The sequence below is a fragment of the Apium graveolens genome, chromosome 5, assembly GCF_009905375.1.
Source record: "Apium graveolens cultivar Ventura chromosome 5, ASM990537v1, whole genome shotgun sequence".
In the NCBI taxonomy this organism is placed as follows: Eukaryota; Viridiplantae; Streptophyta; class Magnoliopsida; order Apiales; family Apiaceae; genus Apium; species Apium graveolens.
This window is the reverse complement of record NC_133651.1, coordinates 211,984,331-212,056,419: the sequence shown is the minus strand read 5'-3', so window position 1 is coordinate 212,056,419 and position 72,089 is coordinate 211,984,331. Positions and strand designations below refer to the sequence as shown.

At 34.8% G+C, this 72,089-nt stretch overlaps 3 protein-coding genes across 6 annotated transcripts; 1 reads left to right on the top strand and 2 right to left on the bottom strand.

The window, feature by feature from the left end:
• The first annotated feature begins 14,782 nt into the window (after positions 1-14,782).
• On the top strand, positions 14,783-24,823 carry LOC141724779 (ENHANCER OF AG-4 protein 2-like). The gene is made up of 12 exons (XM_074527044.1): positions 14,783-15,103; positions 16,138-16,214; positions 17,641-19,572; positions 19,658-20,129; positions 20,309-20,417; positions 21,060-21,172; positions 21,250-21,437; positions 22,081-22,678; positions 22,828-23,239; positions 24,046-24,138; positions 24,245-24,345; positions 24,522-24,823. Exons 1-11 carry the CDS (start codon positions 14,993-14,995, stop codon positions 24,313-24,315), a joined length of 4,176 nt encoding a protein of 1,391 aa, XP_074383145.1. The 5' UTR covers positions 14,783-14,992; the 3' UTR covers positions 24,316-24,345; positions 24,522-24,823.
• A 1,126-nt stretch (positions 24,824-25,949) lies between these two features.
• Positions 25,950-32,441, bottom strand: LOC141724780 (uncharacterized). The gene is made up of 4 exons (XM_074527045.1): positions 32,112-32,441; positions 31,039-31,287; positions 30,671-30,798; positions 25,950-27,040 (listed from the first exon to the last, which is right to left on the bottom strand). The coding sequence occupies exons 2-4, from the start codon at positions 31,264-31,266 to the stop codon at positions 26,275-26,277; spliced, it is 1,122 nt and encodes a 373-aa protein (XP_074383146.1). The 5' UTR covers positions 31,267-31,287; positions 32,112-32,441; the 3' UTR covers positions 25,950-26,274.
• Positions 32,442-34,785: 2,344 nt separating this feature from the next.
• On the bottom strand, positions 34,786-43,405 carry LOC141724778 (uncharacterized). Of its 4 annotated transcripts, none has more exons than XM_074527040.1 (29): positions 43,228-43,405; positions 42,814-42,865; positions 42,538-42,707; positions 42,285-42,425; positions 41,965-42,105; positions 41,650-41,790; positions 41,357-41,476; positions 41,065-41,202; positions 40,753-40,899; positions 40,439-40,579; positions 40,145-40,285; positions 39,835-39,975; positions 39,520-39,660; positions 39,229-39,369; positions 38,970-39,056; positions 38,781-38,891; positions 38,535-38,636; positions 38,106-38,240; positions 37,694-37,753; positions 37,456-37,533; positions 37,246-37,371; positions 37,059-37,115; positions 36,881-36,972; positions 36,695-36,812; positions 36,076-36,164; positions 35,896-35,980; positions 35,721-35,812; positions 35,199-35,497; positions 34,786-35,110 (listed from the first exon to the last, which is right to left on the bottom strand). In XM_074527040.1, the coding sequence occupies exons 1-29, from the start codon at positions 43,258-43,260 to the stop codon at positions 35,085-35,087; spliced, it is 3,345 nt and encodes a 1,114-aa protein (XP_074383141.1). In that variant the 5' UTR covers positions 43,261-43,405; the 3' UTR covers positions 34,786-35,084. The 4 variants fall into 4 exon arrangements, with proteins under 4 accessions (XP_074383141.1, XP_074383142.1, XP_074383143.1 ...); XM_074527041.1 differs by having other exon boundaries at positions 37,246-37,344; XM_074527042.1 differs by having other exon boundaries at positions 38,106-38,210.
• Between the last annotated feature and the right edge of the window lie 28,684 nt (positions 43,406-72,089).

Sequence of the window (72,089 nt, the reverse complement as noted above, 5' to 3'; positions counted from 1 at the left end):
TTAATATTGTTTATCTGTTTTTATTTTCATGTTGAGTTATAATTCCTCGATTATATGTTATATTACATTATGCTTTACAAAACCTTTTATAAAGAATAACAGTGCAAGGAAACAGTCGGAAGGATTCCATAAATCGATAAATTATAATTGAAGAAGAAAGAATGAATGATGATTTAGATATGAATGAGACAACCATATTTGTACTCAAGATGGCCAGTCTTTCATACTATATGGCATACAAAACATGATTAGGTGGCGTCCCACCAAACTCTTCATTATTTCGATAAAACGTCACACCATAATACTGCTTGGCTCAATCAGAAATCAATATTTTGAAGGAGGAATGATTTGAAAGGGATTCAATAATTTTCTTTTCCTTATCACGTCATAGAACTTATAATGAAAAAAGTTCATACTTTATTCAGGAATCAGAATATTATACACTATTATATTGTAGAAAAGAATAATATCATTGGTTGTCATCCATATTTCACTTATGTACATCTTCAGCACTTGTTCGATTAATAGATCCCATTCCGAGTCACACATTAACTTCAGAAAGTTCTCTGAAATGCCTTCTTAAATCAATTATTAGAATAAATTCTTATTTATTAGGTCTTGTATCTTTAGCGTCGTGCTTCCATGTTCAATATTTTTATAATTCGACCTTGTTTGCACTCTTACGAGATTTACAATCATCATTTCAAATTTCGATTATGCTACTGATCATCCAATATATCGATTCTTTTGCTAATGATATTCTTCCTTTAGAAAAGTCTGGAAATTTTATCAATCTTCTTTGATCATACTCAGGCTTCTTTTCAATCAATGAACTCTTTAAACTTTAATCGTCTCAAGAATTAAATAGTGTCTCTGCACGCTGAGTATGTTATTAACATTATCAAACAAAATTTGGATTCCTCTATTTAGAACAATCGAAACTTCTTTGTAATAGCGGGTCTACTTGACCCTCTGAATTAAAAATACTAATTCCAGAACAAGTATTCTTCTGGTAATCTGAATCTTATAACAAATAAGAAACTCAAGTAGTATTTTGACAACCAAGTTTTAAAACTTGTTTTGTTCAAAAGGATCTTAGAAAAATCTTGTTAAGAAAATCTCTTTTGAAAACTATTTAGAATTTTGAAAATCACATACCTGGTCGTCATTACTATATGAGTTGGTTGTTGTCCTTCTCAACCACTACAAGGTATCAAATTAAGGAAACAATCAGATAAGAGCCCATTCATTTCCACATATCCTCTACCCCTTATTGAGTCTATTTTTCCTTCATTAGTTGATGAAAACTTCAGTTACCGTTGCATATTATCTCATTCATAACTTCACTTCAAGGCTTCCATTCTGGTAATACTTTCATCATCATTTTTTCCATTGCTAAGTATAACATGTCTATCCAGTAATCATCAAATCTATTTTATAAAACAAGATCGACTAATATCACATCATATTACTACTATACGTATCACGTTTGGTCATAACACCATCATCTAATTCCAAGAAAACTCTCAATTTCCAATATTCTGTAACTCCTTTAAAATCCATCTACCTCACTCCACAAGATAATTATGGGTGGCATACTTACTAGTAGCTCCATATAACCTGGTAGCGGCTATCTTCCGGAACACACGTATCCTCACTTTAGGTTCCTTCTCACATTTCTTAATATCTCGTGTACCCATCATATACTGTAACTCTTGTATCTATCCCCGTAGGTGTTGTTGCTCCATAAGACGGGTCTTAAATTGATGGTATAGAATAATGTGTAAGGTAAACTGAAAAGATGCACTCACAGCTGAATGTCCGGTAGAACCAGGATCAACATGCGGGGATCCTCGAATAGGTAATCTCACATCAGGGGATGGAATAATAGATTGAAGAAGTGCAACCGTCACAACAGAAGGTAATATGGCTAATACTGATGGAAGAGCAGGGTCTGGATCAGATGATGGTCCTTCGACTGAAGGCTCCGAATAATCAGACAATACCTGGTTAGAAGAATCTTCCATCGCTGTTATCAGAAAATCGCGTCGCTAGATAAGAATCTCGAATCTCATCATGAATCATACCAAAACCTATTATACAATCGCACTCAACCTCTCGACGTCTGATCTTTCTATTTCTTAATCGTAATCATAACCCTCTATCCATTCCCGACAATCTAGGCTTGTTTTAGTGACTTATAACCTGTAGCTCTGATACCAAACCTGTGACGCCATCCAAACCCGGGTCAGAAGTTTGGGGTTCACAACACACACACCCCCAATATATAAACCTGTTTATGAAAGTAATATATTTAAAGACCCTACTTACCATAACCATGGATCGTAACAGGTTAAAGTATGAAAACAAGCCACCGCCTTAACTTTTATTACATCGTACCAAATCCCAACTAGTTCAACTTACAACTGAAAGTGAAACATTCTTACAAGCTTACATAACCCAAAACTAAACATAAAGCTCCTGCTATCTCGATTCAACTTAACCTGGAATCCTAGCTCGCACACTGGATTGGGAATCCTCGTTACCAACCATTTCCTTTTTAACTTTAGAATAACATAAACAGATTTGCAAGAGTGAGCTAATTAGCTCAGCAAGTCATAATAGCAATAACTGAGGTTAAACAATGATCAATTGAAATGATTCAGAAAAATCAAGTTTCTTTATAAGTAGTGATTAGAATTGGATATTTACTTTTCATTTTAAAAACCATAGTTAGGCTGCTGATCAGTCACGCACTAACCCCGAGCAAGACTCACAACTCTACTCTTTATATAGGATCCAAGGCACGTATTGGCCTAATATGACCACGAATCTGGTCAAAAGTTATAATACCATCCACTTCTAAATGATTCAATATGATAACCATTGTAATTCAATAAAACAGAATCATAATTAACATTGATAAAGCATTTATCTTTGATCATAGGACATTTCATAAGTATCACCGGGGTATATCAAGGTATATATATAAAGAACGGCTTTAATCCAGTTGAGAATCAGGTGTCTGATGAATAATGGTTCAATATTAAAATAGGGTATAGATCTTTGATGTTATAGGGTATTATAGGGTATATCAGTTTCTGTATGCTCAAGTAATTCTGTTTCAGTATTTAGTTTATGATGTGTATGTATTTGTGGAGTAGTATTGTAATTGTATGGTTTAATATCTGAGAAATCAACCGTCAGTGGTTTACAAGAAATAAAGCTTACAACTCAAGTTCAATGATATAATCAGGGGTTAAGGTTGAATAGTTTAAAGCACTTGTAATACAAAACATGACTTATTTTGAATACTAGCAACATGTTATGAGAAAGTTCAGAAATATTTGCAATATATCTCGAAGAAAGGTTCAGAAGTACTTGCCTTATCACAGATGATTTCCAACTTTACTTGTACTCATCTAACAGTTTTTTTCATCAATCACTTTCCTTTTTTTTATGCCTTGCTTCTATTCATCAATCACTTGCCCTCTCTTTCTACGTTTCAGTTCTATTTACTGATCACTGGCTTTCTTTTTCTATGCCTCGCTTAGTCTGCTAGGCATCACAAGTATCTTTCAATATTCAATCTCATATTATTCTAATCGTCACATATACGTCATAAGCTTCTATCTACCCTTCGTTTTACCCAAATCCGATTTACGGATTGAAAGTTATGACCAAAATAGTTAAACAATAACCATATAGGCATATAACACATCAATCAGATAGCACGCAATATATTCAAACAAAATAATTTTTCAAAGAAGATTTGGGGTCAAAATGATTTTCCAGATATTTAATACGAATTTTTGAACATTTTTCAGAATTAAAATGGGTCTCTGAATCATTTTATAATTAAATAATAGGGTTTGAACACCCGAATCTGACTTTAAAATCATTTAATAATAATTATCGAGTCTTAAAAATAATTTAAAATAATATTTCAAACTCGAAACTATTTTTCAGAATTTTTAAATCAAAAAATAATTAAATTTAATTAAATAATCAATTAAAATTAATTAATAATTAATTAAATCAATTAATCAATTAATATTTAAATTAATTGACTAATTAATCAATTAATTATCAACTAAAATTAATTAATTAAATAATTAAGATTTATTTTTACATTAAAAATAATTTTCAGAATAATAAATAATAAAATTTTGGAATTCAAAATAATTTCTAAAAATAATTATTAAAGAAAATACCGTTTTTGAAAATAATTAGAACAGAAATCCTGTTTTTATAAAAATGTGAAACATAGATCCTATTTTCGTAAAATTTTAAAACATGAGTATTTATTTTATAAAAGAGGAGAGACTTCGGGGGTTAAATGGCAATTTAGGCATCCCCGTCGTCTTCTCCAGTGACTACACCGGCGGCGACTTCGCCGACCGCCGTGTCCTCGCCCAGAATTTCGCACCAAGTTGCAGAATTGTAGTACTCGTTACCAGGAACTTCCCTATGGCCTTAAATCTGGAAAACAATTCGCCAATCGGCCGGAAAATCGGCGTAAAACTTAACGTTTCCGATGAGCTCACTCCAGGAACCCTCCGTACATCACACATACATCATTCGATTCATTTTTAAACGATCTACACACTGGTACAATCAATTTCATCTAATAACCCCTAACAAATAAACGCCTAATTTTCAATTAAGAACATTCGAACACATAAACCCTAATTTCATTAATTCGAGAATCAAACTCAATTTTCTATATGTTATTGAACTCCAAATTTAACATATAATATACCAAAATGATCAGGATAAAATTATCTACAAGATATAATCATCAAATCATACAAACAACATCAACATCGAAAATTCCTCTTCTAATCATTAATTAATTCGAATTAAAATAAATAAATAAGATCAAAACCTTGAAATTTGCACTGAAATTGATGGTTGATTTTGAAAGAGCTTTTCGAGAAATTCTATTCGGTATATGGCACGCTCGATTCTGAGTTCGGTAATCCCTTCATTTTTTGTTTTGATTCTTAAGAACGCGACGATTAACTAGGGTTCTCTTTGTATTTTCTATGTTTTTACTCATCGATTATAATTATATGAATAAAATGAAATAAGAAATAGGCTATTTACATTTATGGAATATTAATACGCGCTGGATCACATTGGATCAAAAAATAAGTTACTTAGCCACTAAGTAACTGCAAAAACGATCCGTTTTGGATAATTATCAACTTGTTTTTGATAATTATCAACACCGGGCTTTTTATAAAACAGTTTATACAAAATTAATGTAATATTATCCCGTCTTTCACGAATACGGGTTTTGTTGGTCTATAAAAAATGATTATCTTATCGAAAATTTTATGTCGGGACGTGTACGGGTCAAACCGTACTCTAGATTGAAAAAGTCAAAACACGGAAAATATCCAGAATAATCAGATTTGGTTAGGAAGGAGTTTTCCGAAGAGTTTCGGGTTGTAAAAATGCAAAAACGGTTGAAGTTGGACGATTCTGGGTTTTATAAAATAGTTTTGTAATTATACAGAAAATAATTAATAAATTCATAAATCATTATAAAATCATATAACAGTCCAAAAAATTACCAGAAAAATACCGTAATTATCTAGATTTTATTCTGGACATAATAAAATTAACATACCTATACTTTACCATATATAAACATCCACATATCAACACCGATCATCAGATAATTCACCAAAAATTCATTTAATAATTACATAATAATTAGGTATTGATAAAAATAATTACACGATATATCCCGGATATTACAGTCTTGGTTGACCATGAGCTTCTTTTTAGTTTTGGAAGTTGGAGTTGTTTCAGCATTTTTCTTCTCTTTATCTTCATCAGCAATTTCTTGCTTTATGATAAACTCTTCTTCACTGAAATCAACTTCACATGCTTTGAACATAGGTGAACCAACCTTTCTCAGCATAGTTGGGACATCTTCATTTTCTTTTGCTTTTCCTTTATCACCTACATCTTTCTTGTTGTTATTCAAAGCATCATAATCAAGACCAATAGCTATGTTAGCACATGGATTGTTCTTCTCATGGTACTGACCAACCAACTCAGATGCATTCCTGAATGATTTCAGTTTCACCTCATTTTTCTCAATCTTTTCTCTTAACACAGTTTCAATCTCATTGGCACACTTCAGCTTGTTTTTCAAATATTCATTTTCTTGCTTGACTGACTCAAGCTCCACAAGCAGTAGATCAATCTTTTGCTTCTCACTATCAAGCTTCTCATTAACTTTTGTTAGCCTATTGTCTTCCTCAGTAGCTGCCACTAAGCAAGTGTGTATATGAAACATCTCCACACTCATCTTTTCCACAGTCTCCTTATATTGACTAGCATTTAAATCAATAGTGGTTAGAGTTGGTACCTTTAATTTTGAAGTGGATGCTTCTTCATGTTCAAAAGCCATGAGTGCATAGTTTCCAACCTCTTCATCCTCATCATCAACATCAATATCATCCCAACTTTTTCCTTCTGCAATATAAGCTTTTCCAGACTGCTTTTTCAAGAGAGCTTCATACTTCGCTTCCAGTTCAAGATAAGCCTTGTCTTTCTTCACCTTTTTAGGCTTTTTGCATTCAGTAGCAAAGTGACCCAACTCATCACAGTTGAAGAACCTTATCTTTCATCTGTCCACAGATCCTGTTTTGTAGCCACCTTTGCTAGCTGAATTGTACTAAGCTTTTGGTTTCCAATTATTGTTGTTAGAGGATTGTCCCTTGCTTTTAAAAAATCTTAGCTTCTTGACTCTTATGTTGGAAAATTTTCTAGCCAAGTAAGCCATGGATTGATCCATTTCATCTAGCTCATCCAGGGTGTAGTATTCATATTCCTCCAGCTCCAATACAACTTGCTTCTGAGGTCCTTTGTTCTTTTGTTCCATAGCATGAACAACTGGAACTTGATCATCTTGCTCATCTTCACGTTCTTCTCTGTCATTCACAATCAAATCACTTGAACCATCAACAACATGACCATGGTGTGCTGATATTTTCTGTTCAAGATGGTCAGGAAGAGCTAGCAGGAACTTTAGGTTAGCCTCCTCAGCTTCATAATATTTATCTTGTAGCTGCAATTCATTTATTAATTTATTGAACCTTTCAAAAACTTCAGTGATTCATTCTTTTGGTTTAGCCATAAACCCCTCATACTGAGCAACAAGAATCCTCTTTTGGTTTGACCTAACCTCCTCTGTTCATTCACATAAGATCTCTATTTTCTCCCAGATCTGTTTAGTTGTGTCACAGTTGACAATGTTGTTGTACATTACATTGTCAAGTGACTCTATTAAGATTAACTGCAAGCCACTATCCAGAGAGACTTTTTCTTTTTCAGTTTCATTATATTCTGAAAGATCTTTAAGAGCATAATGTGCTAGAATGACCATGTCTCCATCTGTAGATTCCTCAACTCTTACCATGGGAATAAAGGGCCCATTCTTGAGGATCTAAATGTATAAAGGATTGACCATCCTGATGAACAACAATATTTTCTTTTTCCATAGTGTGTAGTTAGATCTGTCAAAGGTAGGAATTTTGATACTGCTAAGCTTTTGTATTCATTCTTCCAAGATCTTTAATCTGTTTACTTTCAGATTTTGCTCTGATACCACTTGTTGGGTAATGAATACAACACAGAGGGGGGGGGGGTGAATGTGTCTTGGACAATTTTAATGGCTTTTTGAACTGTTTTAAATGGTGAACAAAATAATCTGTCTTGTAGAGATAATATGCTTTAACAATAATAATAAAGCATGCACATGAAGACACTATCTTTCAAAACTCACTTAATTTTATATAAAAATCAAGCTAGTGTTTTGCTATAAATTTTTGGGTTCTTGGTATGTTAAGAACTCAGCTTCTCTCTTAAGAGTTACAAGGCTTTTTAGATCTATTTTGTTTTTTTAAACAAAGCATCCAGTGTCTACTTTATAGAACAGTAAACACTGGTTTTACACAGCATGCAATAGCATGTACTAAACTCTACTTAAAGTTAACTAAAACTTTCTATGCTTAGTGTATCTTTGCAAATCGTGCATGTCTGTGGCTACCTTTGTCAGTTAATCTTGACCTTTGATCTTGTACTCTTCAAGTTGCTTTTTGTAGACTTTTCAAATCAGTGATTGATTTATTTGTTGATTGATAATCTTGGATATTTAATTGATCTGCATTATGTATTTGAGTTTTACATCGAGATCTCCAGTTTGGTATATAGAGAACTCGACATCTTGATAAGTATAGTGGCTTATCGAGAACTCTTATTACTCTAGTTGTTTTAACTTATCGAAGTCTCTGAGTTCTTGAATGTGGCATTGTTTTGTCGAGATCTCTAAGTTCTCGAGTATGGACTTGACTTATCGAGATCTCTGAGTTCTCGAATGAGCTTGACTTATCGAGGTCTCCATTTCTTTGCATGTAGAATTAACTTATCGATATCTATGAGTTCTCTGGTGACATTTTGACTTGTTGATATTTCAGAGCTCTCTAGTAAAGAAATGACTTGTCGATATCTCCAATCTTCATGTCTTCAATTTGGCTTGTCGATATCTCTGAGACTTCTCTATAAGCTTTTCTTTACTTCTCGATAAGTCATTCTGAATTTCTCGAATGATTTCTCTATAAGACTTAATCTGTGACTTATAGATTTCTTGACTTAGAATATTTTTCCCAAAACATATTTATTCAACTCCAAGCTTCTTCACATTTTCTCTGAGGCATGATCTTCATAATCTTCTTCCAGAGCTTATTCTTAGACTTGAGACTGTTTATAGAAAAATACTCCAGTCTAATCTATTTACACTTTTACAGACTTAAGTGATACAACTAGAAGGAGGAGTTACAGGCATGTCTTACACAACAGTTAATATCAGCTTGTAGTTGCAAAAGGAAATGATGCAGTTACAGAAGGAGGAGTTACAACTCCGTTTAGCAAAAGAGGATCTGAAAAAATAAAAGGAGGAGCGGGAGAGGCAGATTTACCGAGCGTCTATTATGGCAATTGGTACCAGTAAAATGCTACCTGATCAAGAAAAATATTATGTTGTCCTCAAAGCTAGGATCATGGGATATACTGCATAATTTTTGTTGTTGTTTACTTTGAATTTAATTCCTGGCAAATTATGTACCTGACTTTGATTTGCTTAGCAGTGAGAGATCTTACTGTCTTACTGGTTTTGAACGTCTTTTTTTGATCTTCGGGTTTTTATGTCATTGTTAATAAATTCGAGCTAAAAATAATCCGATAAGATGACAATCATGATTGGTTTATAGTTGAGATTTATTAGTGTAAGTAAGTTGGTCTCTGTAAAATGTTAAGGTCTATTTTTCTATTTAAATAGGATCAAATGTATTAGAGGTGCTCACGGTTGCTTAGCTTATTTTTAAGTGACCTATCTCAGAATTTCAATATCATACCTTTTGGCAATTTTAATTATGTTTTTTATCTTAGTATCAGAGCTCTTGTGAGCATCTTATCATGTCAGTTCAGATACAAATGGTATCTCTAGTATCATATCAGGTATGGAATCCAGGTGGTGACTGGAATTGGTTATCAGGGGCAATGGTAAGGTTTGTGACTCCACCAGAAGTATCAGGCGAGGACAATTTTTGGATTAGAGGATCTGGCTCCCACCAAATCTTCCTAATAAGTTGGTAAAATCTTGTGACTGTCCAGAACTCGGACCAATCGGGAGCTTCATGGATGCTACTGAATTTTCCACCAGCACTTTGGTGTTGGTGGTTCAGCAATATGATCATTTCTCAAAACCTCAACTTGTGATTTTCTCTTCAAGCTTAGAGTTTATGTCCTGCAACTCAGTAGCTCTAGATTACATATCACTAACTGTTGAATCATATCGACAGATTGTCACACATCCAAACAATCACACGGTTATTTCCCAAAGATCAATATCTTTGTTTCTTTCACAGTTTTATCACTTATTATTAGAATATCAAGCTTTTGATCTGATTGTTGCTTTCAAAAATTATACTAGTACTTGGCTATTCTAACCGGTTCTTCACATGCGTTGTCTTTTAGAGGGTTAAAAGTACGTAGTGCAATAAGTAGGGGTGAGCAAAATTGAACCGAAAGCGAAAACTGAACCGAACCGGTAAATTTTGGTTGGATTTTATTTAAGTTTTTTTTTAATTCCGATTATTTTGGTTTTTCGATTTTAACCGAATTAAAATCGGTGCGGTTAGGGTTTACCAGAATTTTGGTTCGGTTTTAACCGAATTTACCGAAATAACAAATTTATATATTTTTGAATTATATTATATATATTTAATATAATTTAGTGAAATAGAAGGGGAATTGCCCTACTGATTGGTTACCTAAATTCTGTGTTACTCAGTGAGTCAGGGTTATAGGTAAATTTTGTATAAGGCTACGTGTATTTTGTATGTTATGTAGGTGAATCAACTACTCAGGGTTCAAGTTTAAGGCTAACGGATCAAAATAACTGGACTATCATCTTCTCTACTCTAAATTTTACAGAGACTCCCTTGCTTTTAGTAGTAGTGGTCACACTTCTATAAATTTCATCACAAACAAAATTTTAGTAGTCACTTAATTGAGTGCCCTATTTTGAACAGGAAGTTTTTATTGCTTTAAAGGACAACTGCTGAAGACTAAAACAGAGGACAAAGGCGTTATGTAACAAGCAGCAGCTGTTCATTTTTGTTGCTTTCAAAGTAGTAGTATTGTAGTCTGTAGTAGCTAAATTGCAAATGTTGAAATAATTTAAATTTGTAAACATGTGGTTTTGGTCTTTTGGATGTTCATGTTTAATTTGTATCGCTGATTGTAATTTGCATCTTTTTATTTTAACTTCTTAAAATATTTTTGCTATTTTTTGTTTGGTTTTCTTTTTATTTGTAAATTGTAGTTGTAATTTGTAAAATAGATTTATTTAACTATTTCGGTTTCAACAACCGAACCGAATAAACCGAATTCGGTTTACAGTTCGGTTTATATATTAACTCGATTCAGTTTGGTTTTAAAATAATAGTAATTCGGTTTTCGGTTAATTCGGTTCAGTTCGGTTTCTGACCGAACCAACCGAATGCCCAGCCCTAGCAATAAGAAAATAATGGTATCCTAATTTTTCTTTTTATTTTCAGTACATGGATGAAGAGGTTGAGCGCTCTTATGATCCTTATTATTTGGTACGAGTCATATCTAAATTGCAACTTTGGTGTGCTGTACCTTTGATTCTCGCAGTTCTTGAATTCTCGTATGACAAAACCTACAGATTTATATATTCCCATCTTGTATAATTTATATATTTTGTGTATTCTCATCTTTCTTGGTGATCTAACGAGAGAAGGTTTCAGATTAAAGATCCTTTGTCTAGGGATCATGTGTTCCATTAATTCGTTATTTGTAAATTAGATTACTTATCTATAGATTACAAAGTATGATTTAACTGGAGTCCACATATAATGTATTTTAACTTTGAATTGTTTATACGAAGAACACTTTTGGCATGTTGGGAAAATTGAGATTGTAACACTCCAAATGCCTTCTCTATGTCTTTTCTAACAGATTCTTGTGCATTTGCAAAATACTTTCTTTTGTTACCTTTAGATTTGTAAATAGTTTTTATAAATTTTGGCCACGAAGGATATATGCCCTCAGCCAAATAATATCCCATATTATATTGATGCCCATTCGCAGTATATCTCACTTTAAGTCCACGACCTTCTGCCAAATCTTCAAATAGATGAGATCGATCTAATATATTAATATCATTTAATGATCCCAGTAATCCAAAAAAAGAATGTCAAATCCACAAGTCTTTTGAAGTAATTGCTTCTAATATAATAGTTGGTGCATGAACATGAGCCGTGTACATACCTTGCCAGCAAGTTGGACAATTTTTCCACTTTCATTGCATACAATCAATACTACCCAACATCCCAGGAAAGACTCGTTGTTCATTCTCTCTTTACAATCTAGACACATCTTCATCATTTGATCGTCTCAAATATTCATCTCCATAGACTTCAACAATTGCTTTAGCAAATCTCTTTAAACTCTCTATAGCTGTACTCTCATCAATTTGGACATAATCATCAACAGTATCACCAGCTGTTCCATAAGCAAGCATTCTCAGTGCAACTGTCACTTTTTGAAGTGATGATAGTCCACGAACTCCCACATCATCGGTTTGTTGAGTAAAATAATTATCATGAGTTGTAACTGCTTCTTCAATGCGTAAAAACAAAGATCTACACATTCGAAATCTTCGACAAAAATGTGTTTATGTGTATGTAGGTGCATAAGAGAAATAATCACAGTATAATCTAGCATGACCTTCTTCTCTATTACGATCAAACACACGATGATTCATTGTAGAACCCCCATGGCGCAGGGTAGAATTCGCGTTCTGTCGCTGATGATGAAGGTTAGCCGCACTCATTCTGATTCTTACTTTATTCTCTTCTTCTTTTGCCTGCATGATATCAAAAAATATTTTTGTGGTGTTGTCCATTACAAATGAATTTTGTGTAAATGAATTTTGTGCGTGAGAATGAATGAAACCCTAGGATCTTATGTATACATGTACGTACTTATCATTTTTAATAGCCATATTTAGTAATATAATAATACAAATTTAGTCAAATTGCCTTATAATATATAAAAGTATTGTTTATTAATTAATTTTTTTATCATATTTGTAATATTGCAATAATATCATTAAATATTTTTTTTAATTAAATATGTTTTTGTTAGATTTATAGTTTTTATTTTCACTTATCTTTAAAAAATAATTAGTTTTCATTATTAATTCCAAACCTTTTTCAATAAAAGATAGTCGTTAAAATATAACCGTTAAAATTTGAAAATAACACTTCAAATATAACTAATCATTATAGCTAATAGTACTAAAACATAATTTCGTACAGATTCAATTTTTTTTACAGAATATCTATTTTCTATTAATATAGCTAATGACTATATCTACTACCGTCGCAGATGCTCTTATTCACTTATTAAAGTGTTTTTAACATCTTTTAATCTTTGTTTTTAATATCTTTTAATCCGATCAACCCAATGTCATCCGATCAATCCAGTATATAAATGGTAGGGTTGAATTGGTAATATATTTTCGGGTTAACACGTAGCAGTATTTATGAGTCGGGTTAATCCTGTTGAAGGCGTTTTTATAAGTCGACCAATTGTTTCGGTTTGAAAACTTTTAACCTATCATATAATATATAATTTTATAACTCAACTCTATTTGCGGTGCATCAAGTTGGGTCGGATTGGATCAGTTTGAACGGATTGAATGGTTTTATAAAAAAATTTAAATATTAATAAATATTATTCATTTCAAAATTTTAAATAAAATAAAATAGATATAAATTACAGTTTTTGTATAATTATTTTAATTTAGTTAATTCTAAAATATTAGAAATGTATTTCATAAATCATGTGCAAATGCACAAAATAATATATAATTGTATAGTATATATATTATATTTAAATTATCGAACAAGATACTTAAGTTATATTAGGTTAGATTTGCGGAAAAAATCTAGAACAAATAACCAACCCACTTAGTTTAGTTTGAAACTTTTTAATTTAACTAAATATCATGATTTTTTTATCGATTTGAAGGGTCGTGTTTGATTGATTGGACCAACCCATAAATACTCCTATTAACATGTTTAATTTTTCTAAAATCCAGCTAATTGAATTGGGTCATTATTTTGTCTCTAATTAACCCACCCAAATTAAACCAACTTTGTTCATATTCATAAATATGAACATAGGTTCAAACTCGAATTTTAATGAAATTCGAAATCAAATTTGAGTTTAAATTCAATATAACCATGTTTCAAATAAAAAAGGTTCAATCTAACTTAAAATATTAAAATTTAGCTTGACAAACATGTTTGAAATTTGGCTCATGCTTAAATTAATTTTACATGTGTGACATCTTCTTATATAATAAAATAATATAAATTTAATTAGATTCGCAAGCTTTTCGAATCAAATAACTTGAAACTCAAGTTCGATTAATATATTATACGAACAACTTGAACTCCGATTGATGAAATATTCAAATAACTCAAAATCGAACTCAAACTCTGATCCGCTCGAATATTTAATGTGTTAATCTTTCTTTTTTCCGGGTTGAAAATTATTATTTTTTAAAATATCCACGTGACAAATGGATATCATCTTATAAAATGATTTTTTTTTGTAAACATATGATTGGATTTCCAATTGCGTATCAATAACTTTCGGATCTGGTATCTTTTATACTAATTAAAAAGAATAACGTATTCTTCACAAAAAAATGAAAAAGAAAGAATAACTTATATTTAGAACTGTTATATTTTTTACCATGTATAGTTGCTAATGAGACTGATGAAAGTTGAAAAAAATGAGTTTTACGTCTTGTGCTATTTTATAGTCATTACATGCTCCGTTTGGGAGGGCTGTTGAAAATTATTGTTGTGAGAAAAAATGCTGGTGAAAAATGTGCTGTCAGAAAAATTACAGGAAAAAACTGTTGTAATTATGTGCAATAACAATACCAAACGGGCCACAATCACAAAATAAAATTCAGAAATTCTAGAAGAAATAAAACAATATTCCACAACACTCAAACCTAACAAAAAATCTATATTTAAGAAAGAATCTTTTTTGGTATTAAAAATTTTTTTTGTATTTATCTTTCTGCTTTTATAGCATACTCGCTTATTGGGCTGATTCTCAGGCCCAATATATAACAGTCCATATTTGTCTTTCCACGGTCTCCATCAACCTCTCTCTCTAAAATCTCTCTCTCTCTCTCTGGGAAAATTCGATGCAATTTTCATATCTCTTTCACGCACTCTCCTTTTAATTTTCCGGCCACCTATTTCACCGGAGAATCGTAATTTCTACAAACTACAGTCTCCAATCGAGTCTCTTAAACGACGTCGTAGCTTTGTTATCAAAGGTTTTGAAGACGCCAATGGCTCCAGGGCGTAGACGAGGAGCGAAAGGAGCGAAAACGAAGAGACAATTGAACCTAGGCGATCTCGTTCTCGCTAAAGTCAAAGGTCATCCTTCTTGGCCTGCTAAGGTTTGTGTTTATTTGTATCAGTGTTTTTCGTAATTTTTTATGCTCAATTTTAATCATTTTTGCCTGTTTTAAGTTATGTTTGATCACGAGAAATTAGGTTTTAGTTTCTGCTTGTTTTTATTAAGTTTGTTGCTGTTTTCGGTGTGTATGTGATTTGGTTTACAGATTTAGAATATTAGTTAAGTCTATGTTTAATGAATTGATTATGTATTTCGGTGTTTCCGACATCAAGCTACTGTACCCTGTCTTTCTATGTGCTGCTATGTTATCACTTAGGTACAGTTTATAATAATATTGGTATAATTACGGAGGTTAAGGAATTGAAGGACTTTTTTTAAGCAAGGTACTAGGGTTTGTTAGACTTGAAAGATTATATGAATACAAGAGTATAAGATACGGCTTACTTGGAGGACACGAAAGCGCTAAACGACAATAGAAAGCGAGTGTAAATGACATATTTAGATTTGAGGACGGAACTTCTTTTAAAGCTTCATTTAGTCATATGTTGGAGCACTAAGAATAGGAAAAGGAATACCCTACTTTAAAATGAAATAGATAGTCGTTCTTCACTGACGCGAAAGTCGTGTTATGCACAATTGTAGTCCATTTCGTCCAACTTGACAAGTTATACTTCATCTTTGATATTTTAAAAATGGCTTAGGATGTTGGAATTTTTTTTTCTAAATATATAGATTGTACGTGATATTGTGTGATAAGTTATTACTTTCTACTTGATATTGTTTTATAAGTAAAGTTTCTGCTTTTACCGGTAAAGAGAAATGTGGCGTTCTCTATACAAGTCTCAAGGGTCCAAAACATATATTGCTTCCCTTGGTGGATTAATTTAGAGCATAATCTGATAATTTCTTGTTAGATTGGATCATCATCTGCTAAATGCACATGACATGTTTGTTCTCTATTTTTATATGTTGACAATCATTAGCAATAGTAATAATACTGTGTAACTAATAAATGATATATTTTAGCTTGAAAGCCTTGATTTAATTTTATTTATTTTTAATTGAAATCTTCAGATTGCCAAGCCTGAAGACTGGGGCAAAGTTCCTGATCCTAAGAAATGTTTCGTACACTTCTTCGGAACAAATGAAATGTAAGTTCCGTTACTGTAGAAGTTTTTATATATTCTAGAATGTGCCACGTGTTGCCTTCGTGCTTCTGATTTCCCCATGCATCGTGTTCTTGTTTTAGTAATGAAAGGAAAAAAATTAAGGTAGTTGGTTAGGTGGTTCTGGCCGAATGACTGTGTGGTTGTGACTGTTACTCTTTCTAGCTTCCCATGTACATGACAAATAACATGCAAGTATGCATATCAATGCCAGAAGTGGTTCCTGATAATTATTATTTGAGTGGTTCAGATATGTCGAATTTTTTAATGGAAATCTTCTAAACCCCATGCTAAGATTAGCCATGATGTTTTATTACAACACTGTATAGTACTAGTACCGTTTTATTTTAAAATTTAATGTAAGAATTATCACTTACGTGTTTTTAGTTCTTTATGATAATAATACTATTATTTTTGTGCAATTTTAAATTAAAGTAATTGCCATGTAATTACAATTCTTATAGAACTGTGTGAGTAACATTAAGTTTTCTACTCTGCTGTATTAAAGTCTTTTGAGGACCAAATATATAATTGTTTATCATTTAGTAGGTCCATTAAAATTATCACTACTTGCTAAAATTTAAGTCAACTACATAGTGTGCATAAAAGGTAAAACCTGTAATATGTGTGTGGGTCCCATGTCAAGTGTGAATGCAAGTAATTTCAGCATCCGAATGTAAGTAATAAAACTGTTTCCGATTCCTATTTTTTATAGTATTTAAAAATAACGCAAAATTCAATTGTGTTCCCAAGAAACACGAAATTTGCTTGCAATTTGTAGTTTTTGGCAGTTTTACCCCAAATTGTGCCTAAAAGGATCTACACCCTTGCAATTTGTTGTCGAAATTGACAAACAAAGATTAGATAAAGAGCCCATCAGCCCATGTCCACATGCTGTTTGTGTTATTACTTTGTATTAATTATTAAATGATATATTTTTTTAGTTTAATGGGAGATTCTGGATAACTAGATAGGTATGTATTGAATGCATACATATGGAAACTCTGGTAACTGAGATGCTTCTTGCGATCATTTCATGGTAAACCAACAACAATGTTGCTATATCAGTCATTATTTTCTGTTACACTTCCATTAGTAAAGTTTTTTTTTCAATAATAGTGTGCTACATTGAGAAGTAAGCAGTACTTAGATATTCCTAAACTGGCTTGTTAGGTCGTTAAACAAAACCAAACTCAACAAACTCATTGTATCCTGCTGGTAGACAGGTGTGGGGAGTTTAAGATGTACGCATAATCTAACTCTATTGAGTACTTTCCAAAGGGTAAAATGGAAATATAGTGTGATTATTCCTAATATATTATGTAAGTATGATGCTCGATGGCCTTCTTCCGAATGGGGTCTTATAGGCTGTGAGTGACGCTGACATAGTTTTTCTGTTTTTTGTTCACAGAGCTTTTGTTGCTCCTGCTGATATTCAGGAATTTACCATCGAGGCAAAGAATAAATTGGCAGCTCGATGCGAAGGTAAAACTGTTAAATACTTCCGTACTGCTGTTAGGGAAATATGTGCAGCATTCGAGGAGTTGCAGAATAAAAGTTCAAGTAGTGTAGGAGTTGATGTTGATGTAGATGAGCTGTGTAGAGATAGTGTGCTGAAAGTCCCAGAGGATCACAGTTGTGGATTGGACCATTGTTCACATAGGCAAGGTGAGATAGAATGTCGAGACATGTCAAAAAAGAACAAATTTTTCAAAGAGGGAGCTAATCACATGAATAAAGTATTAGCATCTAGTACAGGAAATTTAATCTTTCCAAAGGAAGAACCCTTATTTAGGGATGGTATTAAGGAGGACAATGTAGTTTTATCAAAGCCCGCTAAAATAATGAGTCATACTGAAGGCTTGAATGCTAGTAAGGAAGGCAGTTATTCGGAGGCAAAAGGGCACTCTTTGAGTGGAGGCGTGAAGGGCGGTTCTTCACCCGTGCCTTCATCAGTTCATCCTAAGTACCTTGATGGTGGACTTAAAGAAGCTATAAACGGTCACAAGTCAAAGAAGATGATTTCTGGTTCGAGGAGACAGCAACAAGGGGAGGCTCAAGTGCAAAAAGTAAATAGTTCATGTTCTGGCGATCACGTAGATCTTCATAAATCCGGTGATGGTGGGGTACGTAAAAGATCAGGTTCAGTTAGTGGCTTAAGCTACTCGTCTCCAGATAAGTCAAGATCTAATCTGGATACTCTCGGTAATCAGAAACAAAAGCAATCATTGAAAGATAAAGTAAATCTTGAGAGAACAGAAGATTTTCCAGAAAACAAGGGCACAACAAGGAAGCTTGAAACTGGTTACCTCGCTGGGGGACTGAAGTCCCAACATGGTCATGGAATGAATAAATTGATAGCTGATGAGGTTTCATACCCTGTCGAAAGATCCAAATCTACAGATATTTATATCACCAAGGGGTCTGTCCAAAAAACCAGGAAAAGTGGCCATCTTGATTATAAAGCTGGTAGTGCAGAGTTTAGAAGGTCTACATTGCAGAGCAGTGCTGAAGACTACTTAGCACCCAGGGATGAGGATGTTTTTCCGCCAGCTAAACGTCTTCGTCAGGCACCTGAGGTTGATAGCTCTTCCACTAGGATGTCTGATAACAAAGTGGGAAAAGCTCCTGTTCTTAAAAATAACCTTTTGTCTTCTGATAAAGTTAAATCACCTGTTGGTCAATATCCCACAAAGAGGAGAGCTGTTCGCTTATATGACGACGATGATGATAAGCCAAAGACTCCAGTTCATGGAGGATCTATTGTTAAGGCTGATGCACCTTCACGTATCGTGGGTTCTGTAAAATATGGTTCTGCTCATAGTGTAAAGGCATCAGATATTCTTGATGATGGTGGCTCATCGAAGGTGTCATTGTCAACAGTCAAATTACTAAATGAGTCTTTGCCTCCAAGTTCATATAAACATATAGAGTTAGGAAGGCGGAGACAAGCATCGACTGCACATGTCCCTATCAGTCCTGTGAAATCAGAATTTACGAAGAGATCTTCTGAGGAGAATAGACCAGTTAGACTTTCACCAGTACGTTCTCCCTTGTTGGTTTCTACTTTGAGGCCTGTCTTAGAACCTCCAAAACCCAAAATATCCTTAGTCAAGGTATCTGATGATATTTCTCATCTGAATTCTCAAGCTGGATTTCACAAGAACATGTTTGTGGTCTCTGATAGCTTGGATCATTGTATAACTCAAGAAATACTTGAAAGAAACAAATCCATTCCTTCCGTGGACAAAAAAAAGGATACTCCAAAATTGAACTCAAGGATGAGCGACTTTGTTCTTTTGACAGACAAAACTGTGGATGTTCTTTCCTCAGACGGTGATAGGTATGCCGTATACTTTAACTTTTAGATATTTGTGTTGTGATATCTGTTTATGTTATTCTTATATTTCTGTCTTGTTCTACCATAGGATGGAAAAAGACATAGAAGCTAACCGAGATTTAAAGAGTGAGGATGCTTTATCTATGAAGCATCTTATTGCAGTTGCGCAGGCGAAAAGAAAAGAATCTCATTTTCAAAGCTCTTACCAAGGGGATTCTATTCTGGATGTATCTGGAGGGAGTCCCAGCTTGTTTTCTGTTCCACCCATTCAACCAAGCTCCAGTATGCAAGGTTCTTTTATTCAATCAGCATTAACTTCTCCAGCGTCTCACATTCCTCAGCCTTCATCAGATAATCATCCCGAGATTGATAAATTTGATGATAAAAAACTTGGTTCTGGGCACCGAGATGCTGATGATCCTCTTAGCGGTGGTACTGAGGCAGCTGTTGCTCGTGATGCATTTGAAGGAATGATCGAGACATTGTCACGGACCAAAGAAAGTATTGGACGTGCAACCCGTCTCGCAATTGATTGTGCAAAGTATGGTATTGCCAGTGAGGTAGGTACTGGAAAATTGTTTCTTAAGATGTGGCTATATTTTACTTATAATGTTCATATACTGGTCTTCTCATTGCATTGTTACATTTTTTTTAATAGAGTCAAGAACCTAATTATGGGTTAGCATGAGTTAGTTAAGTGCTGAATTTTTTGCATTGTTCATCTGTTTGTTTTCTTCAGGTTGTGGAACTACTAATTCACAAATTAGAAAAGGAGTCTAGTTTGCATCGCAAAGTTGACCTATTTTTTTTAGTGGATTCCATTACTCAATGCTCGCACAGTCAGAAAGGTAGGAACCTCAGGATCCTTAAATTTTCCAATATTTTACATTTACTAGAAATTAATTTTTTTTTTCTTGAACTAATATTAACAAACTAAATACAGATCGAATAATTGAGAGAATTGATATAATTAATTCTTACAAATTAGCAGATCACTTTAATCATATGTCAGGTCGAAATTTAGATTTTCTAATGAATAACTGTTGATAATTTTTGCTTTTCTATTGAAATTATTGTCATCGTCCTCATTATGTTCCTATTTTGGTAGTGCTTACTCATATTCTAAATCACAAGTTTAATCACCCATATATTAAAGGTTACATTTCTGCTTTCTATATTTAAATTGATCAGATATAAAGTATTAAATTTGAAACCGGCAGTAAATTATATCCTTTTAGTTAACAGGTTGAATGTAATATAAAATATAAAGTGATTACATTAATTTAATTTTCATATGTTATTGGATCCATTTAATAAGGGAATATTTTTGTATTTATTTATTAAAATTAGTCTTTTTATTAAAGTGGTTTATGCTTAGAAGAGTAGGTGGGACTAAAAGTATCGGTGAAAAAGGTAAAACTCTACTTTACCCTTCTAAATTGCCGAATTCTTGATGTATTTTCTTACCTCTTTTTTCTGATTCCTTTTAGGCATTGCTGGAGCTTCATATATTCCTATAATTCAAGCTGTGTTACCTCGCCTCTTAGGAGCTGCTGCTCCTCGCGAAGCTGGTGCACGCGAAAACCGCCGACAGTGTCTGAAGGTATTTTAATTGTCATATAAGATATTAGGTTCGCTTTTACTTTGTTTCTAGTAATTAATTGAATCTTCCTACATCAGGTTTTGAGGTTGTGGCTTGAGAGGAAGATATTACCGGAATCTATTCTTCGACGATTTATGGATGATATTGGAGGTTCAAATGATAATTTATCTGCTGGATCCTTCTTAAGGCGTCCATCTCGAGCTGAACGGTCAGTAGACGATCCTCTTAGAGAGATGGAAGGCATGCTTGTTGATGAATATGGAAGGTATTGATCACTTTATGTTATCATTTACGTTTACACTTGAACCTGGCTTGCCAGTATATGTGCAATTTCTTGATATAGTATAAAACAGTTTTGTATGTTGGTAACTAATTAGCTTTGTGATTGAGAGGCTAATCTTATTATTACTTTAATCTGTGATGCCCATTGTGACATTTTTTTTTGATAATTACCATTTTGACATTTTATGTCACAAACAGATAATTTTTTATCAATGTAGTAAGGCTTGAGATATGGGTTAACTGATTTACTAACTCAATATACGTTCAATTAGCATATTGAGTGCTTATTTATATCTTAGCTTGCACTTGTGTACAAGTTTGTGGATTTTCAAGCGTCTACTGGTGTAAAGAAATTTTGTAGTTGCCAGACTGAGGCCATATGTAATATGCATTGTCACTATACTCGACATACTATAAAGCTTTCACTGTTACTGCAGGATCTTTTAATGCTTTTCATGATTTATCACCTATTGATTCTCTGTCGATGTCGGATGTACATCTCTATTACACAATCAGCATTCATACTATGTTTTCCTTTTCATATATTACAGTGATATTTCTGTATCTGAGCTATTACGCTGATATAAATGACCTTACCTGAGTGCTGTTTTTCTTGGTTGTTATAGCAATGCAACGTTTCAGTTGCCCGGTTTTGTGACTGCTCATATTTTTGACGAAGAAGAAGAGGAGGAAGAACTTCAAAATCCTGAAATTGTATGCAATGAACATGCTGATAAATCACCAGCAGAGCTGAATTCTCCTGTAGAAGAGGCTGAGAAGTTCTCAATCACACCTAACGACAGGCGCCACTGTGTCTTAGAAGATGTGGATGGTGAGCTTGAAATGGAGGATGTATCAGTCCATCAAAAGGATGAAAGGGCTGTTCTCACAGATGCTCCTTTTCAAACTGTTTCTAAGCAGCAAGGTTTAAACAAAATATATGATGCTGGATTGAGCAGTTCTGAACAATTTCCTTTTCCTATGGGTTCTCCACCATCACCTCCTGATTCTCCTCCTCCAACTCCCCCTTTGCCTAGTTCACCAAGACCAGTATCACGACCTCCTCCACCTCCATTATCTCCATCACCTCCCCCTCCACCTCCACCTCCTCTTACTGCACAGGCACAATCGCATCCTCCACCTCCTGCCAGCATGCTTTCATCTGTGATTCCTTCAGTATTGCCTCCACCTTCGGTGTTGCCTCAACATATGCATTCTTTTCAGGTATCAGTACCATCCTTTTTACCAAAATTGACTTGCCAAGTTAAGGTATCCCACGAGTTTTTTAGTAATAGTTCAGGATACTGAGGCTGCATTTTCTCTTGTCGTCTTTTAGACTATCATTATTTGTAACTTTTTCCTTCTGTTTACAGGATGCTCAGCTTCCGCAAAAGGCTGGAATTATTCCTCATGCAGCTCATGTAGATGTCAATAGCAGGAATGATTTGTATCCACAGTCACATCCATACACAAATCCTCAAGCTCCTCAACCCAGTCAACAATACCAAACTGTGCATTTGTCGCAAAGACCTTTTCATCCTGCTCCACCTCCTCAAGCCCCTTCGTCTCAATTTTCATATTCAAATCCAGTAGTTCAGCAACGTCCTCAGCATCCATATCCTCAGCCGTACAAATTACCGTCACATCCTGATGGACCAAGACAATACCACACCGACGATGCATGGAGGATGCAATCAAATGACTTTAGCACCAATAACCCGCATGGTCCATGGATAAATGGAGTGAGAAGTTCATTGGTACCAGTTCCCTCGTTTGGTCATGAAGGTATATTGGGGTTTCTTTAAGTGAAATTTTACCTTTTTTTTTATAAATACTAGATGTATTTATATCTCTATCTTATTGCTTATAGTAGTGTTGGCCGCTCAATTTCATAAATCTAATGTCCAACTATCAGTCCGTGGTTTCGCACTTTCAATTTAAAAATGTTTTAAACTTTGTAATATTCTATTTTTATAATGAATCCAGCTGGCTTACTTCTATCATGAATTGATCAGCATTTTTTTACTGCTTAGTTTAAATATGTTTCTCATGTCTTTAGGTGTTGTTTCAATCTTTGAGTTCTCATACTGTCTGTTTTTACTGGAGTCTACCCTGCATATATTTGCATTCTTGGGTGATCGTCGAAATGTCCCAAAATTATTCTTAATAACGGGTTTTTTTTCTAGCTTCTGTAGCTTGTTTCTATGAGACCCCTATATAGAATATTACAACTTCTGTTCCAATAAGATTTAAAAAATCAGACAGGCATGGGCTTTTGAGTTCCCTTGATTTTTTGCCGGATACACAAGAAAATAATATACCTGTAGCATATATATCATTTCCTTACTTGGATGACATATCTTACGTTTCAAAGGCAATTTCCAGAACATGTACCTCTTGCTAAACATATATTTTTTTTAAACCTAGTAGCTGTCTGATTCCATTATAATGCTCAACACATGTCTATTTCTTGAACCCCTTATTTTTTTAGCATGGCACGAATACTAAACTTCAAGGCCCTCTACTCCCCTCCTTCAATAGTAGTCAAGTACAAAGGAACTTGGTAATATTCTAAGGATCTACTGTGACAGGTTATTTTCGGCCATCCGCAGAGAGGCCTCCAGTTCCTAGCGGTTTCCCACAATCTGCTGTTAATCCAATTCCGGCTGGACCCCCAATTCCAGGTGATTATCTCTATATAGGAAATATGTTCTACGTATCTTAAAGGTGATTCCGGATACTCAATTTACTTGATATGTGCTTTATTTTTTTTTCTTGGGTTTTTGTTAGGCCATATTGGTCCCCAGATGATGCCTAGTAGACCAGACTTGACTTCCCTTGGTTCCTGGAAGCCAGCTTAAGCCAAACTTTAGCTTTCTTGGGGATCTCTTGTAAGTTTCTAGTTTTTAATGCTTCTTTTAGTTCTTTTGTGGCTCACTTGGCTTTGTGAGTCATATAGGTAGTTTAATATCCTCGTGCATGTTTTTCGCTTGCCTTTTCTTTTCCGTTCATGTTCTTGTTATTTGAGCTCTATGAATGTAACAGTTATTTAATTTATAATTTTCAGTACTTCTGAGGGTTGGGGCTCAAGAAGTCAGCTCTTTTGTAATCATTCAATGATATATCTAGCAACAACGGAATGGAGATGTTACAAAGTTTTGAGGACCCTTGCAGGACTCTGTGTATTTTGATTTTCCCCTGCGAAAGATTCCTAAAGAGATTACTTTAAAGTGTAAGCCCATGTTTTCTTAGATACAGCGAATACTAATAACTGTTGTAATTATATCAATTGTACAACATTCATTCCCCCCTCGGTTTTTCTCGTTGAACCTAAGTTATCAAAGAACCACAGAACAACGTTTTGCATTTTTGCTCATGGGCACTTTTTTTTTTAAAATGTTGAGTAAGAGGTGCTGTGTTGTGTTTTATAAAGTCTGCCATGATATAGGAATCGGAATTATGTCGCCCAAGTTTTTTCTTATCACATGGTTTACGGAAAGGCTAAAGTGTCTTTTACTCCTTTTTAGTGTTTTCCTCGAGTGACAGGTATGGAGAACATGAAATTCTATTGCAAAGGGCTAAGATTGGGTTATATAAATCCCTTTATGTTACTAACAAATAACCGTTAAAAGCATTTTTTTTTCTTAAATAAATATTCTCCATTAAGAATTCAATAATTGTTGTCACAGTAAACACAGATTTGGGACGTATGTTCACAATCAGAGGTCCCTCGGTCTGAATCACTATTTCTTTTTGTTATTTGTAAATTTTCTTTCTTAGATTATGAATTCTAGCAAGTACAAATTAATGTTTATTATGAGCAAAAATAAAAATGTATATTAGTGTATCAACCAAATGCAAGTATATGATGAAGTAAATGTATTGCAGAAGTCCTTTATCAGTTGTATACCATATTAGCCACTTGAAGACTAGCAAGTATAGTAATATGTCTTTTCTATAATAATAGTACTACGTAAATTTAGTCTATAGCGCGTATGAATTTAAGGTTAGAATAAATGTTGTCACCAATAGCTGCAAATTCTCTTTTTATTTTGTTGTCCATCTTTTCCATCTTTTTTTATTTTGTTGTCTTTTCCGGTAACGATCTTATTCCCAATTATATCAATTTGCAGTGTGTATCATACATTTTTTATCTTCCTATACTTCCCGGTCGAACTACAACAATAATTTTATTTAGGGTTATGGATTGTAGATTTGTAAGTGGAGCCTTGAAAAATTTAGAGTGACTAATAAAAAATATATTTTGAACCTGTGTACAGTTGGGGTTGAGTCTTGTAATCAGGGTCTAAGCTCAGTTCATTAATAACGATAATTTGTGTGCATCACCAAGTTTCAAGACTCAGATATCAGCGAGGATCGAGTTGTAACACAAAATATATCCGCTGCACACCATTTTCACATAGAATACATAAATTTTAACTTCCGGTTCAAATGGCTAAAGCCCAACCAATGTAGCATAAGTAAAGCATAGTACTCTTGTAAATTAATAGCTTTATACATGTATAAACATCATCCTTACATTTCATTTTTATAACATATTGTATATAGCGAATCCATATTTGCAATCCACGCGACCTTTCCAATATTTGGCTTGAATTGCAAATCTTGTAGGAAAACGTGGATCCTATAGATAACCAGAACTCACATAATTATCATCCTATTTTTCATTATCCAAAAGTTTATTCCCCCCCTTCTGTGTTTTCCCTATATTCCTCTCATCTGTAGTGATGGCCCACCCAATGAATCATTAAACAAATATCAAACTGTAGTCGGATTTTTTTTCTTAATAAAGAATCTTACTAATCAACTGCTGTTTTGTTCCTTCTGCCTGTTACTGGTTTTGGCAAGCCATCAAAGATGGGTCTTGCAACAGCTGCAGTGGAGAACGCCTGAAACTCTTGCTTCCAATTCACTATTGGCCACAAGGAGGAGCTATTATCTGAGTCCTGCAAACTTGGTGTACTATATGATTTTTTCACTCCAGTCAGACTGTCGAGCAAAGAAAAATCTCCAACAGCAGTAGATACACAATCCTGCGCTACTATTTCAACATTAGCTCCCGACACGGTCCTGGTGGCTGCTTTAGGTCTTAGTGCTAGACCTTTTCCAGCAAGAGCCGAAAATCCATTGCTGTTGGGCTCCTCCTTAAGCAACTTTTCAGGGGCACAAGAAGTAAAATCGGTTTCAGATTTCGGACGTCGCCATGCAGCAAAATTATCAGATTCTGGAACTGATACACCATCAACTAGAACTCCATTTTCCAGCTTAAAACCATTAGCTACGCTATTACTCTTTTTATGAATGCTTAAAGACGAAGTCATACAGGATGAGGGATTGTCAAATGGTCCATCCTCCAAGTAGTGAGATTCTCCTCTTTGATAGACAGCCATTTCACATCCTTTAAGACCATTTTCTTCATCTGGTGCATTAAGATGATAATAGCCTTGTAAACTGTGCATGGCCCGGGAAACTTCGCGCGTAGGAGATTGCAACTTCAGTGATTGCAAGGATTCAAATAAATCAGAATGCCGTCGTCTAGGAGGCGTTTGTTCAGAAATTCTTGGCCTAAAAAACATTTAAGAAGATCAGCCAAGAAATACGTAAAGGCATATACTCAAAATGCAGATTTAAATGATAACTCGGAATGTTTTATGGTTGAACAGAAGAAAACACATCATTAATGTTCCTTGTTCAGACAACATTCAAAAGACAAGATTAATGTTTGATACGGTCAAGGACAACGAATTTTCTAGGACATTATTCGATTTTTAAAGTATGATTCAAAAATTAATGCCTTTAAACACCAGTGGTTCTTAAAATGATCATTTTTTACCTCTATGTTTACAGCCTACCACTAAATTAGGAGAAACTCTGTGATCAACATAATGTAACTCACTTTTAAAATCACAGTAAGCATTTATTTTAAGTTTGTAAGAAATATGGCAGAGAGGATCCTTAATCTGAAAAACTGCAAGGCGCCAACTTAAAGTCATGCCTTAAAGTGTTCGTCAAACACGCTACAAGACATCATGGAAGTGTTCGTCAAACACGCTACAAGACATCATGGATAATACGCTGTCAGCACGTCGCAGATAAGGACTTACCAGGTTCCCGGCCTTGCAGTTTATGGGTTGCAAATTTTCAAAAAAAAAATAACGCTTCCAGTCATACATCTAACATGTTGCAATTCCTCTCATAGACGAGGACCTCCAGTCACACCTCATCGGGAACAAAACTGAATGATTTGCAAACTGAACTTTATTTTTGGAAATATCTTTTATAATTCTGATAGAAGGCATTGGAGATTATTAAGTAACAGCCATTTCATGCACAAATGGAAGCCACTAGGGAGGTGGAAGAACTTACTAGTTATTTATTAGCATGACATTTTACTACTAATTATGTTGTAAGACTTCTGATTTGCTTATGATGTAATGAATTACAACTTGGCAATTTTCCTACCGACTTTGTAAGTATTGATAGGAAATTTATTGCAAGCAAATATTTACAATAACAAGTGCAATGCACGAGTTTCTGAACACTTTTAACTAAGCATCAAACTAAGGTTTTGTCTAGTGTGTGCCCATGGGCACATGCTAAGCACTAAAATCTATAAATTTGGAGCATTTTAATTGGTGCAGTTGTTGTGAATGCAAGGGGGGGGTCCACAACTATTAATAAGTGGAATCCAATCAAACCAAGCCAAAATTATAAAGGTTCGTGCTTATTGTGTGCCCATGAGTACACCATAGAAAAACCGTCAAACTAAATATATGTGCATTATAAACATATGTTTTAGAAAGAGATTATTTGTATATTTAGATAACGATCTTCATATTAATCTCATGACTTCTTCATTTAATAACTTTTTATATCAACTTAAAACCTACATTATGTGCTTGTCAAGTATCGAACTCTAAACTTTTTACTAAGAAATATGTATTATGCTATCTTTTGTATTTGGTAAGAGATTAGAAACTTGACCCTTTTAGCATAATTTTATGCTAATAATATAAATATAATTTTTTAATTTTATTTTGATAGAATTAAAACCTAAAGCTTTGTTATTTAAGTAAATTGCATTTGGTGCTCCAGAACTAGCAAATCTGCACCATGCCTACATGAACTTTGCAAAAACAAGCAATTTGTATACTTCCATTAGATTCCCTCAACTCCCGTCAACTATATTATACAATTTTTGTACAAGAATTAGGTAAATTGTGCACTGTGTACCTAAATTACCATAATTGAGGATTGTCCTATGTGTACTTGAAGTTTGCATAAATAACTAATAATCTATTTTTTGAATATTTATCATATATGTGTAGGGTCTCGTACAAGATTGTTTAAATAAATTTGAATAATTATTTATTTATGAAAAATAAACACATGAGAATAACATGAGAATAACATGAAGCACAGAAAATACAATGATGTGATAGACAGAAATATTAGTTTTTAAATAACTGTAAGGACTGATTGACTTTTTTAGAAAAATAAAAAATTATGTATTACACCAACTTTTCTAATATTATCATAATCACTAAAAATTATAATAAAGAATGAATGTTTCACATTTAATTATTGTAATATAAATACAGAATATGTACAGTACTTGTCCTTTTCTTACCTATGTACAGTGTGAATTCATTTTTTATTCTTTGAATAAAAGTTTTTTAATATTTTTTCGAAATATAGATTCGTGTACGTGAATGTACGAAATGACGGTTTTGCCCCAAAACATGTTCTGATTTCTGACACATCTACTAATGGTGGTAGTACACAAATTGATTACTTTTGCAAAGTTCTGTTCAACAGCAACTAATAGTTAGGTAAAAGGTGCAGGATTTGCATAGTTCAGATAGAGAAAGTGCAATTTACTGTTTATAAATAGAGCTAATATATAAACGTAGATTTTAATATATTGTTGACTGGATTCAAATCCTAGACAGGTGGTAATGTTTTTTTGGATAGGTGACTTGTGTAATACTTTGAATAAGATTCCTCTTAATATATGACATTTCATATATTAGGAAGTGTTAATTTTTAAGTCACATTTCACACATGAAAGCCACAGTGCAGATGCCAAACCGGGCACTGCATCAACACATATTTGTCACCATATTGTTGTACAGGTCGAAGCCATGGCACTGTAACAAACAGGGTAATAACTAATAACTAATGTCTACAAGCCGCAGCACATACATATATCAAGACAGATTAAATTGTACCAACCACTAATGCTACTATTAGCTTCATTGCCCACTACCATTTTCCATTATCACTTTATCCCTGACGGCGTAAGCTTACAGTAGCATCCAAATCCATCCTCTGCGCCATATTCTGACCATCTACTAATGGCGGTACTACACAAATTGATTACTTTTGCAAAGTTCTGTCCATAGAAACTAATAGTTTAAGTACACGGTGCAGAATTTGCATATTTCACACATAGAAAGTGCAATTTACGGTTTTATAACTAGAGCCAATAAAATAAATGTAGAGTTCAATATATTGTTGATAGGATTCAAATCCTTGTCATGTGGTAATAATTTAAATACGATCCCTGTTATTATATGATATATATATATATACTGTATATCAGGAAGTTCAAATTTTTAAGTCACATTTTACACATGAAAGGCACAGTCCAGATGCCAGACCGAGCACTGCATCACCACATAGTTGTCACCATATTGTTGTGCAGGTCCAAGCCATGGCACCGTAACAAACAGTGTAATAACTAATAACTAATGTCTACAATCCGCAACACTTACAGATATCACGACAGCCTAAACTGTACCAACCATTAATGCTACTATTAGCTTCATTGCCCACTACCATCATATCACTACCATTTTCCATTATCACTTTATATCCTACATACCAACCCCAGTAGCATCCAAGTCCATCCTCTGCACCATCTATGTATAGGCCATGTCCTTGTCCTAAAATCAAGATCCATGCCCCTGGCCCCACCATCGCCATTTACTTTATCCCAAATATTTAGAATGTACATAATGTGTCCATATACTTGCTATGCATAAAAAGATATCATGGGAGCTGGCGAGTAAGCTTCTTGATTGCACATTTATAAGAAAACAAAATAAAGTAATAAGGCATTTAAATTTAAGTGAACAAAGAGTCTAATACAGCAGAAAGAACATGAAGGAACAGATGCAAACTTTATCATACCTCTGTGCATCAGAGCCATTTGTCAAGATGGGAGATGGAGGATGCCTCCCTGGGGGTATTTGAAGAGTCTTTAGCGCAAACATTTGAACATCCGACACCAAATTATTTATCTTCTTAATGTCAGACACCTAATATATCATAGTAAAATCAAAGTCAAGAACAGCAAGGTGCAGAAAACAATTAGTAAAATACTCATCTACAGTGCTTAAGATTTAATAACTTCACCACATAAATTACAATTAGAATAACAGAATCATCGAACAGCTTGCACGTACATAAATATATATACACGACGCGGTCAACTTAAATAATGTGTCTAAATGTACAATTAAGAATATATTATATATCACAAAGGCTAACAGTAATACCTCTACTCCATATTTGATAGCAACTCCGGCTAGCGTATCGAATCTAGAGACAGTGTGTTCAATGTAATTCGCACCGTGAGAAGAGAAAGGTGAGCAGGAAGATACTGACAATGGTGAAGAACAAAGCTTTGAAGACGACAATGACGATGACGACGATGATGAGGGTAATGGCGACTCAAACACCCAATGATCTCCAAATCCATTGTTGTTTCTCCACTCCCTTTCCATGCACGTTTTTCAGTACAAACGCTGAAATGTAATGTAATTTGCATGTTGTCAATATAAACACTGAAATATAATGTAAGTAAACAATTACATGATTCCTGTTACTAATTATACAGAAATTCATGTATACATGTTTAAAACAATCATCAACATAGAGACTTAACGGGAATTCACAGATATTTAGAGTACTGGAGTTATCATCCTGTTTTGCGTCGCATACTCAAACAGTGTATGTGTATTTATAATACCACCAATAAAGCTCTACATATCATCCAAATTTTGTGAAAGTGTGTACGTGAAGTATATCCCATAATATGAGCCTAAGAGTGTCTTATCCCAACTACATGTTTTATACTTGTCCGCTACAGTAAAATGCAAAGACAATGATATATATTTCATAGCACTATTAAATGTGAACGTCTTGATTCATACATTTAATTTTAGAAAATGGCCACTAATAAAACAATTTGACTAAAATTAAATAATTCTCTACACGGATAATTGTTATAAAAAGTGATCACTTCTGGGTTACAGGTATCGGAATAGTAGTAAAAACTTGCTTGCAGTAGAATTTCCGCAACTGATAATGGCGAATATATTAGATGCTATAAGTCATTTGTTCAATTTTGTAGAATAAAATGAGAGGGGGGGGGGGTGTAAAAGGGCTCGTAAACAGGAGAGAAGCCGTGATTGTTATAAAACAAACATACTTGAGATCAAGAGGAAGCATAGATGAAACATGCAACTAGAAGTGGTAAGAGTCATATGATATGATATAGATACAGACAAATGAAGTAGAATAAAAAAAAACAAGTAAATAGTGAAATGATAAAGACAGACTGTAATACCTCTACTTGATTATAGGAGCTGGTAGCTCAATGTAAAATGCTCCCAATACGATGATACAAACGGTGATTGAAAAGGCTAGTTAGAAATTATAGATACAAAGTAAGTGTGTTTGAGATCTGGAGAAACGTTGAAGGACACCACAGTCAAAGGATACAATACAAATAACAAATAGATCTGGGTTTATCTATTTGTGTTGTGTATTAGACTAAACTAAAATGTGTATTATATGTGGGTGTGTATGTAATATTTATTTGGTAAAGTTTGAGTCAAGAACCACAAAAGAGATTGCCTTGTTCTTCCTCACTTTCTCAATCTCATTGCCCTGTCGGTCATCTCATTCTGTTTACAACATGTCAACAAACATTTATATCAAAATACTTATAAATATGACGTCAGTAATACAAGTAGTGTCAAAATTTAATTCGTATAAATATATTAAATTATGGAAATATTACAGTTTGATACTCCTAAATACGTACACACGTAATTTAATATAAATGTATGATGAATATAATTAATTCGGTCTTTCTACTGTGTCGAAAGGTACACATTAGTCACTAACTCCAATAAAAATGAGTTTTTTTATTGGTGGAATTGATGTGAATGCAGGGGTCATTAACATTTATTATTCAACCACTAATAAGAAAAACACATTTATATTAAAGTTAGTGAATATTGTGTGCTTTTGGGCACACCATAGAAAATCCCTAATTATAATTACAAAATTTATGAACATTTTCCCCCCTAAGTACGTACTTATGAACATTTTTCTTTCCGTATTATTATGAGAAAAGTTATTATTTATAAAATATTTAAATTTTTTTGTAATAATATTTGGGACTTCTAGTATTTTTCTTTAGTTACTTTGCTTTTTCTTTTTAAAAAATAATGACAATTGCTTTCTCTATTTTTATTTCATATTTCTACCTTTTAAGGTATCAAATATCTCAATTACAAGAAATGGATTCAGTGTTAGATTAACTCGATTGTTACAATATATATTATTTCGTGATGTCTCAATTTGTTGCAATATGGTATCAGGATATTTTTTTATCAATTTCGTCATGTCTCAATTTGTTGCAATATGATATTAGGATATTTTGTTCGTGATAGGTGTACCGTAGGGTTTTCGTATAAATACAGGAATAATATTTATTTAACAAAATGCAAAATAATTATAAATAGATTGATACATAATGGAAAGTAAATTGATATATAATGTTTATATATTAATTTTTCCTTGAAATTTTTATAATACAATTATATAATATATATATATATATATATATATATATATCTTCTTAAAATGCTCTAGAACACAAGAATTGTGTACAAGTTGGCTTAATAACAAGAGTTTTCAAGACATTGACACCACAAAGCAGCAAGTAACATGGCTTAATTAATATACTTGTTGATTAGATTAATCATCAGAATGAAATACGTGCTGTTAATGTAACTTTATTTTAAAGAGTCCAGTGCTACAAAACAAGAAAAAAGTCAATTTATTAGTGAGACTTTTTTGTGTTGGGTGGGATTATAATATATATAGCAGTACAATTTAACATGTAGAAGGTGGAGTCGCCGTCCACCGACGAAGAATCTCAAACCTCAACTCCTACCTAACATTTCCGTTTTACATTTTTTTATATACATTTGTAATGTAATTATTTTGTACCTTTTCTTCCCTCCTGTACTTATGGAGTGCTCTGTGTGTTCTCTAATTCTAATAAAGTACTATCAAACCACGTTGTTCTCATCATTTGACAACGTTAGTTATATAATAAGTGGTTAAGTTGATTCTTGATTGTGTGGATACAGAGCATATAACGGATCATCTCCTTTATATTATTACTCAATGCCACAGCTTCTTAACAAGCTTATTACTTCCTACATATTAATAATGCTCATCCCTATATAACATTAACACATTTACAGACGGACACCAGAAAAATGGTCCTCATACTCGACTTATAAATCACGCGGAGTGATTTCCCTGACGGCGATATCATGAAATTACCTTTCAAATCCCAAACTCAGATAGATAGCTGCCTGAGGATGACCTCAAGGAACATATTTCCTTATACCGATATACATAATCTTCTCACAGGTTTGCAAATTGCAGCACATTTCTCATATCAAATTACTTGGCAAAAATAGTAAAATTATGAATTTACTAACATTAATCCAAACACCTGTCATGCTGAAATAATATCTCAAAACCAAAAAAAAAATCATAAACAGTTCCAATAGAAGCTCTGGAATCTAATATCATGACTATAATGGTACACAAATTCATGTTCACCGTGTCAGGTTTAGAAGTTTACACTATATTATAACAAATGAAGCATGCAGCATATGAACTGACATTAAAATGCATGCCACAATTTCAAAATGGATACACAGATAGAACTTAATTATAACTGTTTGTAGGACAAGTCTGTTCAGAATTCAGTCATTCACAAATATAGCCCTGTGTCAAGGATGCCAACTCAAAACCTGTTACCTCCAACCTCCCATTTCCTATAATAGATATCTTATCACATATTTTTACCTTACTAACACTACACACAGCCACCTTGCAAAACCAAAACTCACACGTCCTAAGCCAATTAACGTAATTTGCACAAGAATCTCACATACACCAATTTTTCAACAAGAATAATCACAACAGGATTTCAAGAATCATAAACTTCCTAGTCATAGATCCATTTCAACATCAATGGAATCAAAATTCTTTATTATACTGTTGTAAAGTTCGAAACGACACACTTAACGGCCAACCGAAAATTCAACAGCAATTTAAATATTTCAAACAAATAAAGATTGGGCCTATGTGGTCCTACAAAATGCATGAAGAAAACCTGACGGAATTTTTATTTTGTTCACTTGGTACCATCATTCTAATGGAAGAACAGAAAAATAATTAAGATATGTTTTAAACATAGATAAGACACCAAGATAGGACTTGTCACTCAGTCATCAAATACTGTCTTCTTTCCTGCATCATCAGAAATTGATATAAATGAGCATTAAGGGGTTAAGAGCTGTCAAAAAAGGAAAATAATGTTTACGGGAGAGAAATATACCTGTACCAACTGTAGCGATGCTAGGTCTTGTGGGTTCTCCACGTACTCTACCCCGAGACCTTCCTCGGTCGCCTCGCCCACCTCGTTCACCTCTAGATCTATCACCACCATGACTGCCAGACCTATCGCCGCTACTTCTATTACCGAACTGACTGCTCCTTTCACCTCCAGTGTCACCTCCACTGTCACCTCTTGGCTTTGCCTCTTTCACATTCAAGTAACTCTCTCCAAATTCAGATCCATCAAGTTCCAAGGCTTTGTTGAAAGCATCACTCTCTGTGAAATCCATGTAGGCAATCCTGTTAAATGGGAAAAAAATGATTATCATTGCATGAGTCTGTATACACGTTAATTATTAGTTTTGGCTTGTCCTGGAAAGTTTATACATATAACATATTTGGTATGATATTAAAATGCATTTACAGTTAAGATCATACCTAATATGTAGCGACTAAGACAACTAGGACATTAAAAATAAAAAGAGCAAAATAAGTTTACAAAGTCAAGAATTAATTTACAAACCCTTTCATGGCACCACTTTCATAATCTTTGGGAACTGAGATTCTAGAAATATCACCACAAGTTTCAAAGTGTTTTCTAAGTGCACTCCGGATCTGCCATACAAAATGTAATAGTTCAAGATAATGACTCAAAAGAAACCCGTATTTTGGGTGAATATAGCAAGGTAAAAACATACATTGTTCTCATCACCGCTTGTGTCAAAACCTCGTATAAATATTGTATGCACTTGAGTTCTTCCCTCTTGATAAGAGTTCTTATTGCTGATATATGACCATGAAATATAATGACATTAGTCCCAAAATTAAAAATAACAGTACCAAACTAATGATAAAACATGTTTGAGAGAGAAAAATACACGCTGCTTGGAGTGTAAGCACCCCTTTCTCGCGCAAAATCAAGTTTAATCGGTCGGCCTGCTAAATTTTGACCATGCAACTCCATTGCCTGCAATTAGTTTTAAGTTAAAATCCGGCTAATTATAATATAGTTCAAGTTATCAATTGCTACTATTGATACTCAAAAACTGCAGGTTTCCGTTCCAGATTATTTGCATACATGATAATTGTGTTCACTATCAGTCTCAGTTTACATATTGCTCAAAAGAGCTTAACACACGTGCAATGTTTTTATTATAGACGTGTCGTTATCAATGAAAACCCACCTATTAGACAACAATTAATATCAAACATACATCACAACAATGAAGTAGACGCCTGTCATGACTTGCTATACCAACAAAAAATTTTGTATTCTTATTACGTATTTACTAGCATTAAGTTATTATACATAATTATACAAATACTGACACACATAGAGCCATATGTACTGTACATCGAATTGAAGTTTTCATGAATTTGACTTCTAAAATATATATATGATCATTTTAAAAGCAAAAATATCACACTCAAATGCCTAATTAATAATGAATTCAGCATAAAAGTAGAAGAATTTATCTATGTAAAACAAAGGCATACCGCTTGAGCTGCCTCAAATGTGGCAAATTCAACATGCCCAAAACCCCTAAAATTTCCAGCTCCATCCAACGCAAAACGCACGTCAGCAACTTCACCAACGTCTTTAAAGAAAGCCTCCCTGTTAAGGTAATTAGTGTCAGACAATTAATATAAGCATGTAGGAAAACTTGCAGATAATATACATACACATCGGCTCGTTGGATAGAGAATGATAAATTGCCAACAAAAAGGGTTTTGGTCCCTGTGGCTTCAACTTGTGGACCGCGCTGGGTTTGAGGCTGCAGTGCGTAGGACATTCATTTTTAGCATCTGTTACCAACACTACAAACAGATATGGGAAAACACAACTAAAATATTAGCTTACAGCTTTCTTAGTCTCTGTCTTGACAGATTCAGCATCCACCATGACTACATCAGCATCCTATTCACAACAATATTTCTAGAAACAATTAATCTTGCAGTCAGGTAATAGTTCTCTTTAACTTGATAGCTAAACATGTACAAAACTTAAACAGATACTTTCTATTACATATTGCAAATTTAGCCTTTACATTTTTCTTTGGAGTTTGCAGAACTTTTTTCTCTTCTTTCTTGGAAGTCTCATCATCTGAAGATTCCTCTTCTGAATCATCTTCCTCAGAGCTGCTCTTCTTTTCAATAGATTTCAAAACAGTTGGCTATAACAGGCAGATGTTCAATAAAATATATTATAATGAAGCATACATAAAATTTTACTGCTATGATTCTTCCTGAACTTTCACCTTTTTCTTCTTCGGCTCCTTTTCCTCACTTTCTACAGAGCTATCTTCCTCATTGTCAACTTCTTTAGTGCTTAACTTCTGCAGTTGAAAAAAGGATTGTGAACCAATTAAATAAGTTTTTTAAGATGAACGGAACTAAAGAAGCATACCGTACAAAAAATGAACCGATCGGTCACCTATTGTTTATTGATAAAGTGATAGAAAATAGTTGTGGGACTTGGGAAGAGGGGGAGTACACCTTTCTGCTTGCAGTTGTTGAGGAAGGCCTTTTTGACAGAGCTGCATTAGGTACAGGAGACTGCAAAACCATGGTGACCAAATCGTATATTAACTCGTTAAGATAATATGGTGCATGTAACAGTCTCTACTGCTTAAATATTCCATCTGTAGTGTTAGACATGTTTAAAGGAATAAAAAAAAATTCTGCTGTATAGTTCACGCATTTCCTAGTCTTATGCTCATCAGATAAATTGAAGGCTAAATACATAGTTTAATTTTCGAGAGAAATGGCCGAAAACAAAATGCTTTGTGGAGCAACCAAGCAGGTTTCGGTTAATAAGAGATACAAAGGTATACGATCCACACAAGTCCCTTACTAAAAAAATGAAAGATAACCTAATTCAGATAAACCTATTGACTATTGCACTCACATCATCATCTGAGCTACTGCTATAATCTGACTCAGAGTCATCACTTGAGTCATCTTTCTTTTTAGTTTTAACAGTGCCCTTCTGAGAAACGCCTTCTACAGGGACCTGTTTCACCGAAGCCTTGACTATAAGTTCCTACAGTGACAGGACACCAATAGATAAATTTTCAATAGGATGTAAGAGTTGCAGAAAAAAATACAGTAGCAACTTTTTAAACATTAATTAGGACCAAATAATTTAGTGACATCATTATTAGACCTGCTCAAGAATACCAAATGAATTACAATATCGGGTTAATCGTCATATCTAAAGAGAATAGACCTTGGACTACTAACCATCTACCTTGCCATTATGCCTTGATAGCAGTGTTGAACAAAAAATAATTAACAAACTAAATAGAACCCTAATATTTTACACAGTTACACTCACATCATCATCTGAGTCGCTGCTATCTTCTGAATCAGGTTCATTACTAGACACATCCATCTTCTTGGATGCAAGTGCTACCACGGGAGCCTTGTTTTTAGATTCCTGGAAATTATAGAAAGCTCAGGACACAAAGAAGAATATTAAGATCACACAGGAAGTAAGCTCAGATTCAGAAAAACACATAAAAAATCCATGTACAATAGTCTATTGGACAGATAAGTACGCTTCTAGTATCAGGAGACATACCTTTGGTTCATCCTCGGACGAAGAATCATCCTCAGAGGATGAACTAGATTCTTGCTTGTTACACTTAGTCTCAATATTTGGCTTTGCAGATTGCCTGGCAGCGGGCTTAACCTGAACTCGTGTAATACATATATATTTAACATAATATATTTATCAAATTCAACTAACCGTTAAAAAAGTTAAACATACATTTGGTTCTTCCTCAGATGAAGAATCATCCTCCGAGGATGAACTAGATTCCGAGGAACTGGATGCCGCAGGTTTTTTGGCAGCAGGCTTACCATAGATCCAAAAAAAGTAAGCATTAATTCTCATGGAAACGGACAAATGACTCCAAAATATCGTAAGCAACAATATAGTGTAAGTCATACATTAAAAGAAATACATAAAATCCTTAATCCAATAGTGTATAAATACATAATTTTGCTGCTAGTAAGAGAAGTCATACCTTTGGTTTGTCCTCGGATGAAGAATCATCCTCAGAGGATGAACTAGATTCTGAGGAAATGGATTCCACATTCTTACTCCTCATCGTCTTACTTACATTTTCCTGTTGTGAAATCTTTGCCACAGGTTGTTTGGTAGCAGGCTTACCAAAGATCACAAAAAAAAATTCTCATGGAAACGGAAAAATGACTCCAAAATATCGTATACAACACTATAGTACAAGTCATACATAAAATCCTGAATACTATACTCAATAGATACATAATGTTGCTGCTAGTAATAGAAGTCTTACCTTTGGTTCGTCCTCAGATGAAGAATCATCCTCCGAGGATGAACTAGATTCCGAGGAACTAGATTCCACATTCTTACTCCTCTTAGTCTTACTTCCATTTTCCTGTTGTGAAATCTTTGCCACAAGTTGTTTGGCAGCAGGCTTCCCATAGATCACGACAAAAATAAGCATTAATTATCATGGAAACTGAAAAATGACTCCAAAATATCATTAACGACAATATAGTGCAAGTCATACATAAAAAAGAAATACATAAAATCCCTAATAATATAGTGTACATAAACATAATGCTATTGCTAGTAAATGAAGTCATACCTTTGGTTCGTCCTCAGATGAAGAATCATCCTCCGAGGATGAACTAGATTCCGAGGAAATGGATTCCACATTCTTACTTCTCTTAGTCTTACTTACATTTTTCGGTTGTAAAATCTTTGCCACAGGTTGTTTAGCAGCAGGCTAACCAGATCACGAAAAAAATAGCATTAATTCTCATGGAAACGGAAAAATATCTCCAAAATATTGTAAACAACACTATAGTGTAAGTCATACATAAAATGAAATGCATAAAAACCTTAATATTATAGTGTACAGACACATAACGCTGTTGCTGCTAGTAAAGTCATACCTTTGGTTCATCCTCAGATGAAGAATCATCCTCCGAGGATGAACTAGATTCCGAGGAGCTGGATTCCACATTCTTACTCCTCTTAGACGTGCTTACATTTTCCTGTAGTGAAATCTTTGCCACAGGTTGTTTGGCAGCAGGCTTCCCATAGATCACGAAAAAAATAAGCATTATTTCCCTTGGAAACGGAAAAACGACTCCAAAATATCATAAACAACACTATAGTGTAAGTCATACATAACAGAAATAAATAAATTCCTTAATAAATGTTGATGCTATTAATATAAGTCATACCTTTGGTTCGTCCTCAGATGAAGTATCTTCCTCCGAGGATGAACTAGATTCCGAGGAACTGGATTCCACATTCTTAATCCTCTTAGTCTTGCTTCCATTTTCCTGTTGTGAAATCTTCGCCACAGGTTTTTTGGCAGCAGGCTTCCCATAGATCACGAAAAAAATGAGCATTAACTATCTTGGATACGGAAAAAAGACTCCAGAATATCGTAAATAACAATATAGAGTAAGTCGTACATAAAAAGAAATACATAAAATCCTTAATAGTATAGTGTACATACACATAATGTTGTTGCTTGTAATAGAAGTTATACCTTTTGTTCGTCCTCGGATGAAGAATCATCCTCCGAGGATGAACTAGATTCTGAGGAACTGGATTCCACATTCTTACTCTTCTTAGTCTTACTTACATTTTCCTGTTGTGAAATCTTTGCCACAGGTTGTTTAGCAGTAGCAGCAGGCTAACCATAGATCACGAAAAAGATAAGCATTAATTCTCATGGAAACGGAAAAATACCTCCAAAATATTGTAAACAACACTATAATGTAAGTCATACATAAAAACCTTAATATAATTATAGTGTACAGAGACATAATGATTTTGCTGCTAGTAATAGAAGTCAAACCTTTGATTCGTCCTCAGATGAAGAACTATCCTCCGAGAATGAACTAGATTCCGAGGAACTGGATTCCACATTCTTACTCTTAGTCTTACTTGCAATTACCTGTTGTGAAATCTTTGCCACAGGTTGTTTGGCAGCAGGCTTACCATAGATCACAAAAAAAATAGGCATTAATTCTCATGAAAAAAATGACTCCAAAATATCGTGAACAACATTAGAGTGTAAGTCATTCATAAAATCCTTAATGCTATAGTGTTAAGACCCATAATGATGCTGCTAGTAATAGAAGTCATACCTTAGGTTCGTCCTCAGATGAACTAGATTCCGAGGAACTGGATTCCACATTCTTACTCCTCTTAGTCTTACTTGCATTTTTCTGTTGTGAAATTTTTGCCACAGGTTTTCTGGCAGCAAGCTTCCCATAGATCACGAAAAATATAAACACTTACTTTCTTGAAAAACGGAATAATGACTCCAAAATATCGTAAACAACACTATAGTGTAGTCAGACATAAAAATAAATACATAAAATCCTTAATACCATACTGTACAGACCCGTAATGTTGCTCCTAGTAAAAGAAGTCATACCTTTGGTTCGTCCTTAGATGAAGAATCATCCTCCGAGGATGAAATAGATTCCGAGGAACTGGATTTCACATTCTTACTCCTCTTATTCTTACTTACAGTTTCCTGTCGTGAAATCTTTGCCACAGCTTGTTTGGAAGCAAGCTTACCATAGATCACGATAAAAATAATCATTAATTCTCATGGAAATGGAAAAATGATTCCAAAATATCATAAACAACACCATAGTTCAAGTCAGACATAAAAATAAATACTTAAAAATCCTTAATGCTTTAATGTACAGACCCATAATGTTGCTCCTAGTAATAGAAGTCATACCTTTGGTTCGTCCTTAGATGAGGAATCATCCTCTGAGGATGCACTAGATTCCGAGGAACTGGATTCCACATTCTTACTCCTCTTAGTCTTTCTTACATTTTCCTGTTCTGAAATCTTTGCCGCGGTTTTTTTGGCAGCAGACTTCCCATAGATCACGAAAAAAAATCATTAATTTCTCTTGGAAACGGAAAAAAAATGACTCCGAAATATCATAAACAAAACTATAGTGTAAGTGACTCATACATTAAAAGAAATACATAAAATCCTTAATACTATCGTGTACATACATGTAATGTTGTTGGTAATAATAGAAGTCATACCTTTTGTTTGTCCTCCGATGAAGAATCATCCTCCGAGGATGAGCTAGATTCCGAGGAACTGGATTTCACATTCTTACTCCTCTTAGTCTTACTTACATTTTCCTGTTGTAAAGTCTTTGGCACAGGTTGATTTGCAGCAGGCTTACCATAAATTCACAGAAAAAACAAGCATTGAAACTCATAGAACGGAAAAATGACTCCAAAAATATAATAAACGCCACTTAAGAAATAGATAAAAGGATAAAGAGCATACCTCGTGCTCTTCCTCTGATGACGAAGAACTAGATGCCTTCCTTTTACTTTTCCTGACAGTCCTGTTCTCAATTATTGTTTTAACTGTCTCACTCTTCAATGCAGTTTCCTCTTTCTTCGGTTTTTTGGCAACAGCTTGCTTCTCTACAGCATCTTCAGCTTCTCGCTTAACTAGTAATATCAAATTATAATTCAATAATAATTTGTGCAACCACATCAATAACTCAAACTTTTGAATTCAAAAAATTAGCTCAAACACATATACACAAATACATACCTTTTTTCATTTTTTTCGAAGCCAAAGCCACCAAAGCTGGAGCTGCCTCCGCCTGATGATTATAATTAAGCATAAGAACATAAAAATTCAAATTGTATACATGTATATCTACACATATATATTCACATGCACATAAATGATCATCGTAAATCTATGACCACTATATACACTATATGAAAGATATACAAACACCACAATTTACAGAAAAAACCCGACAATAATACCGATGATAAATTATCACGATCAAGCATCAAAATATATATTACACTACTGCATACATAGAATCGTAGATACCTATACACACACAAGCAAATGCAAACATATATGGGGACAAATAATAGTAAAAATTATAAATGTGTGTGAATTTGAATGATTAAATTGAGTAAAAATAAAGGCAAAAAGGAATTCACTTACTTTAGAGGATGAATTCCTGGTAGATTTCCCCATTTTAGGTGTTGAGATTGCAGTATTTAGAAAAACCCTAGGTGGAGGTGATGATTGTTTAGGGTTTAAAGAGAAGAGTGATCGCTCATAAACTCAGTGCCGCGCGGTGCTTCTTACAAGCATTGCTCGGTCACGTGAGATACGTAAGATTTAGGGGTCACTTTTACAAAAACACACATTTTAATAAAAATTAAATTTTATAGCTTGCTTCCGTACAGGAACAGGAGTAAACGACTCAACTAAAGCTCGGCTCGTAAAAAATTTGAATTCGGCTCGAAAATAATCGAGCCGAGCTCGAACTTCAAATTATTCGGCTCGTAAGGTTCGCGACCTTTATCGAGCCTCTATTATTTTAATTTTTTTTATTATAAATATATTTTTATGTAAATATTTAATATTTATTTAATATTATTTATTTTTATCAAGTCGAAGCCGAACTCGAGCCGAACTCAAGTCGAACCGATCATATTTCGAAATTTTTGTTAATATTTAGTGAATAATTCGAGCTTTCGAGCCGAACTCGAGCCTACCGAACCTTTTACGAGCCGAGCTTCGAACTTGAAATTAAAGGCTCGGTCGAGCTCGAGCCCGAGCTATTTTAGTCGAGCTCGAGCCGAGCCTGGCCGAGCTATTTTAGTCGAGCTCGAGCCGAGCCTGACAGTATTCGGCTCGGCTCGATTACACCCTACTTCCGTATATATCCCTAGAGTAAAATTTTACGGAGTCCACCTTTTAATTGGAGTTCACCTTTTAATTGGAGTCATCGGAGTTCATTCATGTTTTGCAAATAAAATATCTTCTAAAACGTGTTATCTTGCAAAACATGTTTCACAAATATCATTACTTCAATAAAATCACGCAAATCTCATATATTTACAAGTACAATATGTATGTTCTGCAACATGAACATTTATGTTCTGCAAACTAAGTATGTTTTGTAGAATAATATTTTTTGCAACGTTCTACTTGTAAAATCTATACAATCTGCAAGATTTTCAATAAAATTTTGATATTTGTAGAATATCATTCAAAAAATAATACATTTTACAACAATTTAAGCTATATTTTACTTGTAGAACATATATGGACTCCAAAGACTCCAATGAAATAAGGGACTTCATAGAACCCACCCCTATATCCCTAAATATTATATTAAATTTGAAATTAGATGTGTGTGTATTAAATATGAAATCAAATATTGAAAATAAAAATATAGGGGTAGATATGAAAAAACTTGGTAAAAAATATATTGAAATAGGAATGAGATAATATTTTTTCTCAAATGTTACAACTAAAAAGAGAGGGAGGGAATATATTTTTAGAGTTAATATTCATTTTAATGGCCAACAATATTAGTTATTTTACTTGTTTTGCAAGTTATGCGCTCTCTTTTTATTTTAACCAAAGCGATATTTTAGATTAAAGATCATTAAAAAAGCTAGAATGTACTTAAACAAAAATATCACTCGTATCGAAATATTGATCTCAAAATGAATACAAGGCACTAGCTAAACTCTAAATAACAATATTAACATATCGTTTAATAAAAAACAATTGAACATTATTTAGACAATATAGGACATTGTGACACTGCTTACTATCCACATCCACTCTAAAAATCACGATATGTATGTCAAACACGACAAACTCATCGAATGTGACTAGATATTTTGTTTTTGCTCGACTGTCACTTCACCCAACTAATAGCTCCATCATTTTCATTGTCATTCTAGACCAAAACTTCCAACAATGCATTTTCTAACTGAGTTCGTTTATACTTCCAAATTAGTTCGTTACGAGCCTTCCAAAGCATCCATCATATTATTACCACCTCACATCATCTCTCTTTATTATTCACATTCATAACTCGAGTGAACCATGCCAAGAAATCACTAAGCGAGTCTATAAATGTATCCTTAAACACTCCCTACCAACATAAAACAACAAACAGACATGATACTAAAATGTGAAATATCTTTTGTGCAACTATATTACAAACCGAATAGATGGGTTGTGTGACGCCCTCCAAACCCGGGTCAGAAGTTTGGGGCTCACAACACACACACAATATATAAACCTGTATATAAAATATTATATGCATTGACCCTTCTTCACACAACCACGGATCGCAACAGGTTAAAGTATGAAAACAAGCCACAACCTTAACTTTTATTACATTGTACCAAATCTCAACTAGTTCAACTTGCAAAGGCTAATGATATCGTACTTACAATCTTACATAACTCATTTATAATATAAAGCTCCTGCTAGCTCAATCCAACTTAACCGAAAACCCTAGCTCACACACTGGACAGGGAATCCTCGTTACCAATAATTCCCTTTTCAACTGTTGAAAATATAAAAAGATTTGCAAGAGTGAGCTAACTAGCTCAGCAAGTAATAATAGCGACAATTAAGGTTAAACAATCATCAATTGAAATGATTCAGAAGAATCAAGTTTCTGAATAAGCAATGATTAGAATTGGATATTCACTTTTCATTTTAAAAACCAAGGTTAGGCTGCTGATCAGTCACGCACTAACCCCGAGCAAGGCTCCCAACTTTGCTCTATATACTGGATCCAAGACACGCATTGGCCTATTATGATCACGAATCTGGTCCGACCACGAATCTGGTCCACATTTATAAAACCATCATATTCTAAAACAATTCAATATGATAACCAATGTAAATCAATAAGCTGAATCATAAATAACATTTATCTTGAAGCATAGGGTGATTCATAACACCATGAAGGCATAATAGGAAATTCAAAAAGATTGGCTTTCAATCAACGAAAGAATCAGAAAGTAGAAGACCAAGGGTTCCAAGAATTGGTCTTCTGTTAAACAAGGAATAAGGGTTGGTATGTTAAGAAATTCAATATCAGAATCAGTACGTGGTAGATATGTATTTGTGGAGTAGTATCGTATGTGTATGGCTCATATCTGGGAATTCAACAATCAATGATTTATGAAGAATAAGACTTATGGCTCAAGATCAATAAGAATCAGGGTTCAAGGTTAAATAGTATAAAGCGCTTGCAATATAAAACAGGAGTTATTTTGAATAATAGCGACATGTTATGAAACAGTTCAAAAATATTTGCAATATATCTTGAAGAAGGTTCAGAAGTACTTGCCTTATCCCAGATGATTTCCAACGTTACTTGTACTCATCTAACAGTTTTACTCATCAACCATTTTCCTTCTCTCTATATGCCTTGCTTCTATTTATCAATCACTTGCCTTCTCTTTCTACGCTTTAATTCTATTTATGGATCACTGGTTTCCTTTTCTATGCCTCGCTGACTCTGCTAGGCATCACAAGTATCTATCAATTATTCATACTCATATATTGAAAGTTATGACTAAAACAGTCAAATAATAACCACATGGGCATATAACACATCAATCAGATAGCACATGGCACATAGCACGCAAGATTTTCGATCAAAATAATTTTTTAAAGAAGAGTCGGAGTTAAAATGATTTTTCAGGTATTTAATACGAATTTTTGAGCAATTTTCGGAATTAAAACGGGACTCCGAATCATTTTACAATTAAATAATAGGGTTCGAATACCTGAATCTGACTTTAAAATAATTTTATAATAATTATCGAGCCTTGAAAATAATTTAAAATAATATTTTAAAGCTCGAAACTATTTTTTGAAATTTTTAAATCAATTTTAAATAATTAAATCTAATTATTAAATCAATTAAAATCAATTAATAATTAAATTAATTAATTAATCAATTAATATTAAATTAATAGATTAATTAAAGTAATTAAAAACTAATTAAAATTAATTAATAAAATAATTTAGATTTATTTTTGAATTAAAAATGAATTTCGGAATTATAATAATGGTTTTTGGAATTTTTAGAAATTAAAAACAATTTCTAAAATAAATTTTATAAAAGGAATCCAATTTTCGAAAACTATTGAAACAGGGGTCTAAAATTTACAAAATATAGAAACTTTTAGGGGCTAAATTGTAAGAACAAACTTTAGAAAGGTTTTTGAAGCAAAATGAATCAAAACCGGGTCAAACCCCGGGTCAAAATTTAACCCAAACGGGTCACCCAAGTACTGAAGAACACGGTGGCCGGGGAAAGAATCCGGCGAGGCAAATTTTGACAGAAATGGGGCTGTTGAACTCGATTAGTATGTGGTTATCATTCCAAAATTAACCAGGAACACATTGGAATCGTTTAAACCAGCAATTCCTGCCTGAACTCAAATTCCGGTGAAAATCGAACCAAGCCCGGCAAATATCCGGCGAGCTTCGTTCATGGTCTTCCAGGAATCGTTTGTAACATTAAGATATATATTTCGATTGCAAATCGAGCCATGAACATAACCATGTTAACATAATCAGCTAATAATCCCTAGTTAAGAAATACCCAAAATCAATCAAGAACATTCAACATATAAACCCTAATTCAAATTTTAACAGAATCAAACCCCATTTTCACCATGTTATTGACCTCTATTTTTTACCTATAATATACCAAATTGATCAGGAGAAAATTATCTACATGATTATGCCATCAAATCAGACAAACAACATCAAGGACAAAATTTCATAATTTAATTTTTAATTAATTCGAAATAAAACAATTAAATAAGAAATATACCTTGATTTCTGCATAAAAACGGATGATTGATTATGAAAGGACTTTTCGAGAGCATCAATTTGATATATTGCACGCCCGAATCGGAGTTCGATAACGCCTTCGTTCGTACGTTTGATTCTCAAGAACGAGACATGGATTCGACATTTTCTCTGTATTTTACGGGGTTTTACTGACTGATTGTGATTATACGAATAAAATAAAATGATAAAAAGGGCTATATATATTTTTGGAATATTTGTTCGTTTTGGATCGTTAAATTAGTTACTTAGCCTCTAAGTAACTGCAAAATGATATGATTTAATACCCGTATTGGATAATTATCCAAACCGGGCTTCCTATAAAACACTTTATACGAAAATAATGTAATAATAACCCGTTTTTCGAGAATACGAGTTTTATTGGTACATCGAAATAATTATCGTATCGAAAATTATGCGCCGGGCCGCCCACGGGTCAAACCGTAATCCGGATTGAAAAAGTCAAAACACGGAAAATGTCCGGAATTACCAGATTAGGTTATGAAGGAGTTTTCGGAAGAGTTTGGGGTTGTAAAAACGTAAAAACGGTTGAAGTCGGACGATTCCCGACTTTATAAAATAATTTTGTAATTATTCAGAAAATAATTATAAATTCATAATCATTATAAAATCATATAACAGTCCAAAAATTACCAGAAAAATACCTTAATTATCTATATTTTATTTTGGTCATAATAAAATTAACATACTTATACTTTACCACATATCAACATCCACATAACAACACCAATCGTCAAATATTTCACCAAAAATCACATAATAATCTGTTAGTCCCTTAACAATATAGCAAGAATTACAGAAGGGGGGGTTGAATGGAATTCTTGAACCTTTTTCTCGAAATAAAAATGTTCAACTCGAATATAGATATAAGTGTTTTGATTATCACAATGCGGAATAGAAAATTAATTGAATCAAAACATAAGTAATTAAAAACAAGAGTCTTTAAAAACTTTCTGGTGGATTTAAACAATTCCACCAGAGATATATATTATATATCGAGAGAACTCTGTGTGCAAGAATGCTCACAGCTGCTTACAAATTGAACTACTGAGAATACAGGGAAATGCTAAAGATTCTGCTTACAAAGATTTCTCTGTTTTTGTATCTCAGCTCTCTTGTTTCTATTTTCTACGTTCTTGGTTTATATATTACCAAAATTATAAAGTCAAAAAGACTGAATAAATATAAAAACTATTAGTCTTAAGCTTTGCTACTTTTCGTCATTTATTACCCAGTTAATGGGTTTCCACAGTAGATTTGTATACATCTCGACGGCTGTGCTCAGCTTTCACTGTTCAACTGCTGTTTGAATTCTTTATGTGATCATCCGTTGGACTTTATGAACATCCGTTGGATATATGATCATCCGTCGACTTTCTGAACATTCGTTGATGGCTTCATTGATCATCCGTCGACTTCTATATTAAACATCCGTTGATAGTCATTTGATCATCCGTCGATGGCTTTGTTAATCATCCGTCGGTAGCTATTTTGGCACTTGACTTCATTTCACTTATACAGAATTACAAGACATCATTTATATACAATTAATCAACCTATTCTGCATATCTAGTTAAAGTCAACATGACTTATAGGCTACTACAGAATCTATACAAAGATGTATACAGAACTGTGCTACAGACTCATTATTACATAAGCTACTCACTCGATAGATAATAAGTTAACATCCGTCGGGACTATAATGAGTTATCCGTCGGGACTATAATTCTTATCCGTCGAGTGCTACATTATTTCACCAAGTAAAATTTACTTAGATGTTTTATTTATGAAATCATCAAGTACACAACATATGCACAACAATCTCCCCCAATTTATGTCTACTGGAATTGTAGGCATAAATTAAGAGATACTTGATGATAACAAAACATCCTAAACATACAGCTTTAAAGACAAGTAGATAATACTGAAAGTGCTTCAAATAATCAAAATGTACAAAGTTTGGCTCACAGTCATTTCAAGATGCTCCTAGCCTGAGCAGATTTTTCTAGTTTCTTGAAGGTCTGGATCTTCTTCCAAGCTTCCTGTTGTTTTCATCAATCTGATTTTGGAGCTGCCTGTGGAATTCCAGTTCATCAGATTCTAAGAGATCTAGCTTTTCTTGCATTTCCAAGAGAGTGTCATTGCTAGAGATACTCAATTGGTCTTCTAACCTGAAGAATCTTCTCACACCTTTGTCATCCATGAACTCCATCAGCCAGTAGGGCCTTAGATGCACTCTTCTCCCTGTGTATGGGATGATTAGAGTCTTTGGGAGTGCATCTTTAGCTCTAATACTCCTTAGTTCTTCAATCTTCTTCAATACTAGTCTTCTTGCAGTTACACTGAACCCAAAGTTCTTCTTGAAGGATGAATAAACTTTAATCAGTACAGCTTGGCTTTCTTGAAGAATCCTATGAAGTGGCCACTGAACTTCCCTTCCTCCTTTGTACTCGAACACTAACCTTTCAGGTAGGTTCCTGTATGCATCAATTCCCCTCACTTCATCTAGTTCATCCAGATAAAGATTTAGATATGAAAACTCTTTGATGTCACACAAGTACAAGTAGTCTCCCATGTTGACTTTGGGTTGAGCTTTAACTACTGATTTGGATTTGAGAGGTGACAGCTTCACTTTCTTGACTGCCCTTGACTTTGTCCTTTTTGGCTTGCTAAGGATTGGTAAACTGAAGTCAGGAATTGGTATGTTATCCCACTCTATTGGCTCATCCTTGGGCACAATAGGTTCACCATGAATATTCCTGTAGGGATCCACCACCCTTATATCTTCAAATACCACATAGGGTTTTGATGTTTGAGTTGTAGCTGGTGTGGGTACCTTAGGAAATTGATCTTCCAATTCCTTGTCAACAATATCCAGTTTCCTTTTTGTTCTTCTAGCCAATTCTTTCTTCCTTGGGGATTTCTTCTGTTCTTCAAATTGCTTCCTTGATTCAGTGGCTTCAGAAGGTTGAGAGGGAATTTGTTGAGATGAACTTACAGCCTGTAGCTTGGCTAAGATAACAATCTGCTCTTTCTTTTGTTTAGCCTTCTTTGCATCTAGAGCAACTTGCTTCTTTTCCTGCTTTAATCTTGCCTTTTCTTCTCTCTTTTCTTGAGCAAATTGAGGATGTCCAGCTATCACACAAATTTCCTTTCCATTACTGATTATCTTAGCAATTCTTCTTTTTGAAGCTGAATCAGCTGGATCTTTATAGAAAGCAATTGATCTTGACAGAAGCTTCTTTTCATCAGGCTTGGGTGTCTCATACACAGTGTCCAAGGGGTTATTCAAAGATGATTTTGGATAGTTTACCCTTGGTTTAAGAATTATTTCAGCCTTTGTAGACTTGATGCAGGAAGATTGTCCTCTTTCCAGATAATTCATGCTCATCTCATTCACACTTATTTGCTTGACTTGAGAGTGATGGATGGCTGACTTAACTGGCTCCTTGACAAGTTCAAACTTTTTCTGTAAAGTTGCTGCTGCTGCTTTAATTAGATCTATACCATCTGCAACTGGTGGCTTGGAGGCAGTAATTGAAGGTGTAATTACTTTGCTGATTTTTACTTGAAGTTTCTCCCCCTCACTTGGTCCTTTCTCCCCCTTACTTGGTTCTCTCTCCTTTTTTTATTATCATCAAGTTGAGGAGTTAGGCCTTGTGCTTTAGCCAGTTGCATGAGAAGACTTGTCTGAGACTGTTGATTTTGAAGAAGGATGGCCACAGAATTCTCAATAACTTGAACTCTATCTTCCAGCTTGGCCAGCTTCTTTTCAGAATCTGATTCTCTCCTCAGTCTCAGTAATAGATCCTGCATGGTACCATATGGCATGACTGAATCCAGCTTCTCAGAATTGTAGGTCTTCAAGTCAGCTATATCCTTTTTGATTTCATCTACATTCAGATTCTGTCTGACTTGCTGTAGCTTCATTAGATGTAAATAATCTAGGTGAGCTTGAAGAACAGCCTTGGTACCAGCATTTGAGCTCTTCTGAATGGCCTTTTGGATAGACATGATTTGTTTGACCAAGGATACATTGAATTGTCCAGGTGTGGACTCCTTAGTCAAGGCCCATTCAGGTAGATCAGGAGTAGAACTTGGGCCTTCACCTCCCCCTAAGTTCATGCTTCCATCAAATGAAATAGAGCCATCATCATTAGAATTTACTCCAAATTCTTCAGATGGCTCATCAGCTGTAGGAGGCATTAAATTGACAACAGCTTTATCCTTTTTTAGAGATTCTGAAGTATGCACCAAATTTAATATCTTTTCTGCCTCCTCATTGCCCTGAGCAGCCAACAATTGATAGGCTGACACAGGATGAGTAAAAGTGTTAGCATCCAAGGAAATGTTATCAATTACAGCCTTGTAATGTTGCTGAAATTGTCTTTCCTTTTCAGCATCATCCACAATCATTGACTCATGAGCAATGGCTGTATCCACCCTTATTACTTCTATACCTGCTTTTCTCTCATAGTCTCTCTTTTGTTGCATCAGGGTCTCACCCTGGCTCCCCACCCTCACACCCTCACCTTCACCTACTAAGGTGGGACTCCTCTCACTCACTTTTGCCAATCCTGAATAAATGGATTGCTGATTTTCACTCTTTTCCTCTCCTTTTGCCTGGGAGCAACCCAGCCTCTTACTCAATACACTCTCCTCTCTCAGTCCTAAGAGTGACTGTACAACCACTAAATCTTCTGCACTTGAAATAATTGAAGTTTGAAGTTGTGCAGAGATACTCGACGGATAAGTGATATCCGTCGAGTGAGTGGTAATGCTATCCGACGGATAACTGTTGTTAGGCTTATCTGTCGGGATACAATCACTACTCGATGGATGAGCAATATCCATCGAGAGAGTAGAAATGAATGAGGTGGGAAGAGAAACTATTGTTGATTCTGTGTTGATTGAAGATATTTGGGGCACATATGTCACAATAGTATCTGAAAGAATTGGCAAGTGAGCCAACAAATCATCTAAAAGATGATGCTCACTTGTACTAGATTTTGGCTTCCCCAACAGAGTTAAAGAAGGGGAATCAGGAATTGAAGTGTTTATCATATCCACTTCCAAAGAGTTTGTTGGTGAATATGGTGTTTTAGATGCTTCTATTATTAGAGATTTTGGCTGTGACTCCACATTTATTGGAGCCACATCAAACTGAATTTGAGAGAGTGCAGGGACTGTGTCTTTAGCACCAGTTTGCACTGTGTGTATGCCCTGTGCATCCCTAGAGATTTTAGATTTCTTCTTTCTTGTGTAAGTTTGGGGTGAGCTTGTGTCCCTAACCCTTTTGACCCGTGCTCTTGGCTGAGAGCTTTGTTCAATAACTGCATCCTTTTGGGAGGATGCAGCTAGAAATGAGCTTTTATCCTTTTTAAGCATTGCAGTTTGTTGGAAAACTGCAGTGTGGCTAGGCTGGGATTCACTCAACTCTCCATCCTTATTCTTGGGGTTTCTTTGATGTTCACCCCTTCCCTCACCTGACTTTCCCTCATTCACACTCCACTCTTTTGCTTTTGTGGATTTTTCAACTGGCATCTTTTGAGAGATGCCAGAGGGGGTTTTCTTTGATTTAGATTTGGAAATTGTAGAGTGTTTGGAGGCTTTGGTAGGCAACTGTTTGGTCATTGGCACAGTTGATATAGCTACTCCTGAAGTAAAAGAAATAGTGGAGGTTGGAATAGTTGTAGGGATGGATGAACTTACCTCACTTACCTGAGATGCCTGCATTACAGGAAAATAGAACATTGGCACATCCCTGTGATGGTTGGCTCTGTTTAAATCTGCAATGAGTCTTCTCTCTTGAACCCAACAAGCCAGTTTGTTGTTTGGGTTCTCAAGCACAATCTCTTGACATAGATGGTTAGCCAATAACATGAAAAATCTAGCATAATACACATTCTTTCCTCTTTTAGCTAACTCACCTAGTTTAAAACCTAACTCAAACAAGACAAGGTCACTAAAATTATAAAATTTATCTGTAACTAGCATGTATAGCATGTTAAGCATGGAAATATTCACTGAATCAAAATTACTGACTTTTCTAGAGAAAACTTTAGTAACCATATCACACAAGAAACTCCACTCCTTCCTAAGACCCAATCTCCTAATATCACTTAGTTTAGTAGTAGGAAGTGCATAATGCATGAAATTAAGCATATTGATAATATCAGTGTCATTGTGTGGTGAAGTCACATTATTATCAGGAATTTTGAAACATGCTTTTATCACATCACTATTGATACAGAACTCATTACCTTTGATGGTTAGAGTGATGGTCTTGTCAACAGAGTTGTAGATAGCAGTGGTCCACATCTCTTCAACAACTTCACAGAAGATTATGGGTGACTCCAGCATGGCGTAATTTAGCTTATAATTCTTCACAAAGTCCATCATCTTGTGATAGTCCTCTGATTGCTAAATACCCTTATTGACCAAAGCAGTGAAGTTGTTCTTCTCATAAATGAACCCAGTTTGAGACATAATCTTTACTACAGGTGCTATTGTTAGAGAATGAAATCTTTGAAGAGAAAGAGAATATTTGCTTGAGAGAGAATGAAATAGAAGCAGTTGAATTTGAGAATGATAAAAGAAAATAATTGGAATGAAATAAGCTTTTATACTATCTCAAAAATACCTGATAAAAATAATAAAGAAAAGTAAATTAACCAATAGAAATTTCCTAAAATAGTCGTTTAAAAGTAAACTGTAAAAATTCCACCCATTATCCGTTGTGTAATGCTTACAAACTGTAAGTATACTTGATGAATAATGTTCAGGGAATTAACGGCTGAGATTTAGACAATTCGACGGATGGGGATAAACTGATATCCGTCGAGACATAAAGTATTCCAGAAAAATAAGTGACTTTTATTAGCAAGTAGTATATCGACGGATGAATAAACTCGATGGATAAGGGTCATCCGTCGAGATGCAAATTTTGACTTATCCAAAATTTCATCCAAGACTTAAAAATCAACTAAATTTCTGGCTACATTACAACTTGCAAAATAACTCAGATAAATTTAAGAGTAATTAAGTATACCTAACTCACTTACCAACCTTGAAAATGTGGATTCTTCCAGTGGCTTGGTAAAGATATCTGCAAGTTGCTTTTAACTAGGAACAAAATGTAATTCCGTAGTACCATTCATCACATGTTCCCTTATGAAATGGTACTTGATGTCTATGTGCTTTGTCCTTGAATGTTGCACTGGATTCTCAGTGATGGCAATTGCACTTGTGTTATCACAGAAAATAGGAATCCTCTCAACTTGCAAACCATAGTCTAGCAATTGATTTTTCATCCATAAAATCTGTGCACAGCAACTGCCAGCAGCAATATATTCAGCTTCAGCTATAGAAGTAGAAACTGAATTTTGCTTTTTACTGAACCAGGACACAAGCTTATTTCCTAGAAATTGACAAGTTCCTGTTGTGCTCTTTCTATCAATTCTACAACCTGCATAATCTGCATCTGAATAACCAGTTAGATCAAAACCAGAATCTCTAGGGTACCAAATGCCAAGTTTTGGTGTTCCCTTGAGATATCTGAAAATTCTCTTAATAGCTATCATGTGGCGCCCTCCAAACCCGGGTCAGAAGTTTGGGGTCCACACACACACCTTATTTATAACCTGCTTATAACAATAATAAAGATAATAATAATATGCAGTGACCCTACTTACCAACCACCACGGACCGCAACAGGTTAAAGTATGCACACAAGCTAAACACACTATTATATTACAAACGTTCAAATCCCAACTATTCCAAACTCAAAACTGAGTATTAAACATTATTACAAACTTTTACAGACTTAAATTATCCCAAAAGAAGCCTACTAACTCCGCTCAATCAACCTGAACCCCTAGCTCTCGCGCTGTACTGGGGATCCTCGGTACCAACCGGTTCCTTCTTAACTGGAAAAGAACAGAAACAATATCGCACAAATGAGCTAACTAGCTTAGCAAGTCACAATGACAAAACTGAGAATAATGATCATCAGGTGAACATGGTTATGATATCAAGTGAACAATGGATTATGATTTAGAATTGGATGTTATATTTTCATGTTAAAAACCAAGGTTAGGCTGCTGATCAGTCACGCACTAACCATGAGCAAAGCACACAGCACTGCTCTAACTACTGGATCCAAGGCACACATTGGCCTAACTTGACCATTATATGGTCTGACCACGAATCTGGTCCATAAATTTATAAAACAATCCAATTCTAACATAATAACAGAATAAACAATAATAAACAATAACCAGAATCATTAATAATATTTGATGTTCCATAATGAAATGATTTTAATCTGCATAAGGAACAAAAGAGTATTTTTAAAGTTTGGGTGCTAGGTAATGAAAGAATTTGATAACAATGAATCAATGTTTCAGGGTTTCAAGGATTTGGTCTTTCAAAGCATAAAATACAAAGATTTGAATGTGTAAGCAATCTGGTTCAGTGTTTAATATTTAGTTTGTATGTATTTGTGGAGTAGTATCGTATACTTGAGGTTCGTGTTTGGGTATACAACAATCAATGGTCTAGAAAGAATCAGGTTACGGCTCAAGATCAATAACTGGAATCAAGGTTTAGGGTATAGTGCTTCAAAGCACTTACAATATAAAACAGGAATATCAATCACGACAGTATCTCGAGAAAGTTTAGAATACTTGCCTGGTATTAGCTTACTATACTACACTCGCTTCCCATCTCAACCGTCTTACTCCTCAACTACCTGTTTCCCTTTCCTACGCCTTGCCTCTTCTGCTCACATATCATAAGCATCTATCAATATTTAACTCATAGGATTCTATTCAACACATACTTCAATCTACCCTTCGTTTCATCCAAATCCGATTAACGGATTGAAAGTTACGCAATAAACAGTAAACATCGAATATATAAACCGACAGTCAACCAACATATCATATATAACACATAATACGTCACATAATCAATGACATATCATTTATAAAGATATTTCGGGTCATAAATAGGCTTTCTGGTATTTAAAATGATTTTTAAAACATTTTTCGGAATTAAAACGGGTCGTTGGATCAATTTCGGGGTAACAAACAGGATTCGGTTGGCCAATTCTGGCTCCGAAACAATTTTATAATAATTATCGAGCCTTGGAAATAATTTAGAATAATATTTTAAAGCTCGAAACTATTTTTCAGAATTTTTAAATCATTTTTTAATAATTAAATCTAATTAAATAATTAACTAAAATCAATTAATAATTAATTAAATCAATTAATCAATTAATTTTCGAATTAATTGACCAATTAATCAATTAAAAATTAACTGAAATTAATTAACTAATTAATTCAGATTTATTTTTGAATTAAAAATAATTTTCGGAATTAAAATAATAATTTTTAGAATTTTCAGATATTAAAATCAATTTTTTATAATAAAAATAAATAGGAAATATGATTTTTAAATATTTTTAAAACAGGAATCCTATTTTTGCAAATTCTGGAAAGTTCAGGGACCTAACTTCATCATCTCCAAAAGTACAGGGACTAAACTGCAATTTTGCAGTTTAGTCGCCGGAAAATGACGGGTTCACCGGAGAACTCGTCTCCGGCACCGTCCCACCTCCACAAGCTCCAGAATTAAACAACACAACATCAGGAATCTGTTCAAATAACCCCAGACTTGGCCGGAAATTAGCCAAGAACATCGCCGGTTTCCGGCGAACATCGGAAAACTTCAAAATACAACTCCCTTCGATTCACTAATCATCTGTTAACGAGCTATATACCAATCGATTGCAAATTTCATAAGGAACACAATCCACTATAAATCAACAGCTAATAACCCCTAAATCAAAAACCCCCAAATTTCAATTGAAAACATTCATACGGGTTATAAACCCTAATTTTAAAATTCGAAAATCAAACTCATTTTTGAACATGTTATTGAACTCCAAATCAGACGTATAATATATCAAAATCATCAGGAAAACAAGCTCTACAACATGCAATCATCAAATCATACAAACAATCATCCGAACAAAAATTCATATTTTTACTAAAATTAATTCGAAAATAAATAAAATTATAGAAAAATAACCTTGATTTCTGCAGGTGTATGGATTACAGAATCTGGTAGAGCTCTTCAAGACCTTCAGATTGGTTACTCGAGCTTTCCAAACTGAATTCAATAACACCTCCAAAAGCTTGTTTGATTCTTAGAACAGCTTATGAAATTATGGTTTTTCTCTGAAAATTATATAATTATCTGTCTGCAAATGATTTTGATACGAAATAAAATACGGTAAAAGGCTATTTATAATTACAGAAAATTAGTATCCCGTTGGATCATTCCGGATATAAAACGGTACGTTAATTTATAAAAACTGATCCAAACGGTATCGGTTTTCGGGATAATTATCCAAACCAGTACAATTTGTACTGCGGTCTGGGTCTCAGCGCCTGGTTACACGTACTACGAGGTGATAATTGGGATAGTTTAATAAAAAGCTCCCGTTTATCGAAAATACGGGTTTTATTGATTTACCGAAACGAATATTGTATCGAAAATGTTGCGTCGGGACCCGCCCAGAACAAACCGTACGCCGGATCGAAAAAGTCGAAACATGGAATATGCTCGGAATATTACAATTAGGTTATGAAGGAGTTCTCGGAAGAGTTTCGGGTTCCAAAAACGTAACAACGGATGACGTCGGTTGGTTCCCGTTTTTATAAAGTAGATTTTAAATACTCGGAAATTTTTTTTATAAATTTCATATGATCCTTATAAATCCATAAATCAACATAAAAATAATTTGGAAGATATGACAATTATCTATATTTTATTTTGGACATATAAAAATTAAAATACTCAATTAATATTATTTTTAAATATCCAAACACAGATAACACTTAACAATTAATTCACAAAATAATTACTGGACACAGATAATAATTATTTAATAGCAAAAATAATTACACTATATATCCCGGATATTACATCCTTCCCCCCTTAAAAGGATTCTGTCCTCAGAATCTCCTAAGAAAACAAATGAGGATACTTTTCTCTCATATCACTTTCTAACTCCCAGGTTGACTCTTCAACCTTTGGGTTTCTCCACAATATTCTTACTAACTTTACCACTTTATTTCTCAATACTTTCTCTCTTTCTTCTAGAATCTCTATCGGACTCTCTACATATGATAAATCTGCCTGAAGCTCTATTGGCTCATATTCTATTACATGCCTAGAGTCTGGATTATACTTCTTGAGCATCGATATATGAAAAACATTGTGAATGTGCTCCATGTGCGGTGGTAACGCCAACTCGTAAGCTACTTTGCCAACGCGTTTTAGGATCTCAAAAGGTCCGACATATCTTGGGCTTAGCTTCCCTTTCTTTCCAAACCTCGTTAGTCCTTTCCATGGTGATACTTTCAGTAGTACCAAGCTTCCTTTTTCAAATTCCATATCTTTCCTTGACTGGTCTGCGTATTTCCTCTGACGATCTTGTGCGGCTATCAATCTCTTCTGGATAATTTCAATAACTTCCTTTGTCTGCTGCACCAATTCAGGTCCAAAAATTTTGTGTTCTCCTACTTCGTCCCAATGCACTAGAGATCTGCATTTACGTCCATAAAGGGCTTCATAGGGTGGCATCCCAATACTGGCGTGATAACTGTTGTTATAAGCAAACTCTACCAGAGGTAAATGCTCGTCCCAACTTCCTTTAAAATCAATAGCACAAACACGTAACATGTCCTCGATTTTCTGGATCGTTCTTTCACTTTGGCCATCCGTCTGGGGGTGATAGGTCGTACTCATATTCAGTCTTGTTCCCAAAAATTCTTGAAAACTCTTCCAAAATCTTGAATTAAACCTTGGATCTCGATCAGATACAATAGACACAGGAACTCCATGACGAACTACAATTTCCTTCAGGTACATATGGACCAACTTGTCGAGCAAAAATCTTTCATTTATAGGCAGAAAATGAGCTGACTTGGTAAGTCTATCCACTATAACCCAAATGGCATCATGATTAGCCCTTGTCCTTGGTAATCCAACTATGAAATCTGTGACGCCCTCAATCTCGGGGTTAGGAAATGAGGACTCACACACCTCTAATCTAATAATTAAATATGCAAAAACCCCGATTAACTACTAACAGGATCAACAGGATAAAGCATGAGATAAGATTACAACTACCAATCACAAAACATAACTTACAAACCCAAAATATTATTAAATAATCAATATCGATTCCGGCTGGGAACCGACAGATAACCCATTGTATCTTAATACTCCTCTTTCTAGACGCGAGCTCACTCATAACAACCACTACCTGCTCTGGCAACCGGAAGCCCTCAACACGGTAGGGACCACCAGGTACGCTCTTACGAGCAGTGCGCCTAAGCCTGACCATCTTCTTGCTTAACTGCCATGGTTAGATTAAGACAAAACAAATGAGTATAAAACTCAGCAAGTAACTAAATAGCAGTTCTACAATATCAAATCACAATATACTTTGAACAAACTAGGGCATTCTACTTTAATTAATCTAGGTGGCAGATTTCCATTTTTTTTGAGATAAGGAAAGGTATCTGAAGAATAGTTGGGCTTTCAAGAAATAAGGCTCGAAAGAGGACGAAAGTCGACATTCATCACAAATCATTATAGGATCAAAATAGATCTTTCGATAGAGGAAAACAATAGTATTTCAAGATATAGAATCAATAATATGATCAACAATTTCAAGAATCAGGGTTCTAGAGACTTAAGCTCCACAATGACATAATCAACTCTTTTCAAAGCAATATAAACCATTTTCATTTCCAAAATCAATTTACTGAATAAAAGTTTCAGTTCCCTTTTAAATATTCAATTAGAACCCTTGATTGGATCACTTTATCTTTCCATTTCATTATATACGGGTGATCAGCCCGTATCGACCTCCATTCCGGTCTTTAAGGTACCAATCGGCATAATTTCAGCCTTAAATTGGACTAGTCCCACTAGCCTCTTACCATGACCGGACTAGTCCCGCTAGCCTCTTACGTATCAATCCAATCCATCAGGAATTCATTTGGAAAACCTTGAGTTGGAAAAACAAATAGGTTTTCTAAAATTCATTTTATCATTACCAAGCATTTGAAATCATTCGGACTCTTTCAAGTCGAAACTCATTCTTAAATCAGATTTTAAAGAAACAAAGTTCAGGGAGTGAATCAAAGATACGCAAGGAACAATTCAAAAGAATTCTGTGTCAAGGATAACAAGGCACCAAATTAGAAGGATAAACATTGATTTAGGGATCAATAGGGTGATCAAGAGAAACAGAATATCATTAAACAGGGTTAACCAAGATAATCAATAGGTTCAATATGATTCATGGCATTATAGGTAACTTGAACAGAAAGGTCAGATTATCAATGAGTGAAATTAATAGGCTTATCAATAACAGGTTATCAAGAACAAGGATTCTTTAAATCAATAACAAGGTTTCATAAAACATGGGTCTCATAAAATAAGGGTTTCATGCTTAAACAGTTCAATACTCTACATGGTATGAACAACATTTCCTTTATAATTATTTACACAAGTAATCAGAGTTACTTGCCTGAATTTGCTTTCTTGAGGGTTGAACTACTGCCACCTAGTAAATCCTTTCCTTTCCTAGCCTGAATGCCCTCACGCTCCGAATCTACAATAAAACCAAAATCTTAATCAGATTCCCAACTCTCGTTCCCGGAACGATCACACTATTCGATAACTCGATTATATCCTTGACTCGAGCATACGAATATAGCTTATACATATAAGCACATAACACTTAGCACATAGCACATAACATATTCCTTTCTCGTAGCTTTTATATCCTTATGTACTTAGCAATCAAAGCGTACTCGCTTGACCTTGGCTATTTCCCAAATCAAACTAATACGACTATTTTACGAGTACAAGACCTATTTACAACCAAACATTTATGTTTATAACTATCACTTATATCAATCAACTTAGTTCCCTTTTCTTTTGCTCCTTAATTCGAGCCACATACTATAATCAAGCAACAAATTCCTAGTTATTTACTTATACACTTCCAATCATCCTTTTAATCATAGAAACCAAGTAATTTGACTTTCATTCCTTATGGCCTATTCGGCCTTATCACACAAAATTAATCAAATTCTCACTTTAACTCACATACATACACACAACTCATTCAAAGCTATTAAAGTATCATCTTTCTTCATAAAAATCCGAACCAAATCATACATACTTGCGCGCATACAATTCAATTTCAACTTATCACGATATCAAACACTTTATCCTTATCAAGTAAGCCAACTAAGTTCCTTAACACAATTGATTTTCACCTAAATTACAACATGCATCCATTCATTAATCAAATTAGTCCCTTTTAACTCAATTTCATTCGGCAATAACTCAAATTCACATCTCAAGGACAAATCAATGACATGCATATCTTGATCATCTTTAAAACTAACATGCAATCACTATTAGGCTATTTATACTTAGTGTTTACCAAGATTATCTTACAAAAATCGATTTCCTTTCTTATTAACACAAAAATTCAAACCTAACTTAGCATGCATCAATAATTTCATTACTTTTTAATCTAATAACAATCCATCATCACTTTAAACAAGTTTACTCAAATCAAACAACTTTAAAGATTAAAACCATTCGGCCTTTTTCAAAAACAAAACATGCAACTTGATATTCTTACTCCTTGAATCACAAATCATCCTATTTTTTTAACATCAAATCATTAAATCATGCATTTCACCACAATCAACTTGATTTCCTTGAAAATAATAATGGCCATTCGGCCCTTTTTAATCAAAACATCACATGCAACTCAAATATATGGTCTTAAGGTTCTAGAGCTCAGTTTTTAATATCATAGCTCACCACCGGTTCACCGGAGTTCATCACCGGTGGCGGTGGCATCTCGGTGGTGCCCTCATTCGAGGGTGTCCAACCACGAAGCCCCCGATTCCATCAATTACACAAAAAGAATTAACATGCACATCTTCTCTATCATTTGTTTACAAAGAATCAAGCTTAACAAGATGACATCAACAACAAATAACAAGAACCATGTGGTTCTCGGGTGAACACACACACCGAGCACCCACAACACACACACACACATCGACTTGCAAGTGGGTATACACACATGCACACACTTCTACCTACAAATAAGTGTTTAACAAGAAGATTTAGGGATGATTGGTGTGTTTGATCAAAGAAAAGAGAGGTATACCGAGAGAGATTGAAGAAAGCCGAGAGAGAGTGAGAGGGTTCGAGTGAGAGAAGGAGAGAAAAGAGAGAAGAGAGAAATGATGTCACGGGAGCAAGAAGAAGAAAGAAAAAGAAGGGAGTGAGGTTATATAGCACTAAAAAACAAGGGCACTTTGGTAAACTTCTAATTCCTTTTTCATTCTTACTTGTCCATCTTTTTACCAAAATAAAACAAGGACTAAATATAAAATATATCTCTCTCGGGAAGTCAAGAATTATTGAAAATGACACTTTTAACGCATAGGCCTCGAAATTAGCTTTTTATCCATTACTCATAATAAGAATTTGAGCGAACGATTGATTTTATATGAATTTCGCAAACTTGATTTAATAAATACATTTTTTCACATAAAATCGATTTAAAAATGCAAAGATCAACAATCAAACTCACTTATTATTTTTAAAAGTCTCTAAGACCTTTACGAAGATAACAGAACAAATCCCATGTTTTTATCCTTCTCGGATGATTTTATAAAAATACGCGAAGGTTAATTAAACCTTTTCTTAAATTACGTAATTCCTTTAAAATTCATAAAATTAACATAGAACACATAGTCATGCATACAGTCAAGCAATCACACACATATAGTCACATAACGACTCAGGTCTGATCATAGATCTATCCCTCTTTAATCTTTATCATCTTTTACGCGTACCGGGTCACGTTCAGCCTGACGGCCCGACGCTCAGCGTTTCGATTACGCTACTCAATATCTTTTCCAATCAACACGTCTCTTAAGACAAAATACTTTATTCATTCACTTCACATATAATTCACATTTTATATTATTTAATTCCATATTAGGACGGGTTCCGTTCTACCTGACGGCCCGACACCAAGCTTAAATTTCTAAGCTGACTCTTTAAATTGGAACGTTTTTATCCACGATCCTTAACTCTAGTATATAGATAAGACAAATAATCACCACTTAATCTCATAATTATAATCTCATCACAAAACACATACTTTATTTTCTTAATTACGACGCAAAATTCTCAGTCGTTACAATCTACCCTCCTTAAAAGGATTCTGTCCCCAGAATCTAATCTAAGCAAACAGATGGGGATACTTATCTTTCATTTCGCTTTCTAATTCCCAAGTCGATTCCTCGACTAGTGGATTTCTCCACAATACTCTAACTAAACGTACAATTTTATTTCTAAGTATCCTTTCTTTTCGATCCAAAATTCGTACTGGCTGTTCTATATAGGATAAATCTGGTTGGATTTCCACTGGTTCCAACTCAATCACATGGCTCACATCAGCATTATACTTCTTCAGGAGAGATACATGAAACACATTGTGCAGATGTTGCATTTGCGGCGGCAGCGCCAATTCATACGCCACTTTCCCAACTTGTCGCAATACTTCAAATGGTCCAATGTACCTTGGACTTAGCTTTCCTTTCTTTCCAAATCGAGTTAAACCTTTCCATGGAGATATCTTCAACAAGACTTTGTCTCCAGTTTCGAATTGCACATCTTTCCGCTCTTGATTCGCGTACTTTGCCTGTCACTCTTGAGCTGCAATTAATCTCTTTCGAATCATTTCAACCTTTTCCTTCGTTTGCTGAACTAGCTCTGGGCCAATTAACTTGCGCTCACCAACTTCGTCCCAATAGGTAGGGGATCTACACTTTCTTCCATACAACGCTTCATAAGGCAGCATGCCAATACTTGCGTGATGACTGTTGTTGTAGGAAAACTCAGTTAAGGGCAAATGATCATTCCAATTTCCTTTGAAATCTATTGCGCAGGTTCGCAACATATCCTCAATCGTCTGAATTGTCCTTTCACTTTGTCCGTCTGTCTGCGGATGATATGCCGTACTCATTTTCAATTTCGTTCCCAAATGATCATGGAATTGTCGCCAAAATCTCGAATTAAACCTTGGATCTCTATCAGACACGATAGATACAGGAACTCCATGACGCATCACGATTTCATCCAGATACAATTTGACCAGCTTCTCTAATGAAAACCTTTCGTTTATCGACAAGAAATGTGCTGACTTTGTCAATCGATCAATTACCACCCAAATCGCATCATGATTTGACTTGGTTTTAGGTAATCCTACCACGAAATCCATCGCGATATGTTCCCATTTCCATTCAGGTATGTCCAGTGGCTGAAGCAATCCGCTTGGCCTTTGATGTTCCGCTTTAACTCTTTGGTACGTGTAACATTTACTTATCCATTCCGCAATTTCCTTTTTCATGTTTGGCCACCAAAAATTTTCTTTCAAATCCTGGTACATCTTCGTACTTCCAGGGTGAATTGAAAATCTCGAGTTATGCGCTTCTTGTAAAATCTCGTACTTTAGTTCCACAACATTAGGTATCCAAATACGTGAGTTAACACGGTATATCCCTTTTCCATCCTTTTGAGCTTTAATTTCTTCTCCCGTCAACTTATTCCTTTCGCGATTCATCACTTGCTCTTGACAGCATCGAATCTTTTCCAAAATTTCAGGTTGAAACAGCATTGCATAAATAACTTCATTTCCACATTCTGGAGTCTGCACCTCTATTTCCATTTTGTCAAAGTCCTTGATTAATTCTTCCGATGACGTTAACATATTCAACCTTTCCTTTCGACTTAAAGCATCAGCTACCACATTTGCCTTTCCAGGATGATAGTTTATCGCACAATCATAATCTTTGATCAATTCCAACCACCTTCTTTATCGCATATTCAATTCTTTCTGAGTAAAGATATACTTTAAGCTCTTATGGTCCGTATAAATCTCGCACTTTTATCCATACAAATAATGCCTCCAAATCTTAAGGGCAAATATAATTGCTGCCAATTCCAAATCGTGCGTTGGATACTTTTGCTCATGCGGTTTGAGTTGCCTTGACGCATATGCTATTACCTTCCCATGTTGCATTAACACGCATCCAAGTCCTTTATAGGAAGCATCACTGAATATCACAAATTCCCCTTTATCATCAGGTAATACCAACATTGGGGCGGTTACCAATCTCTTCTTTAACTCTTGAAAACTTTCCTCACACTTTTCTGTCCAAACGAACTTCTCATTCTTTCTGGTCAACTTTGTCAATGGAACGGCAATCTTTGAGAAATCTTGCACAAATCTTCTATAGTATCCGGCTAATCCCAGAAAACTTCTGACTTCCGTCGGAGTCTTGGGTCTTTCCCAATTCATTACAACTTCTATCTTGGCTGGGTCCACTTTAATTCCTTCTTTATTAACTACATGACCAAGAAATTGCACTTCCTTTAGCCAAAATTCACACTTTGAAAACTTTGCATATAGCTTCTCTTTTCGCAGAATTTCCAAGGAAATCCTCAAATGTTCCTTATGATCTTCTTCCGTCTTGGAGTAAATCAGTATATCGTCAATAAACACAATCACGAACTTGTCCAAATACTGCTTGAACACTCTGTTCATAAGATCCATAAATGCAGCTGGCACATTTGTCAAACCAAATGCCATCACTAAAAACTCATAGTGTCCGTATCTTGTTCGGAACGCTGTCTTGGGTATATCTTCCGCTTTGATCTTTAGTTGATGATACCCAGATCTTAAATCAATCTTTGAAAAGCACGAAGCTCCTTTTAATTGGTCAAACAAGTCATCGATCCGCGGTAGAGGGTACTTATTCTTGATCGTCAACTTATTCAGCTCACGGTAATCGATACACAATCGCATGCTTCCATCCTTTTTCTTTACAAACAACACCGGTGCGCCCCACAGGGATACACTCGGTCGGATCACTCCTTTGTCCAACAATTCTTGCAACTGAGCTGCCAATTCCTTCATTTCAACCGGCGCCATGCGATAGGGAGCTTTCGATACTGGTTCCGTCAGGAGCCAAGTCAATCGTAAACTCAATCTCTCTGTCTGGAGGTAGTCCAGGAAATTCATCAGGAAATACATCCGGAAAATCTCTTACTACCGGAATATCCTCGATCTTTACAGATTCTTTTTCCACGTCCATGACATGAGCCAAATAAACTTCGCATCCTTGACGTATTAATCTCCTTGCCTCAATAGCCGTTAGAAATTTCTTCTCTTGCCTCTTTCCTTTAAATATCACTTTCTTACCATCCTTGGTTCTTAACTTCACTTTCTTACTTTTATATTCTATTTGTGCCTCATGGTTTGACAACCAATCCATTCCTAGTATAACCTCAAATTCTCCTAACTTAAAAGGAATTAAGTCAGCAGAAAAGTGCCGACCTTCTATAGACACATCACAGTCAGGACAAATCTTATTAACAACAACTTTTTCTTGATTTGCTACCTCTATAATCAAATTAGGCTCTAGAGGGTATGCAACACAATTTACTTTATCAAGAATACTTTCAGAGATAAAAGATCTAGTTGCTCCAGAATCCATCAAAACTTTGACTTCTACTGAGTTTATAACAAGCATACCTGCTACCACGCCCACATCTTGCACCGCATCTTTTATTGACAGGTTAAAGGTTCCAGCTCTGGGTTGAGCTGATGGTGCTGGGAGAGACGGCGGTCCAGCAATTCTGAGAACATTAGCCTTCTGCACAGGCTCCTTGCAATTTCTAGCCATATGGTCCACTTTGCCACACTTGAAACAGGCCAAATCAGGTTTCCTTACTCCATTTGAACATTCTGAAGAATAATGCCCCTTCTGGTTGCACTTAAAACATGTTATGTCCAGCTTATTACACCTCCCCGGGTGTCTCTTTCCACAGTTCCTGCATTCTTGCATCTGGGGTCTGCTATCCTTTCTCGATTGTCCCTCTTTCTGGAAACGGTTCTTCTGAGCTCCATTCCCGGGTCTAAACTTCTGGAACTTTTGGTTCTGACCTCCACCATTCTTCCCAAACTTTCCTATGAACTTTGAACTTCCTTGCTCTTGCTCAGAGCTTTCAAACTTCCTCTTTCTTCCTTCATTTTCTCTTCGAGCAGCTTCCCGCTCACCTTCCACTATCATTGCTTTCTGAACCAATGCAGCATAGTTCTTGATCTCCAACATTGCTATTTGACTCCTAATCCACGGCTTGAAACCCTGCTGGAACCTCTTGGCCTTCTTCACTTCAGTATTCACGTACTCAGGTACGAACCTTGACAGTTCCGAAAACTTCACCTCATATTCTACTACCGACATTTCCTCCTGTCTAAGATCCAAAAATTTCATCTCCAACTGATCTTGCATATAACTTGGCAAATACTTTTCCAGAAACATCTCAGTGAACTTCTCCCAAGATAAGTCTTTGCCTTCCAACAACGCCTTAGAAGACTCCCACCAGAAACTTGCTTCATCTTTCAGATAATAACTTGCGTACTAAGCTTTCTTATCATCCTTAACTTCTGCTAACTCAAAGGCTTTTTCCATCTCTCTCAACCACAACTGCGCTTTAATCAGATCTGGCAAACCTAAGAACTCTGGAGGATGAACAGATTGAAAGTGCTTGAAATTTCCAACTTTTGGGGCCACAGGTTGTTGCAAAAGCTGAGCAAGTCTGCTCATCATAGTGGTTTCTGGGTTTATTTCTGGGTCTTGGGTGGGAATTTCTTCTTCTTGGTGATCTGGTGAGTTGGCCATTTCTTACAAACCTGATTGAGCAATTATTTAGCAATACGATAGCATGGCATATATATAACAATAATTTTTATGAAATCTCTTTTGTGGGTTTTAAGTTTTACCCAATTTGCACATGCAATCCTATTACTACATAATTCTCATATCAGTGTTGTTTTATCATGGCACGGAATAGGGTTTTATAATCTTTAAACATGGTTATACGAAAACATGGTTGTATTTAAAATATGGCATTGAGAACAATTTATAAGATAATCAAGGTGCACAAAGGAAAGCAAGATAATAGATTTATTTAATCAAAGGTTACATAGGAAATATTCTGGATTTTAAGGTTCTGAATCAAGGTACAATAAATAGCAGGGTTAAACAGAGGAAAAACTGGAAAACATCCCCCTATCTACCCCTAACTTCCAACTACTACTGCTACTACTACACTAGTCTGAAATACAACAAGATAAATGAAAAGGTATCCCGGCATCTGACCAAGTATCCCAAAGCCTACCAGTGCTGAAAACAACAACAACAATCTACGGGCTCAACCAACAGTCCCGTCTAATCATCTAGAATCTCTCTTAACACAACCAACATCCAGCGGATGATCTTATGCAGCCTCCGGGCCTCAACATCAGCATCTCTAGTGGATGGTCCCTCATCCAATCTCTTCCTGGCAACCTGCTCCACCAACTGAATCCTAGCTCTCCACTCCTCCATCACCACCGAAGTCCTCTGCCTAGAGTCTCGAATCAACCTATCTACCAGAGCTCCCAACTGAGGAATGCGAGAGTACACAAAGTCTCGGTCCTGGGCTAACTTGCCACCAACACTGGCAGGAACAGTCTTAGGCATCTCCGACTCTGGCTCAGGGGCAGGGGTCTCTGAATCAGACCTCAAGGGTGAAATCTGCATGGGGATCTCACTACTCTCAGAAGGGTCCTCCTCTGGGTCTGAACTAACATATACAGGCTCCTCTGGAGATGGTGGAATAGGGTCCACAGGGGTACCAGTCAAGCTAATCTCTGAGTCTGAGTCACTACCACTACTAGGATCCTGAGAGAAAACACAAAACAGCAACCAAGAAACAATGTTAGGGTTAAATAAAGCTTCCAGCTAACTCACACCCTAACTCTAGTTTCCACTTTACCAATCAACACTTTCCTTAGACTATTCCTAATAGTCTAACTCAACTCTAGATGACTCGAACTCTCTCGCGACATGGCTATATTCCCAAAATACCCCTTTTTAAAACCTAACTTGTCTCAGGGACTAGATCCTGTAGCTCTGATACCAACTTGTGACGCCCTCAATCTCGGGGTTAGGAAATGAGGACTCACACACCTCTAATCTAATAATTAAATATGCAAAAACCCCGATTAACTACTAACAGGATCAACAGGATAAAGTATGAGACAAGATTACAACTACCAATCACAAAACATAACTTACAAACCCAAAATATTATTAAAAAATCAATATCGATTCCGGCTGGGAACCGACAGATAACCCATTGTATCTTAATACTCCTCTTTCTAGGCGCGAGCTCACTCATAACAACCACTACCTGCTCTGGCAACCAGAAGCCCTCAACACGGTAGGGACCACCAGGTACGCTCTTACGAGCAGTGCGCCTAAGCCTGGCCATCTTCTTGCTTAACTGCCATGGTTAGATTAAGACAAAACAAAAGAGTATAAAACTCAGCAAGTAACTAAATAGCAGTTCTACAATATCAAATCACAATATACTTTGAACAAACTAGGGCATTCTACTTTAATTAATCTAGGTGGCAGATTTCCATTTTTTTTGAGATAAGGAAAGGTATCTGAAGAATAGTTGGGCTTTCAAGAAACAAGGCTCGAAACAGGACGAAAGCCGACATTCATCACAAATCATTATAGGATCAAAATAGATCTTCCGATAGAGGAAAGCAACAGTATTTCAAGATATAGAATCAATCATATGATCAACAATTTCAAGAATCAGGGTTCTCGAGCCTTAAGCTCCACAAAGACATAATCAACTCTTTTCAAAGCAATATAAACCATTTTCATTTCCAAAATCAATTTACTGAATAAAAGTTTCAGTTCCCTTTTAAATATTCAATTAGAACCCTTGATTGGATCACTTTATCTTTCCATTTCATTATATACGGGTGATCAGCCCGTATCGACCTCCATTCCGGTCTTTAAGGTACCAATCGGCATAATTTCAGCCTTAAATTGGACTAGTCCCACTAGCCTCTTACCATGACTGGACTAGTCCCACTAGCCTCTTACGTCTCAATCCAATCCATCAGGAATTCATTTGGAAAACCTTGAGTTGGAAAAACAAATAGGTTTTCTAAAATTCATTTTATCATTACCAAGCATTTGAAATCATTCGGACATTATCAAGTCGAAACTCATTCTTAAATCAGATTTTAAAGAAACAAAGTTCAGGGAGTGAGTCAAAGATACGCAAGGAACAATTCACAAGAATTCTGTGTCAAGGATAACAAGGCACCAAATTAGAAGGATAAACATTGATTTAGGGATCAATAGGGTGATCAAGAGAAACAGAATATCATTAAACAGGGTTAACCAAGATAATCAATAGGTTCAATATGATTCATGGCATTATAGGTAACTTGAACAGAAAGGTCAGGTTATCAATGAGTGAAATCAATAGGCTTATCAATAATAGGTTATTAAGAACAGGGATTCTTTAAATCAATAACAAGGTTTCATAAAACATGGGTCTCATAAAACAAGGGTTTCATGCTTAAACAGTTCAATACTCTACATGGTATGAACAACATTTCTTTTATAATTATTTACACAAGTAATCAGAGTTACTTGCCTGAATTTGCTTTCTTGAGGGTTGAACTACTGCCACCAAGTAAATCCTTTCCTTTCCTAGCCTGAATGCCCTCACGCTCCGAATCTACAATAAAACCAAAATCTTAATCAGATTCCCAACTCTCGTTCCCGGAATGATCACACTATACGATAACTCGATTATATCCTTGACTCGAGCATACGAATATAGCTTATACATATAAGCACATAACACTTAGCACATAGCACATAACATATTCCTTTCTCATAGCTTTTATATCCTTATATACTTAGCAATCAAAGCGTACTCGCTTGACCTTGGCTATTTCTCAAATCAAACTAACACGACTCTTTTACGAGTACAAGACCTATTTACAACCAAACATTTATGTTTATAACTATCACTTATATCAATCAACTTAGTTCCCTTTTCTTTTGCTCCTTAATTCGAGACACATACTA

Bases quoted from the DNA above. Each gene is read 5' to 3' on its own strand.
- LOC141724779 (XM_074527044.1), top strand. From the start codon at position 14,993: ATGGCTCCAGGGCGTAGACGAGGAGCGAAAGGAGCGAAAACGAAGAGA. The intron at 21,438-22,080 runs GTATTGATCACT...TGGTTGTTATAG, and splicing joins CTTGTTGATGAATATGGAAG to CAATGCAACGTTTCAGTTGC. The intron at 23,240-24,045 runs GTATATTGGGGT...CTACTGTGACAG, and splicing joins TCCCTCGTTTGGTCATGAAG to GTTATTTTCGGCCATCCGCA.
- LOC141724780 (XM_074527045.1), bottom strand. From the start codon at position 31,266: ATGGAAAGGGAGTGGAGAAACAACAATGGATTTGGAGATCATTGGGTG. The intron at 30,799-31,038 runs GTATTACTGTTA...ATGATATATTAG, and splicing joins CTATCAAATATGGAGTAGAG to GTGTCTGACATTAAGAAGAT. The intron at 27,041-30,670 runs GTATGATAAAGT...AATGTTTTTTAG, and splicing joins AATGGCTCTGATGCACAGAG to GCCAAGAATTTCTGAACAAA.
- LOC141724778 (XM_074527040.1), bottom strand. From the start codon at position 43,260: ATGGGGAAATCTACCAGGAATTCATCCTCTAAA. The intron at 37,372-37,455 runs GTGAAAGTTCAG...TGCCTGTTATAG, and splicing joins AGGAGCCGAAGAAGAAAAAG to CCAACTGTTTTGAAATCTAT. The intron at 35,813-35,895 runs GTATGTTTTTAC...TTTGTATGGCAG, and splicing joins CAAGCGGTGATGAGAACAAT to ATCCGGAGTGCACTTAGAAA.